This window comes from Amphiura filiformis, chromosome 7 (genome assembly GCF_039555335.1).
Source record: "Amphiura filiformis chromosome 7, Afil_fr2py, whole genome shotgun sequence".
In the NCBI taxonomy this organism is placed as follows: domain Eukaryota; kingdom Metazoa; phylum Echinodermata; class Ophiuroidea; order Amphilepidida; family Amphiuridae; genus Amphiura; species Amphiura filiformis.
The window spans coordinates 61042326-61114414 of record NC_092634.1 but is presented as its reverse complement, the minus strand read 5'-3'; the positions used below and the strand labels follow the sequence as shown (position 1 = coordinate 61114414).

The window sequence follows — 72089 nt, the reverse complement described above, 5'->3', positions numbered from 1 at the left end:
GAAAAATAAAATCACATAACCCCCCTGTTTGTTAAAGTGAAAATCACATAGCCCCTACATTTTCCCGGCCCCCCCCCCCTCCCCTGTAAATAATGAGCGGTCCCTAATCAAGAAGTTATATAGCGCATAAAGCATGGCATCAATGCGCATTACATTAAAAACATCTAAAAATACAAATTACATAAGCAAAATTCATATATTACAAACCATACAGCAAGCATGCAAAAGCAAAATATCAAATAAACACAATTTAAAAAAGACCCTATCATACAACTACATATTATACAAGAAAGAAAAAAGAAAGAAAGAAAGAAAGAAAGAAAGAATAGAAAAGAAAAAAGAAAAGAAAGAAAAAAAAAAAGAAAGAAAGAAAGAAAGAAAGAAAGAAAAAGAAAGAAATAAAAAAAGAAAGAAAGAAAGAACGAAAGAAAGAAAGAAAGAAAGAAAGAAAGATAAAAAGAAAGAAAGAAAGAAATAAAGAAAGAAAGAAAGAAAGAAAAAGAAAGAAATAAATAAAGAAAGAAAGAAAAGAAAAGAACAAAAAAGAAAAGAAAGAAAGAAAGAAAGAAAGAAACAAAGAAACAAAGAAACAAAGAAAGGAAAGGAAAGGAAAGGAAGAATGAATGAAAGAATGAAAGAAAGAAAGAAAGAAGAATGAATGAATGAATGAAAGAAAGAAAGAAAGAAAGAAAGAAAAAGGAAAGAAAGAAAGAAAGAAAGAACGAAAGAAAAAAAAGAAAGAACGAAAGAAAGAAAGAAAGAATAAAAAGAAAGAAAGAAAGAAAGAAAAAGAAAGAAAGAAAGAAAGAAAGAAAGAAAGAAAGAAAGAAAGAAAGAAAGAAAGAAAGAAAGAAAAGAAAGAAAGAAAGAAAGAAAGAAAGAAAGAAAGAAAGAAAGAAAGAAAACTTGTCGGCCTGGAATTTAGGAAAATGAAATCCGGTAATGCAATATCCGTAGCTGGAGATTAGTTGCAATGGATCTAAACCATAACATGTGCCAAATGAAACATATTTATATGCAATCCACATGACAGGAGATACGATGCAAATAACCACAGATTCAAATTCGTTGTCGCTTTTCGTGTAATAAAAATTGAAAATGATTCCACTTAAAAAAAAACTTGCATGTGTAGCATTTAATTACAGGTGTCGAATTTATGATGATCAAAACATTTTTAAATGTATTAAAATTAAAATGATCATTTCATTAAATAACAAAATGCAAAATTCAGATTCAATGCTTTTTAATCTTCCAGTCCTAACAACCTATCATAATGAACTTGATTTAATAGCTTTAATGAGCAGTGCGTTAATTAAACTAATTACAAAAAACCAGACTTACCGTTGCATGGTCCCACTTAAAACAAATATAATATCCATCCAAGATTCCATCTATGTTATTTATGTGGTCAGCGGCGGCCTGTAAAAACAAAGCATATTCCCCAGATTCAAACTCACTTTCAAATGTCATTATTGACCGAATGTGTATAGGAATCTTAGTCTCATTCCAGGAACACAGATTGCCATTAGCATGATTATTAGCGTTAATTGCAATAATAAGAGCAGCGAACAAGAAGCAGAGGTACACTTTGACCATGCTGGATTCTGAATACCTCAATTGAACCATTCTAACTTAAGTGCGTAAAGCAACGTCGTACATGGTATATCGATGTAGTTTCTAGTGTTCAATCTGCAATGTATGACTATTTGCATTAGGTGTTAAGTGAAGTGAAACGGTATAAGTGAAATGAACGCTACTACAAGGTTAAGTGAGCCGAGCAATCAACCAGACACACTGTCGTGGAAGATTTATTTGAATACAACAGATAGCGATTTTAATATTGAAGATAACAGCGCAAGAAGTGCGTGAGTCTACTTATACAATTTTGCATTTTGAGATGCAATTTCATCAAAACCGGTATGACACCTGTTACTAACTGTCAACATTTGATAGTTCCATAGGGGGTATGGATTTCAACTGAAGTAGCCCATTTCCATAAAGTAGATTTATTGTTATTGTGCTCATTCTTCCCATTGTTTTCCCTTTCCTTAAAGGCTCGATCACCCACCTTTGCACATATCAATATTTGTGTGTGGGACCTGAGAGCACATCAGATATAAATACAAATTTTGAGGCAAATTATTAAAAATTTACATTTTTGACATTTAATAGTCCTCAAAAAACTTTATAAATCTAATGACATGTATATTTGACCATTCACATTGAAGAATTTTAGGTCTTTTAAGAAACTTCGTGTATATTTTCAATACGAAAGGTCAACATTTTCATATGATGTTAGGCTTTTCCTCAGCTACAGCTACCAACATATTGTTTTTACTAAATTTTCCAGCAATTTCAATCAATACTGAAATTACACAAAATTTCTTTTTATAAATGGCTGCTGTTTTGATGCGTATAGACAGTAGGCAAATGTGGTATATTTTAAATCTTGATTGATTTGCAATTATCATGATACTTTTAAAATAGCTTGTTATAAAAGCATTATGCATCAACACATACAGTAACATGCATTGGGAAGCCTAATTGTTATGGCAACAATTTTGCTAGTATTAAAGCATTCTTTTCATTACTTTATAACCACCATAAACTGTAATACAATTGATTGATTTGCAATTACTTTCGAATTGACAATGTTAAATTCTGTACAGTTTTGGATATTGCTTAAATAATGACTATGCCTATCGCGTCATTTCAAACTTGCATTTTTACATGTGTACTGAAATATACGATCTAGCGCACACAAGAATGCTGTTTGAGCGCACCACAGTTTAACTATATATGATACATTAAGGGCGAATTTCTCGACGGGTGGCTTAGCAATTGGCTTGTCTAGCCTCAAGGCTTAAGAGGTCGTAAGACCAGGCTTAACTGAAAACGTATTTCCCGAAGCACGGCTACCATAGCCTCGAGGCTTCGTTAGCCCGTGGGCCCGGCTTGTAGGATTAGCCCCAGGCTTCAGTAAAATTTGCATTTCTCGAAATCAGTCTTCTGTAGCCGTAGTCTACGCAAGCCTGTTAGACCAGGCTTACAGCGGCTTTTCTTGGCTCTGCCTCAGAGCAGGTCTTAGGTCGTATGCCTTGGTCTATTTCAATTTACAAATTATTTAAATTGTAGCGCAAAGTTTATCTTTCATATTGCGTAACTAGAGGGGGGAGCGCAGGAGCGCTTGCCCCCCCACCATGAAAAAGGTAAAATAGGCCTACTTCTGAGAGTTATTAATTAACCTCATATTTGGTCATTTTAAGGTTAAATAAATTGCATTTATCCCACTTTTGTACCATTGGCCTATATGCCACCAGCTTTAATAGCTTAAATATGGCAATTGTACCATAATTATTTTTTTTCAATCCCACCTCCCCCCATGTCAAAAATAAATCTACGCCGGGGACACATTCCAAGCAGATCCCATAACACCTCAGACCCACTCCACCCCTTACAAACCCAAACAGCATGAACGATGCCTGCCCCTCATTTATTATGTTTGCCCCCGCTTTCCCCCCACCCCATCCCCAAATGAAAATGTCTAGTTACGCCACTGTGGGTAATTGTTCGATTTAGTTGAACATTACAGCATTTTATTTTAGTGTTCATTTGAGTTATCATGAAGCTTAGACCTATGTGATACTCGTACTTTTCATAAGTAGGCCTATTACAATATTATTTTGGAGTGCCTATACCAGGTTTATAGAAGAAGGGCAAAATTGGTAAAGATAATAGTAAATATTTGACACGAAACAATAATGCATGCAGTATTAAAACTGAATTTACGGATAAGATACATATAATATTGCTATATCTTCTACTTAAATAATTATAAATATTGTACCAACAGATAACTTCATGTGAGATCTGAGAAGACTACTGATATCAGCAGTAGATAGCACGTTGGTTGCTTTCCTTTTTAGGGGAATCACAGATTCCTTTCCATTAGGCTTACAGTTTTACCCCTTTTGGGATGCAAGAAAAAATTCACGAGTATAAAGCATAGACGTATCATTCATACAAGTTGGACCCATAAAAAGTCAAGTGGAAATAAAATAATACATGAAAGACACAAAAACAGACACAATATTCTTGCATCAAGTTGTGTACGGTATAAGCCCAAGCACAAGACCGCGGGTCCAGGCTAATCTTTGCGCCGGGAACATTGCGATAATGAGACGGCAACCTTGTCAGTACGGTAAACCGTGAGGACCACAGCTTATGTACATCTACCTCCAACAGCCTATACAATTAAGTCGCTGGTTGTAAGGGACGAGGTTGTCAAGCGTTAAGCCTGCAAGGCCACTAAGACTAGGTTGAATTTGCGTTGAAGAAATCCGGCTAGAGTTAAGACTCGGGCTTCGAGAGCGGGCTAGGCTTAGTAGCCTCAAGGCCACCTTAAGACTACGGCTTAATAAGACTCCTGTCGGGAAACTCGCCCTTAAAGGCTTAAGGTTAAATGCAATTGATTTTCAAGGCTTGATTCCAGAGGGGCGTAAGTTAATAATGGAAACAGCCATGCAGAAAAGAATGAACTCACGCACGTACAATAGTGTATCAATCTGAACTAGGGCCACGGACAAACCGCGGCTCGTGTGTTGCAGGGATAGGGAAGGGGCGACCATGATAGGACCATATGGGCTGATGGGGGGGGGTGATTGTGGGCAGCCGTTTTCGGCAATTTTCCTTTGGATTTTCTAAATTTTCAATTTTTAAAATTATCCTGGATGATATCTGTCGTGAAATAAATCAATGCTTCTTAGGCTATAATAGGTCTAGTATGCCTATTTATACCCTGATTATGCAATATAGGCCTATAGGCCTACAACAATAACTACAACAACAGTAACAAAACCAACAACCAATATTTTGTTAATCTAATTTGTAAAAATATATTCATAGGCCGCGCCTATTAGACTAGTATAGCCTAAAAATTCCTGAATTATATAATGAAAAAAACCGGGCAAAAACAATCAATCGCTGCAGTCAGAAAGAAAGAAACGAACAAGAAAAAAGAAAAAAGTGAGAGAAAAATAAAATAAAATAGATGGAATGGACCACATAGGGACTCGAACACGTACCAAAGTTTTCCAGCTCAAAACTATAGTATTATATAGTCGAACGTCCAGCGCGCTAACCGATTGAGCTCCTGAGTGACCTGTGAAATCGATTGATCTCAAACTGACTATTATTGAATAGTGCATACCAGGCTCTTATGATAAACAATCTCATCACCGCTGTAAATGTCGGAGGTATTGATGGCGAAAAACCTCGATTTTTGCAAAAGTAGCTTAAATTTGGAGTGAAATTCAAATGGTAAAGGAATCGACATACTTTTGAGAAATAATGTAGGCAATTAGAAATCAAAATTAACGTTCCACAATCCAGATATCGATAATGTAACATAACAGTGTGTACAAGATTCTCGAAAATTGTTCCCAAAAACGGGCTAATAAAATTTAATCGGTACTGTATTTGGTTCTTCCCCATGGCAACATTATTTCTTTGGTCGATTTGTAGTACAATACAAATAAGGAGAAAACAATCACTCGGCGTGATTTTATACGGAGCGAATATTTGAAAAAAACTGCATGGAACGTGTTTTTGATCTTGTGAACATGGTGCGTAAAATGATTTAAACGAAGGATTTTCAAACGGATTCTAAAATTTGTATAAACACACAAAAATAATGTTAAGATACATCCATGCACCAACATTTGACTCACTGCGATATTTGATTGCTGAGAAAACGCGGTTTTAGAGAACAACTTTATACGTCTTTTATACGTTTTTATACGTTTCTTCGTGTAACCTTAATGTATGATTTCCGTTAAATTTTAATTTTGTTATTGTTTATTCAAAAAGTTGAAATTATATTAGTAATAACTGCCGGGAAGGGTTGCTGTCAATTTTAAGCTGAAATAACAAGATAAAGTGAAAGAAATCCCACTGGTTATTTTGACCATTTAACATGCAGTTCTATGGGAGGACATATTATCATAATTTTTAAATTATATTAATATGTCGAACTTTACTCTGTTGACCTATTAAGACAAAAAAAATTGGCCGATTCCATATAGGTGCAAGTTGGGACATGTGTAAACATTAAAAATATGCAAAAAAAATCAGGTTTGAAAAAAATTTCATATTATAAGATCGTACATTATGGCTTTAACTTGACACTCTGTTTTTCATGGTTAAGAAAAAATCAGTGTTTGTGGAAAATATTTTTGCCCAAGTTGAAAGCAAGTGTTCTACAAAATTGTAACTTTATTTTGATTATTCTGAGACTGCACTTCAAATTGGGCTGCACCAGGTGATATTACATCATAACTTTCAAAATGGGGTGTAACAAAATTAACTCAAACACTGAAATTGCATCTGACCATTACACCTGACCAGTACTTTAAAAAGAATATAAAATACCAGTACCGTAAAGACAATGACCGCAAAAGACTGTGACCACGAAAGACAGTTACCGCGAAAGACGGGTGACCGCTAGTAAGCAATTTCTCATCTAAATTTAAGTTTCCTGTACTTAAAGGTCAGATCTATAAGTTTATCTCTATTCGAAGAGAATAATTCACAAGTTGACACTCGTTGCAATTTTTTATGCGTATTTCTCCTGAAAAAAGAGAAATTGTGTGGGTAAATTCGGGCTCGAAGCGAAATTAATTTTCAAGGCAGCGGGCTATAATGAAGCGGACATTATATCATGCTCTCATTTACTTGTGTGACAAGTTTGACATTAGCAACAATAAGTTGTACTATTATTTACCATAACAATGCTGCATAACAATATGCAAACTATTGTTCTCATTTCGGGAACAAAGTATTGATACTATGCGTTTACTTTGTAATATTTCATCCAACTGAAACTAGAATACACAGGGAAATCAGATACATGAGTTTGTGGACTTTGCACGGTTTATATGCTAGTCTCAGATGATCACGATGAAATTCTAAGCTCAAATTATTTATTTATTTTTTAGGCCTAATATTTCTCATAATATTGATATACATATGAAAAGAAGCAGCTGATTTTATTCATATGTTTAAAAACCATTAAATTTGTAATACTTTTTAGAGGTTTTTTTTCTGTGAACAGCAACAGTATACGTCATGTCCATTGAGAGCGTTTATAGTCCCTTTTCTCAAAGCGGGCACATCTTATTGCATGACGTCACCCTTTTTACTAGGCCAAATCTGTCTCGTTCGAAGGAACTTGATTTTTGCGGAATATCAATTTTAAACGTCTTATTAGCTTGCCAATGATATGATGTTGTTTTTGCAATAGACCTGCCCTTTAAGTGATTAATATTAACAATGAAATGAAAATGAGTACATGTATCTCTCACCACGTGCTAGACTATGCTATGGTCGATATTTGTTTTGTTTTTTATTTATTTCTCACTTTATTTTGTGTGATCTCGGAAGTATTTTGTCTGATCTTGGCAATAATCACTGCTTCGTGTACATTGTTATTTTCAATTCATTCAATCTGGGTCTATATCACTTTTGGATACCCCTGTCTGCTTTATGAAATCACGAACACACCGCTATTCCCTTCTTGCATGATCAGCAAGTTTAATGGTAGAGCCTCGATCTGGCAGCATCCATGAATAGGAATTAAACCAGTCATATATAATATAACATTGTATAAAGTGACGAAATTCTTTCTTTCATGTCTGTTACCAGTTTGAGGCTCTACCCAATATGGCGGAACCATGCAAGGGGTTAATAAATAACATCATTGATTTCCCTACGTTCATACTATACTGCGCCAAGAAAGTATCCTTACACTTGGAAAAATAATCACAATTTCAAAACTGAACCATATTGGGGTAAATTTGTTTTTGTAATCCTGCACATTATGACACCACATTGAATCCAATAATTATGACCTCAAGAAGTAAAGTTACAAGCAATTGAATAGACGAAGGTCCAGTTTTAAAAGTGACAAATTGGCCTATACAAGGCGCAAAAAAAATTCCAACAAGCGCAAGAAAGATACTACACGGTTTCTTCAATGAAGCTATATTTAAAGCAGTATTTATTTAAGTTTTTACTTCTCTGTACTTTTCACAACGTGCATTTTATTTGTCAGCTCTTTTGTTTCAGTTTTCTTTTGTTCCTTTTGTTTTAAATAAATTAAGGGCACACACAAATGAGCCATTTACCACTCTCAAACCAGATGTCTAGTCCGTGGAGTTTTGAATAGGCCAGTGTGTCACTTTTAAAACTGGACCTTCGTCTAATCAAATGCTTGTAACTTTGCTTTTTGAAGTCACATTGGATTGAATGGGGTGTCAAAATGTGCCGGATTAGATGGTGCATCTATTATAAAAACAAAGTTACCCCAATATAGTTCAGTTTTGAAATTGTGATTATTTTTTCAAGTGTAAGGATACTTTCTTGGAGCAGTATATTAAGAGATATCTCCCTTTACTGTTACTGTAAAGTATCGCACTCTGTCCAAAAACGCTCCCATCCCAGGAGCGAAGTCAACTCGCACAGTAACATCAAGAGAGCCCTCTCCTCTCTTGATAAGTATCATAGTATGAAAATGACGGTGTACATATACAGTGCCCTCTTTAGCTATAAAAATAGTTCTTTGAGCATACAGGGTGTATCAAAATGATTGGTACCGGGCTATGTGACATTTTCAAAAATATATCAAAAATATAAAATTGCTAATTAATATAGTTTTTGTACAATAAATAGAAAGAATCATATGTTAACTTATCGATCTAATAATCTGAAGATGATAGGTTGATACATCTAGGATCTATTAATTGTCATTTAAACGAAGATCGACGTAATCATGGTTTTACTTACACAACACAACATGAATAGGTTCACTGCTTGAACTATTTATTGCATACATGCTCTCAATCAATATCTCATTTCAGTATACATAACATAAAATTGTTTTACACATGCTTTTAGAAAGATAGTTCTTGAAGTCCCTGCCTTACGACTCTGGCAGTGTGAGGTGAACCCCTATCTTGAATGAACTTAACACCTGGGATGGATCCATTCTGTGACTGCTGCAAGCCCATATCAAATTTTGAAACATTTCAAGTTATAGCATGTTTGCATGGTATACTCGTTGCTCTTGGAAACTGTCTTCTAAATCTTCTCTGCACTCTTCCATAGCTTCGTGTCAACCAGTGATTCTTTACCATGAAAGTATGCTGAAGTGTGGAATACTGTGGAGCCATTCCAATAACTTTTACCAGGTCTAGCCTAAACCTACACTGTCTCCAGTCTATAGCCATTCTGCCACACCATCTACTTAGTACTGAACCTCAATACTACAATAATTAAATTACCGCCCTGGAAGCCATTGATACACAAACTTCTTTTACCCCACCTAAATTATACAAGTCAATAATATTACTCTCAACCAATGATTAGAACATTTATATATATTATGAATGAAGAAATAGGCAAGGGAAAAATTAAGTATTTCCATGATTTTCAACATATCATTCTCACAAGGTATCTGTAGTAAAATAGAGCTTTGAAAATGGTGATCCAGCGTTGCGATGAAAAGTGTAAAACACCTACTTCCCTTTAGAATCACGTAATTTCTGAACAGAATGTGCTATCTTAATGATCTAAAATTCTTAGAGAAGATAAAACTATTATAATTACAAATATTTAAACAATTAACCCCAAACTGGTACACAAAATAGTAAAAGAACTCGGCAAAAAATGAGAAGTCGTCGGTACCAATCATTTTGATACACCCTGTAGAAAATCTGCAAAACACAATGGTTAGAGCCCTCTCTTGATAACTGCACCGAGTATTTAAGCAAGAAAAACGTAAAAAATAAATAACAATCGGACTACAGAGTAGTCTAGTTATCTGCAGAAGATTGACTAATTAATTGAAAATATGCCCTAATGATTATGAAAAAATCGGAGGGGAGTAGTCAATAAATCATCTCTCCAATAAAAAGTGAGGGGATATATCCCTATCCTCTCATGATTTACCGCCATGATATCAGTCCAAATCAATATGGATTTTATTGTATTTTAGTAATTAGTAATTCAATCAATAGAGATAATGCACGGTAATGGATTGTAATGGTGGTCATTAATATAATTATTGAAATACAAATATCCTTTAAGGAAACCAATGAATGGACTAATATATTTGTCATGTCCTTAATTGATTTTGTAATGCTTAAGTCAAATGTAATACAAGGCAGATTATACAGATAGCAAAATGTAATTGGTGGATGTCATTATTAAGGGATCTAGAATGAGCGTTTTGAGCGTTTGGACAGTATTTTTTGTGGGACATTAGAGCACATCAGACATATCGAATTGCATTCTGAATACGAAGAATGTCTTTCTGATATAATTTTCATTTTTGAAATTACGATATAATACAAATTTTATGACAAATTATTAAAATTTGATATTTTCACATTTTGATATATAATAGTCCTCGAAGTAAATTTTATAAATCTAATGATATATTCTTAAAGTGTATGTAGCTGGGAGGAAAATCCGACGATCAATTGAAAATTTTGATCTTTCATATTGAAGATATGGATTTTTTTCCCAAAAGACCTAATTTTTTTGGTGTTTTGGGAAAAAATCCATATCTTCAATACAAAAGGTCAAAATTTTCAATTGATCGTCGGCCTACATACACTTTAAGTATAAATCATCAGATTTATAAAGTGTACTTCGAGTACTAATAAATATAAAAAATATCAATTTTTAATCATTTGCCATAAAATGTGTATTACATTGCGAATTTCAAAAAATCACAATTATTTGATATCAGAAGGACATTTTTCGCATTCAGAATGCAATTCGATATGTCTGATGTGCTCTAATGTCCCACAATAAATACTGTCCAAACGTTTATACCCATCCCTTAAGGCGGATAGGTCTGCAGCGGGATCGGCTACAACCGGCCCAATTGATGCGATATGATTCACCAGTGGCAGCAAAATTACAACGCATTGAATCCTCTGGAAAATGCGCTATTAATCCGACATTTAAACCTATTAGAGAATCCCCCATAATGCGATTTTAAGAGTATCCTGCTTAAATTGTGTGTAAAGCACCCTTCACCATCGGATTCAAGAGGGACGAAATTTGTAACAGAAATAGCATTCAGAAGAAATTAAACTTGGATTGCGGGCAAAATAAACGAGAGAAGTTGATATTTATTTGTCCTCTTACATAAAAAAAAAAAGGTAAGACAAATTCAGATTTCGGAGCTGAAAACTGAACCCGTGACTTCCCTGACCTGATTTTTCAGTTTATTTTCTATTCTGATTTCTCTTCTTTTACCTTTCCTGCCCTTTTTTTCTCCCTTTCTGTTCCTCCCCCTTCTCTTTTTTTATATTATTTTAAGTGGCGAATTAAAATCCGACGAGGCAACAACCTCCCTGGCCTCAACGTAGCTACGCTCCTGATTATCGTAAAGCTTTGTTTTAAACATAAAACAAAATACAGCAAGTCTGGGAATCAATTACAGGAATCTTCAAGCTATATAAATGTATGTACTTTGTTTTAAAAACAGCAGGCTAGTCATATCCATATTAATTGAAAGCTTAATGCTTTAGAATCCATTACATTTGCTTCAAGGTGTTTTTTTGTTAAGATCGGGATTGACGCCCACGGATTTAAGAATCATTTTCAACTAGCTATATTGAAGTAATACGTTGAAACAAATAGCAGTGCAATTATTGTCATTTATAATATTTTTTTCAACAAACCCCTTGATTTATTTGATTCTCATACTAGGAGGCTTACCACTTCTACATAGAGTATGAACATTAACACCATGATATATCATATTGTGACGTTATCCTGGTTCAATAAATAACTAAGGTAACTGTTGCTCGGCATAGATAATAGAACAGCGGACTATTTGCACTATGGATAATATGCGTTTAACAACTTCAAACATGTGTCGTACGTCACGCGGCTTATGTCCACTTGCATAAATTTCGAAGGGCCCAATCAGAAACAGTTCTTCTGTATGATCAACTTGGCATTCACGGAAAGTGTCGGTAAGAAGACTACAGTTTCATAATTTGCTGTGTCTAATAATATAGTGCATCTATGATATCGGTGTATTAACTAGTATTTTCTTTAAGAAAGTAATAATTACATGGAAACCGAAATGGCATCGAATTATATAAGCAATCGATCTTTTATTGTACCTAAAACTTGTGTTGATAAGGAAATAATTGATCTTCGAGATACTCCTGAAGAAATCATCAAAGAGCAGTATTTTTACAGTTCTAATGAACGTCTAGTCATAGTAGCATTCTATCCAATACTATTATCCTTCGGACTTATTGGTAACCTGGCTTTCTTGGTCGTAGTTGCAAAAAATCCAATCATGCGAACGATTACCAACTTATATCTCGTGAATATTGCTGTGGCAGATTTATTGTTTATCCTTACGATGGTATATGATATTCTTATCGGGTATCTCCAGTCACCTGATGTTAAGGTATCACCTTATTTCACAACAATAGGATGTATGATCGTGAATGCCGCCATTTACCTATCCCATTTTGCTTCAGTATTCTTAATTCTCTTAGTCAGCACAGAACGATATTTTGCAATCTGTAAAACGCTGCAACATCGTCGTATTGCTACTAAAAGTCGGACATTCAAATTCGTCACCATTGCATGGGTAGCCGCATTCCTGTACACGATCGCAGTCGCGCCTCATTTCGGCAAGTTGGAGCAGAGTTGCGTGTTTTGGCCTGATGACGAGTTATATAAAGCTTTCCCAACCATTTCGGGATCTTGTTCTCCTGCACATTGGGTATTTAAGGCCATTCCGTTCATTATACAACCGATACCATTTATCATAACTTCTATTGTTATATCAGTTATGTATTTCAGAATCATACAAGAATTGCATGCTCGTTCTACTGGTGCCACTCAGTTAGCAACGGATTCTGCGAAGTTTGATCTTAGTGCGCAAAAAGCACGAAATAGGGTCGCTTTATTGCTAATTACAACTGCTGTTGTTTTCTGCCTCTGTTCTTTACCGTATTTTACCGTTCGCCTAAATGATGCGATTTTGATGCTTAGTGATAATCAAATCGGGTTTAAACTAAACTCTCATCAATATGGAATTGTCTTGCAAGCAGTGCGTGGAGTGGGCGTTATAAATTCGATCATCAACCCGGTAATATACAGCGCTACAAGCCCGCGGTATCGGAAAGCCTTTATCGATGTTTTCACTTGTGGACTAAGAAACTGACACAACCGGAGTGAAATGGTTTAACGTTCAAGTTGGGGATACATTGTGGATTGTTTTCTGTACTTTTAAGAATGAATCAGTATAGGATTTTGTACAGCTGACACATCGTCTGATTCTGCATAATGCCCAATAACATACTCTTATAAACCACCCTACCCAATCAAACACGTGAAGTGCTTTGCGCGATTCGCCACCTGAGTGAGTAGCGACCAGGACAACAACACCATGACAAATCAGGCCAAACATTACAGTTTATGTTGAACTACCTTTGATATCAGTTACTTTTTAACTACTTCAGACCATAGTTTCTGTCGAACTATATGGTCGAATCCAACCAAAAGTGTCCACGGGCCAAAAATAAAAGTCCGAAATAAAAATGTCTCCACAATTTTTTCCTTTTGCCCATTGATTGATGACATATTGGCCTTATAGGAACCAAAAGTGCCATTACTAATCTTGAAAAATAAATCCAGGACGTGTGATAGTAATGTGATATCAAAACCCAATGTTACCTACGAATACCACTAGGATGCTTTCACTATCGCAATACTAATCAACCTAAAACAAATGGAATATTCCCATTAACGCTTTTTTCGTGTAATGTAGACCACAGGTTGTCAGGAAAATGCTAGCTCAACCAGAAAATATTAGTTTTTATTTTTATAACGCGATCAATATGATCTTAGTCAATTTATGCTAGTTTATTTTTGAAAATGAAGTTTAGGTCAGTTTCTGTATTTTATTTATCAAATGAGTATGAATCAATTTACACATTGTATAAGAACGAGTAGGATATATGTTTTCAAGAATATTAGGAATTATACGCATACACCTAACGCTTTATACAATGAAAGGGTGAAGAAACCCGGGTATTCGTAGGTAACATGAGCGATTTAACAATATCTATATTGAATAAAAAATAAAATAAAATAAATATATTGAGTTTAGAGGTTTAAATGTTGCTATTATGGTAATGAATTAATAAAATGGTAGTTTTTAGATCTCTTTCAGATGGTACGTCCAAATGAATAAATGCTATTACCTTAGATCAAAAAATTGTGATGCTTTTAGCAAGATTTTGACCACTTCATTTTGATATACAAGTAGTTAATCAGCAATTGTACATAATAAATAATGGTTGAATGAATCCGTATATGGGTAATAATAGTGTCCTGGGGTACCGCTTAAAGTTTTTGACAATTAATTTCCATTGGTAGGGACACTTCATTACACATGTCATGTATTATGCTGTATTCGTAAGTAACATTTCAGTATTTGTAGGTAAGAATTAGACTTTTGGTGGATATCGCAATCAAAACTTCATTTTATAAAGCACTTTGAATGTATTATTTTCTTTATGTGCGTTTATTGATACTTTAGACCCTATCATGTATTAATAATGTCGGTTCACAGCGTATTAGCGGTTGAAAGAGGATTGAAGTAAGAAACAAAGGCACTAAAGTGACTTTAATTTCCTTAATTGCACACAAATCGCTTAAAACCGTAATTGCAGACTTGTGAAGTCCATCATGGAGTCAGTTACGTCTTGTGGCCTTTCGTTTGAGGGCAACTACAATTAGTTTTATACCAGGGTCCATCACTGTGTTGTCTAGATCATGAGACAATGAGAACAGTCGTTTTTTCCATGGTATTCGTAGGTAACCTTAGCGAAAACGTCAAAAGTTACCTTCGAATAAATCAATTTGGACACAAATTACTCAGAAACCAGAAGGTCGGGAAACATTTAAAATGAAGCACACATGACAGTTGACAAATCCAAGTATTTATCCCTTCTAATCTTCTTTGAATCTGATTTTTCTTTCAAATGAGCAGACCGTCGTCTATTTCAGTACATATTTTTCAACAATTAAGCCGTATTCACTTTTTGCATGGTGGGCATGTATGTGAATTCGCAACTTTCATTGACATATGATTTGATAGCAAACATACAGGCCTTCGTTATGTACCAATATGGGCATTGGCATGAATGGCGGTGTTTCACAATGCTGTCATGATGTCAAATTGTATTCGTAGGTAACATTCGGTTACCAAAATTTACCTACGAATACTTGCTTTTATTGTTGACATCTCAGAAATATTTAAACGCAGGCTATTGAAACTTGGTAGAAATAAAGAGTGTATTACCCTGCACCTTACCTTGCTTAACTATTGTTATTACCATGCTATTACATAGGAACACGTGACAATATTTTTTTAGTTTGTCAAAATAAAGGTGTTACACGCGAATCGATACTCAATAATACTTAATAATATCTTGGTGTAGATTATTCATCCAGTAGTTCAAAACATTATTTTGTAAATTAAATCTAATACTGGAACTAAAATTTGCAACTCACTTTGCTACGTTGCGTCCGAAAACATCGGACTTCGTCAGGCATCTGATTGAAGATGTTGTGATGACGTCAGATGTTGTGACGTCAGACGGCGAGGAATGTCTCGTAACGGCGGGTCCCATGCACGTCCCATCGTGATAACTCCGCTTCCAGTTGTCACGTGCATGGGACCCGGCGTTACGAGACATTCCTCGCCGTCTGACGTCACAACATCTGACGTCATCACAACATCTTCAATCAGATGCCTGACGAAGTCCGATGTTTTCGACCGCAACGTAGCAAAGTGAGTTGCAAATTTTAGTTCCAGTATTAGATTTAATTTACAAAAAAAAACCAACTTAATAATGTGATTTGAAATGTGCACAATTAATTTTTTCTCTATCGATTTGCGTGTAATAACGTTATATTGACAAACTAAAATATATTGTCACGTGTTCCTATGTAATAGCATGGTAATATTCGTATTGCGCGGACTTGGATGTCGACCTTTTCCCATGATACATCACGATTACATCGCAAACCGCTGGCGGCGCCCTTATTGTGAATAGCGAGAATTGAACATTATATAATGTTCTGAAAATTTAATAAATGGTTAAATCAAACAACCGTGACGTCTGGTCGTAGTCTGTTGAACCACAGAGAACCTATTCTTGAGAGGGCACTCTATTCACGTGGTTTCTTTTCCAACGCTAAAAGATCATGAATTTTGGTGGTTTGCAAATTTCAGAACTGTTATGAATAATTTATTAGGTTTTTCAATGCAATCGCCTCGACCCATTAATGCATATTATCTGTATTATCAAAGTACTTGGAATAGCAATCCGATGAGTTCACTGAACTACGCCCTAATACTGATAGAGTTTTAATGGCGTTAATCCTCTCCATACACAGTTGAACAAATACAATAGATGAATGTCAACACGTATGACCTCCTATGTGACATGTTATATGTGATGTACAAAAACCTGAATATCATAAACATCAGTATTCGTTTGTGCATATGAACTGCATCATTCCTCGTATTCAGATTGCAATTTGGTTTGTCTGATGTGCTCTCATGTCCCATAAAAATACTGTGCAAAGTGGGTGACCGAGCCCTTAAAGAAAAGAAAAAAATGGGAAGAATGAGAGGAAAGAGAAGAGCACAATAACAGTCTAATTTATGGAAATGGGCTGTTTCATTTGAAATCCATACACCCCCAATGGAACTATCAAATGTTGATAGTTAGTAACAGGTGTCATACCGGTTGTAAAAATGAAAAACTTTAGACTTACGCACTTCTTGCGCAAAATATCTTCAATATTAAAATCGCTATCTGTTGTATTTAAATCAATCTTCCACGACAGTGTGTCTGGTTGATTGCTCGTCTCACTTAACCTTGGAGTAGCGTTCACTTCACTTATACTTTTTCACTTCACTTAACACCTAATGCAAATAGTCATACATTGCATTGAACGCTTTAATAGGAATCACATCGATATACCATGTACGGCGTTGCTTTACTCACTTAAGTTAAAATGGTTCAATTGAGGTATTCCGTATCCAGAATGGCCAAAGTGTATCTCTGCTTCTTGTTCGCTGCTCTTATTATTGCAATTAACGCTACTACTGGCAATCTATGTTCCTGGAATGAGACTAAGATTCCTATACACATTCGGTCAATAATGACATTTGAAAGTGAGTTTGAATCAGGTGAACATGCCCTGTTCTTACAGGCCGCCGCTGACCACATGAATAGCATAGATGGAATATTGGATAGATATCATATTTGTTTTAGGTGGGACCATGCAACGGTAAGTCTGGTTTCTTTTAATTAATCTAATTAACGCGTTGCTCATTAAAGCTATTAACTCAAGTTGAACATGTTGGAGTTATTAGGACTGGGGTTAGTGTTTATAGGCACAATTGGTGATAAGCAAAATCGGAAAATCTAAAAAGCATTGAAATCTGATTTTTGCATTTTTGTAAATGTATTCACTGAAATGATAAAATGTTTTTATCGTCATAAATTCGACGCCGCTAATTAAATGTTATACATGCAAGTATATGTTTTATTGGAATCATTGTTGATTTTTATTAGACGAAAGGCGCGACTTGAATTCGTAGTTATTTGCATTGTAGTTCTGTCATGTGGATTGAATAACTAGATAAATATGATTCATTTGGTATCCCAGCAAACATAAAATGTTTGACAGAAAATGTTTAAATATCGGGTTATATAAAAGGTATAAAACGTTTTAATAACATTCAGCAAACATTTTTTTTTACAAAACGTTCTAACATAGTGTTAGTAAGTGTTAACAATAATATGTTGCCAAAATATTTTACAATAACGTTTGGACAAAATTTTGAAAATATTTTTGTAGTGTCTTTTCATATAATATTTTATATGTTTCCATAAACCGTTATATAATCCGACATTTAAATGGTGTTTGAAACGTCTTTATACCCTTTATATAACCCGACATTTAAACATTTTTCTGTAAAACGTTGTGTGTTTGCTGGGTACCCAGCAAACACAAAACTGTTCTTGAAACATTGTAAACGTGTTATAAATACGTTTTGCCTTTATTCCAGTGAACCAAGACAAGTAGTTCGTTATTTATGATAAGAAATAAGGTACCGCTAGGATGTACCACTTTTCTTATCATAAATAACGAACCGCTTGTCTTGAGTCACTGACATTCCAGTGTAGTAATTGGATTACTTGCCCCAATAATATACATAGCTTTTGTTACCAGTGTGTTATTATTTTTTGAGAAAAATGCAAAAATAGTCACAAATTTACCACAAGGGTCTAGTACCCCCTTAAATATCAAAAATATATATCGCGGATTGATATCAATATATTTTATTTTGAGAATTGCCTTTTAACATCTCGCCAGAAACATCACAAATTATTCATTTAAGTCCTATACTTTGTCTACTTTATTTAACACACACAATATAGACCAAACAGGTCAAATATATCTCTCTAAAAGTGGATCTACTTTTCGGCGTAGTGTTAAAAGCCTAACAATTCCCGCCGACTACGAGCTGATCAAAGTATATGTGACTGGACGCGGCGAATCAGCCGTAAAGTCGGCCCGGTCAATTTTGTTTTATTTCGTGTTTAGAAAATATATACCATAAGCTTTAAAATGGTATATCATTTGACTTCAAACGATATCCAAAAGCGGGGTTATGATTTGTTGAACTCTGTTCCTTCGAAAAAATTGTATTTTTTATCGGTTCTACATGTGTCTCTTTTTCTACATTTCTGGTAATAAATATCCAATATCCAGTTATTTGGTGACAGCAAAACAAAAAAGGGGATCATTTGGTGAGAGGGAGTTGGGGATCAATTTAGCCGCACATCCCCGTCACCCATTTTAGTAATCGTTTTTTTTTTCCATTCAAATTAAACATATAAAATGTAAAAAACAAAACAAAATTCATTGCTTACCCAGCAAACCCAAAAGGATGTACAGAAAACGTTTAATTTATATTGTCGGATTTTTAGAAAGGGTATAAACAAGTTTATATAACGTACAAAAACATTTTTGAAAATACTGCAAAACATTTTAACGTAATCTAATTCAAGAGTTATTCAATAATTTTTGCAAAAATATTTGCCAAAAATATTTTACAATATTATTTTATATTAAAAGTATTGTTGTTGCGTTTTTTCAAAAGTTTTAAAAAGATTGTCATGATCTTAAGAGATCTGGAATGAGCGTTTTGAGCGTTTCGACAGTATTTTTTGTGGGACATGAGAGCACATCAGACATATCGAATTACATTCTGAATACGAAGAATGTCTTTCTGATATCAAATAATTTTTATTTTTTAAAGTAGACAAAGTATAGGACTTAAATTAATAATTTGTGATGTTTCTAGCGAGATGTTAAAAGGCAATTCTCAAAATAAAACATATTGATATCAATCCGCGATGTTATAAGGCCCGCCGATTACGAGCTGATCAAAATATCAAGTCAATCATTTTGATATGGATGTACATAGCTGTATATCTTTTAATGGATCTAACATCGCAAATCAATCATAATGTATTTAGTTATACAATCCGCATGTTAAAAAGTATAATACAAATAACAATGAATTCAAGTTAAAGCAGTCGCCTGTCGTGCAATAAAATTGAAAATGATTGCAATAAAACAGCCTGACATGTAATATTTAATTAAAGGCGTAGAATTTATTCTAATAAAAACATTTTATCATCAATCAGTGAACATAATTTTATTCAATACGTTAAATTCATATGAACACGAAGCATTAAATGATGTATAGGCATACTGGTGAAGGCTTTGTGGTCTGTTGTGTAATAAAAAGCGAAAATTATTCCAGTAAAGCAAACAAATTGCATGTAATATATATTTAATTCATTAAAAGCGTTGAATTTATCACGATAAATAGAAATACTACCATTCCGTATTATCATACATGATGATTCAATTAATAGTATTGGAATGGCACAGGTGAACAAACTACATAAAAATACTTTGTTTCAGAGAGCATTGCATTTTTTCTTCTGCATTTGATAAATAATGTATAGGGCGTTTGCACGTAAGGGCATTTTCCAAAGGACATGCAAATGCATGGAGTACAAGAGACATTAACAGGTGATTGACATTGTGATGGACATGGTTTTGCACAAAGAGCTTTAATAACATAGAGAGGCATTTATAGATTACATAACGCATTGTTCCTTTGTGCCGATTTGATTTGCCGACAAGCTATTCATCGAGAGGTACCTTTTGTTGATGACAGTTCAAATCAGTCACTGACCTGACAGCGTATTAACAATTTATGCGGCCCATACACGTTCAATCTTATTAATCAATATCAAATGCGCTAGATACAAGAGTGGATACAAAATCTACCATTGAACACGCACAATGGTAGATTTCGTATCCACTCCTGCATCTAGGATACCCAATATTAATCAATATTTTGATCGTGTATGGGCCGCATTACAAGGAAGACTACTGTCAATCAAGGAATAAATGAAAGTCACGTGAAAGCGCCTGCTAAAGCGAGAGGTACCTTTTGTTCTCATATAGCCCACGGGTGTGATTGAGAAGCCGAAAGCACAAAAGACACACTTTATTCGTCGATGTACAGTTATTTACCACCATCATTATTTCAGGCGCACCATTCAAATAAATTGAATAGAGTTGCTGATCGATTTCCAGTAACAGGGATACGTGCCTGCCAGGTATACATGTCTATATGAATGCGAAACTATTTCGCATTATATTTTGTTATCATGGTTATAGGCCTATTCAATAAAGTAAAATGGATTTTTCATATCACGAATATCAATTTTAAAACCAGAGAGTGAACGAGAGGGGTAAAAAAGGCAATTGAGAGACGTCAGGGAAGACAAAAAGAAAAAAGAAAGAAAGAAGGAGAAGGAGAGAGAGGGAGAAGTGGTGGAGAAGGTGAGAGAGGAAGTGACAAAATGTGGTCCTCAGAAAGAATAAGTGCAGAGAAAGGAAAAGAAATAAATTAATTTCGAATGATTATTATATAAAGTAAACATATAACAGCACTAGGCAGCCATTCGATGATGTCAAAGCCTTTATGCGTTACGTAATTAAAACGTCCAATCAGATGTATTTCACACCTGCCAAACACAAGTCACCTAATTACGAAAACTGGAGATTGAATGTACACTCTCATGGATGTTGATTGGCAACATTTTCCAATATGTCAGCGCTCTAATCGGACACAATAGAACAATACACCCTGCAGTGCGTTGGATTTGCATGTCTTTTTGGATATATCGCCCTGCACTACAACGGACAACCGGCTCCTATGCATTGATGTCAAAGAACAGGGATAAAGCCCTGGGAGGAAACTAATTGGCTCATTACTCAGAATAGCAATTTGGCAAAAATATCAAGGTACCATTTGCACAATTATCCATATCTTGAAAAGTATTGATGCTATTCATAATTTATATAATTTTGGTGTCATTTTAAAGCTTATTGTCTAGTGCGTACAAATGTTAAAATGCGACTTGTTCCTTGTTTTTGTCAGAGCGGGTCACATATGCAGGTACTTCTTTTGAAAGTCTTAAACAGGGTATAGCAGTCGCTGATAAGATATGCTTATAGAACACGGATAACCTCTATTGCTCTATTCGTAATTCACCTGTTGTTCATGTCCCAAAACTTTGAACAGAGTTTACTAGTATGAGTTTACTATGTATATTGAACAGTTTCTATGTTTGAACCCCCCTTTTTTTTAAATCTTTTTCCAGGCTGTTTATATTATTTCTGTATTATCATTTTCAGGACACTAGCCACGCTTTGTCTATACTATACGATTACATTTACAATGGACCGCCAATACCGATGATGTTTGGGCCACCCTATTCATCTGTGTCAGCATTACTGAATCCAGTTGCCGGACAATTTAACATTGTACAGGTAAAATGGGGAAAATAGTTACTAATGTATATATTTAACAAAACCCTCAAGGCGAGTGGGATGGAAGTTTTAGCATGTTTAGCCATTTAGCTAAAAAACAAACCAAGTCATATTATAACATTTCTGTAAAAATAGATTAGTATTTATTTTCCATAAAATGTTAGCTTTTACTGTCACATATTAGTCCGGTGGCAGAGCAAGGTTAGATGGTTTTGCCAGTTAAAGTAGTTTTCTTTGCTGATTATTACTCTTTGAGTGGTACAAAATAAGATTTTGGGGGATGTAAAATGGTAACCCTTGGGCAATTAGAAATATTCAAGATGGCCGCTATGGATAATGAAAAAAAGCTCGGTTATTCACGGGTGGTACCAAAATAAATAATAACTTAAAGTATTTTGTGTAAATTATTTGCTTTTTGGATGCTTTAAATATAATTTATGTACAGTTTCAAATGTGACACTCTCACAATTCAAGAAATTTAAAATGGCCGCTGTGTAACGTCATAAGCAAAAACCGTTAGTTTCAAGGTAAAGTTCTTTTGCCAGATTTTGTTTCTTACAATAATTAATGTACACTCTACAATGTAGAATTAAGCAGATCCAGTTTGACATTTTACTTCTTCACAATCGCATTAAAAATTCCAAGATGGCCACCACCGAAATGAAAGGTAGAAATATAACACATTTTGGAAGACTTTTTGCAAGGGAGTGAAGAGTGACAGCCCGGGGTTCGCAGCTTCCCATTTGGTGATATCTGAAATGATATCTGTATCAAATTATCAGCCCAACTTGTACCTGAGCGTAAAATCGTACCTGAACTAACATCAACAGCGCCTGCAACTGCAGCCGACATTCTTGGAAGTGTAGGACCGATCATAAAAGCAACATGTAACCCAGTAGTCGAACAGATGGTTTATAATTATCTTTGAATCTCTGAGTAAGACACCCAATGCCACTTGAAGATCCGTTGCTCGCTTTTGCACAAGACTCGTAACGATGTTGCCAATCAGTAAAGCTGACAAAAACTTCTTCAACTTTGGCGAGGAAATTTTGTACGTGTCAGACACTGATTAAGCAACCAGATCCTTGTCGATAGGGATATTGTAGTGTGAATTATCAATGCGAATGTCTTTGCACTCTCGTACTACCTGTTTGGCTAGTCTTCGGATGCTACTGCCTATAACAGTTTCATTATAACTTCACCTTTCACTTGCATTGCAACGGAATACAATAATCAGATAATACTAGAATAATCTTGTGATAAAAAAAAAAAACTAGCTCTCCGGCAAAGTTTCTTTGGAGTTCTTCATTGAGTCGCCTACACTAAGCACGAGTTAGTGTGATTTCCAAATGTGTGCAGCATTCCTGATACAATTCAGCAGGATTCCAAATGCGACTCTTTTCACCAGATAGGACATCTACAGCATGTTTTAGGACTTCATCCGTTGCATCTCCTTCAGATGCTGCAACATCACAACGTGTATTGCTTTTGTCACTATGAAACCTAGTCGTACAGTTTGTTTGTTTGTTTGATTTCTTCTTTAACCTGGGACACTCAATCAATTGAAAACACAATTAATCACCTGTTCTTCCTTGAGGCACAGGGTCTCTATGATGTTTAGCTCCAATCGCGTGAAGATCACTCACAGAGGTTTTTAAACGTCCTCTGATTTCATTTGTCCAGCTATCACCACGATCCGCGCATTTTGCTATCAGATACTCTTTATAAGTTTGCCATCACGTTCATGTGTAGATGTGCACAAATATGCAGGCTTCCATCTGTCTGGATGCTTTGAATCTTTTGAAGTTCACACACTGCCACACAGTAAAGACAGTGTTCCTGGAAGTCAAAGTACGGGAAAGATCAACGTAGTCGTTTGTCAGACTGGGTAGAACCATCTTCTGCATAATTACCAATATTAGTTTTGCTTGTGTACTTACACACATTTTTTATGAAAGTTAATCTTAAGAAATTTATCATTAGCCAGGCTCCTTTCCAGGCTAACATAATATACAAATTATCCTCATAATCTTGCTTGCATTGATGATTGTTTATATACGTGCTGGCCCATTGCTCAGAGAGCAACGATGAGCATTATTACATCCGTTCCCGTATCGGAATTTGAAGATAAATTTAACCAAACATACTGTTTCAATTTAAAAAAAGATTGACTGTCTTGGAATGTTTCCTCGTGAGAAGTAATTCATTGGTAGAGCACCAGCGCAGTCACCTTCGGAGCCTTATTTCACCCTTATACAGATGAGCACTCCATTATAATGCCTCTTTGAAGGTGTCTTGGGAAGTATTTCTTGAACTGCATATATCCTTGTCTTGGGTAGGCATCAATTGATTCTCTGAGGTCTTTGGACTTAGGACCAAACTCTGGTGGGTTAAACCGGTTTTAAGTGCGCACAACCGTTCCGCTTCCCTCAGAGATTTAATTTAACTATCATTAGAGATTGGGCACTCCATCCTACTTTCAGGCTAGGAACAGCTGGTATGAGTGGCGTAAACCAGCGTGCTAAGTCAATGCCCCTATATTACCCAGCAGACCCTTGAGCTAGAGTCAGCTGAGCAGAGCTTGCACTGCTGGAACTGGGATGTGCAATGTCATTACGGACAGTGACTGGTCACAGGAACGTAGTCTTACTATCAGTTGGAGGGGTAGTTCATTGGAAGATCACCAGCGCGGTTATCTTCCGAGTTCTGACCCTCCCAAAGTTGGTCCTGGTTGGACGAAGTTGCATTTTGAGGGCCCTATATCTTTTAAAGTAAAGGAGTTACAAGTTTTCTGATAGCAGATTTGAATTCTACACCAAAAGTACCCCAGGATACATACTTTTCAAAGTTTTAAAGGGTTCCTTTATACATTTATGGACCTCCAAACGTCGTCTTTCGCGTTGCGACACATTTTTTACGTTGACCCCCCTAAATTTCAAATTGATGCCACGGGAAAACGAAATGGAGTATGAAGCTCAAATTTTCAGGATTTTACTTTCTCATCAATATCTACCACCACACAGAAATTGAAGAGGTGCTGCGGTGCACATCCCTGGAGTTGACATGGAATGGGCCTGTTTGAAATAGCCTGTTTCTGTCACGTCAAAGGGTTTCTAGCTTCTTCTTATACCGATAACTACGGTCAGATTCATGTGATGTTTAAACACTGGTACATGTGATTTGAAGAAGTCACTCCATAAATCGTCCAAATAGTTGAAATGTCCCATTTAATCAATGTAGGCTACTATTCAAATTACTCCCTTGGCATAGTAATCATTGAATCTTCATACTCCTTGAATGTGTATTTTCAAAGAGTATCATATAATTATACATACAATTCTCTGGTATTTGTGTTGAAGAACATATCAAGCTGACAATATATACACATGTGATGATCTTTAATTCAATCAAATTGGTGTATTCTATTGCTAATATGTTCTGAAAGACAGGTAAAACTTTATGCAAATGGTTAAGAATGAAGCTGTGTTGTTAAATAACAAGAAACATATGAGTATGATATGTTATGCAAACCATTCAATATGTTAAGAAAAGACAGTTACAGTGAGCATACATTTCACGACTCACGGGACGCCATCATGGTAATTTGGGATCACTGAAGCGTGTCAGTTCATAATCCACATGCATATTACATATTGAGCCAAAACTACCAATAATGCGCACTAAAAACACTATAATTATTTGATTTGTCACTAAAAAATCATTTGAATGTTTTTTCAGCGTTACGTGTCAGCCATTTTGAATATCTCGAATTGCCCAAGGGTGACAATTTTACACACCTTAGAATCTAATTCGACACCACTCAAAGATCATTTATCAGCAAAAAACAAACTTTAACTGCCCAAAACACTATTTGGTATGATACCTTTTGTCACTAAAACACCATTTGAATGTTATTTCAGAGTTACGTGGCGGCCATCTTGAATATCTCGGATTGCCCAAGGGTGACGATTTTACACCCCCTAGAATCTTATTCTATACCACTCAAAGATCATTTATCAGCAAAAAACAAACTTTAACTGCCCAAAACACTATAGTTATTTAGTATGATACCTTTTGTCACTAAAACACCATTTGAATGCTATTTCAGAGTTACTTGGCGGCCATCTTGAATATCTCGGATTGCCCAAGGGTGACGATTTTACATCCCACAGAATCTTTTTCTACACCACTCACAGATCAATAATCAGCAAAAAAATAAACTTTAACTGCCAAAACCATCTAACCCCCAAAATATGGTGTTTGCAGCCGGACTAATATGTCCCCTTTTAATTTTGAGCCGAACAAGTAAGGTAAACCATAGAAAATTGGAATTTACTACGTACTAGCGCCCATGCATGTTACTCCCGCGGTTGTAATACGGTACGATCCTCGGGGTGTGTGTGTATGTGTATCCCGCACGCCGTGTACGTACTGTGCATACGTGTTAGACTAATATTTCCATCGTAAATAAAACGCCGGTTCCATCGTTTTATTCAAAATCTCGGATTTTGACAAAACTACAGCACCTAAAGTCTTGAATTTTACAGAGTATCTTTATTGACTAAAGTACATTACAATCGTGTAAAAACCAGAATTTAAAAAAATTAAGGGCGTTCTCCTCAGCAAATGTTATAATATGGCTTTAACAAACAAAAAATAAAACAGTGTATTTCTTAATTTTGATATAAATAAAAAGCCAAGATTAAGAAACCTAATTACTGCATGTATGGGTCCATATGTCAATATATCAATACAAAAGTTATGGGTGATATTTTTTTGCAAGTTGGTCGGAAATGACACCATCAAGCACAAGCCCCTACATGTGTTTGACAAATAGCTATTTTAGATCAACAAGCAAAGTGAATTCAATAAACAACGTGATGGACACTCTATAAATTGGGCTTTATTAATGATGTTAGTCCTCCCCAAATTTTGTCCGACTTGGTAACCAGAGCAACTAACATTCCACCCCCACAACAATTCCTTTTGAATGTTCAACTACAAACCTGGTTCCTGATATTTGTCTTTTTGGAAAAACATTAAAAATTAGTCATCATTGAGCTCACTGTCCCTTTTGAATTCAACGTTGCTAAAGCTCATGTTCGAAAGTGCAATAAATATGCCCCCCTGGTCGCTGACATTGAAGACTCTGGTTACGAAGTTAGTCTTATTTGTTTAGAAGTAGGTTCAAGAGGATATATTACACCAGACAATATTCATCGTTTAAAAGAAATCTTGAAACTGTGCAATAACCCGACATCCTTCAAAATATACAGGGATAATCTTTCAAAACTGGCAATTGTTTCATCTTTCAGTATTTTTCATTCAAAACAAGAGCCTTCCTGGATTTGTCCACCGTTTTTAGAAATTTAATATTTTTATATTGTTAATCTGGGTGTCTGGTCTGTTTTAGGCTGCTCTTTTTACTCTTCTGATTGTAATTTTATATTATGCCTTTTTATACAAAGTTTTATAACATGTCTTGTATTTGTGTGTGTTTATACTTATGTCTTGCGTGCCACCATCAACATGGGGCACTGATCTAGACTTGTATATTTTTGTTTTCCTTTTTAATGAATAAAAGTGATGTAAGATTGATATAAATTATTTTGAAAATCACTGCAAAAATGTAAAAATATATATTTAAAAATTTGCATCTTTATTTTGAATTAAAAGATAATTTAAGCATTTGAAATTTTCCATATAAATTAATTGTTGGTAATTGATCTTTACATTGATTTACAATGAATTACATTGTTTACTTTGTCAGTTGGTAATTGATATTATAAAGTGACTTGATTGACCCTGACCTTACATTTGTTTTGTTGAGCACTTTGAGTTTATTAGTAGTAAATGATTATTGTAAAAATTGATAAATAATTCATTATTTATTAATGAAGAAGTGCATGATTAATTGTTAACTCGTGGTTGTTATCAACACGTCCTTGTTGTCCTATTACACCTGCTGTTGGACATGTTTGAGGTGTAGCAAATGAATTCATAAGAATATTATTGTGACTCGTTCCTTGAAATTCCGAAAGATGATAACAGGTAGCGCGAGCGCAATGATGCGACAATTCACGAGCCCTGCAAGGGGAAGGTGCATTGGCCTCATTACCATTCAGCGAAAGTACATTATTGTGTCAAATCTCTCGAGCAACAAGGGATCTGAATTTATTATTATTCATACATAATATAGAATTTTTTTTATAGACAAAATACTAGACTGATGAATAGTGATGATGAACTTGAGGCCTTTATAGATACTGCTATAAATATAGAACGATTTGAAAAATATATGATATGATATGATTTTAGAGTCAATGATTGTAATACACGTAGTACGAAGCAAAACCGCGTGTTTTCATTAAAAAATATCAGTACGTGTAATGAATTGGAGAAATATATTGCCCATTTTCTCAGAATCAAAAAGGCTCTTGCCAAATATTGCAACAATAGTTTTATATCTTCGAAAACATGTTATAGTATACATGGTACGAAAACAAGTTTGATGTAATTTTAATTTTATTTATTCATCTTTACATCTGTATATCACAATCTATGTAAAATGTTGACACATTTTTGTAGTAACGGGTTACAATATTATCACATCTTATTTCGAGCAATGAAATAAGATAATCGATCCGACTGGCTGCTCTTAATGCAGCACCGTAACTTGTCATAAATAGCACTGCGTGTGAAACGGCGCATTTTCATTAATTTCAATTTATTTTAGAAACCTTTTGGCATTTTCATTTGACATAATGATTTTGATTTAATGGAAGATACTCTCTGTAAACATGCCACTTCATAAAAAATCACAATAATAATGGCCATCCAAGATCAATAAAAAATTGTCATTTGTACTGGAATTTCAAACATGTCAAATTATATGGCGGCTGGTCAAAATGTTTTTATTCACGTTGGAGCAGCCGACATAGCATGATATAATTTGACATTTTTGACATTTCAGTGATTAATGAAAACATTTGGAATAGTATACATCCTGTTTCACACTTGTCAAGTCCACTGTAGACACCTGTCATATCTTTTGCGTACACAATCCTTGCACATCCGAAATGGCGTTAATTGTAGCGAATTAAAAAGACTAGTTTGCGTCTGATGTCAGGGCAAAGGCGCGACGTGATTGGTTGCTGACTTGCGGCGCAGTACGGCATTTTTGGTTTAGTTGACAGGACGTCATACACAAACTAGTCTTTTTAATTCGGTCTTCAATTATAGTAGCACCTTATTGATCAAACTTGATTGCCTGAGACGGAATTCCTATATGAAATATTTTAAAATGTAAACAGAGTAAATGATCAAATTATATTAGACTAGATTTCGCGGTTCTAGGGTCGGGCGGTTCTCGCGATGGGCCTATTTCTAATTACCCAACACCCGTTACCCACATACCTGCCCTGACCTTTTAAACTACTATGAAATGCGTATCTCAATGATCAAGACCCCGTTGATACTCCACGATAGCGCACCGCGAGCACGCGATAGTGCACCGCGAAAACGCGAACCGCGAGAACACGAACGCGATAGCGGGCGGACGGACGGATGGACGGACGGACGGACGGACGGACACGCCGTGATTAGAATTATGATTAGAGTCACGCGGTAGCCGTGACCAGCAAGTTGTTTTTTTAAAAAGACTGTTAAAGAAGACTAATAAGATGCTCCCGCGAGACTATATTTACACCTAACATTAAAACACTTGACTTCTATTGTTCTATGATATTTTTCGCTGGGTACAAAGTGTATCTAAAACCATGTTTAATGTTATTTAGAGTCTCAAATGTAATATCTTGACAACTCATTAATTCAAAAAGGGACACCAATCCTACAGTCAACCATTGTTTAATAATAAACAAACACTTTTGCTTCATTTCACCCGGTATTTCATAGCGAAAATTAGTGGAAAATAATGCTGATCCAGAATTTTTGGACAAGGCTACAGCACTAGCGGGCAATCACCTACACACTACTTTTTCAGATTTACTTCCAATTATACCCTAGCATTTTCTGAGATACCCTACATAAAAATTCTGAGCCCCATTCGCCAAAAAATCAAGTTTTTCACAATTATTTTGTTCTTTCCGGACGATGCACCCATTCATATAATAAATAATGTACTTCGACACTGCAATTTATATCAGAGTCCCGTAGCTCAATGGTTTCGGCGTTCGACTCCGTATCCGGGGATCCGAGTTCGAAACCCGATGACCAACTGCTTTTTTCAATATTGTATTAAACAATAATTTTATTGTCATTAATCAAGGATAACACAATTTTAATCATCCAGTGCTATTGTGATATTATTTTTTTTTTATCAAAGCAAGATGTTTGATTCTCAGGTTTATTATTTATTATATTAAGGGCCTATATAAAAAAAAACCTATAGTGCAGCCGCTAGCAGAACAAATAATAAAATAAATCTCTTTATTACTTTCTTTATTTATTTAAATCTGAACAACACAACAATCTGAATAACACAAGAAACTAGATCAGGTTACCAATATTTTCTCATTTAAATAAAGTTCTGTCCTACCTCGGGGCGATTCGCATGATAATAGGACAATAAAACATGTAATATGTATGAATGGTTGTTGAATCGATCTAGAGACCTGTCCCTTTGTCATCTTCAGCTATCGTAGAACTGTATTCCTACATGACTGTCATTTCAATTGTTATACCGTTCCGGTTGGTTTGTTGCATACACTCTATAGGTGTGAACAATTGTTCCACTAATATGGAAGGCCAGCAGGGACAAAAACGTATCCAAAAAGAGACAACCAAATATGGAAGGCCATTAAGGGATCCAAAATGCGTTTCGACAGTATTTTTTGTGGGACATGAGAGCACCTCAGACCTATCGAATTACATTCTGAATACGAAGCATGTCTTTCTGATATCAAATAATTTTCATTTTTTTTAAATCACAATATAATACAAATTTTATGACAAATTATAAAAATTTGATATTTTTCAAATTTTTGATATATAACAGTCCTCGAAGTAAATTATATAAATCTAATGATATATTCTTAAAGTGTATGTAGCAGGGAGGAAAAGCCGACGATCAATTGAAAATTTTGACCTTTCATATTGAAGATATGGATTTTTTCCCAAAAAGACCTAATTTTTTTTTGGTGTTTTTGGAAAAAAAATCCTTATCTTCAATACGAAAGGTCAAAATTTTCAATTGATCGTCGGCTTTTCATCCCACCTACATACACTTTAATTATAAATCATCAGATTTATAAAGTTTACTTCAAGTACTGTTAAATATCAAAAATATCAATTTTAATGATTTGCCATAAAATGTGTATTAAATTGCGAATTTCAAAAATCAAAATTATTTGATATCAGAATGACATTCTTCGTATTCAGAATGCAATTCGATATGTCTGATGTGCTCTAATGTCCCAAAATAAATACTGTCCAAACGTTCATACCCCAGCCCTTAAAGTCATACATAAAGACAAATTAGCAAAGCGGCAAAAAATACACAAAGGCCTATTGAAATGAGGGACTGTCCCCATCACAGACACACAGAACAACTTGGCAAAGCCTATAGGAATGTGCAACAAGATTTTCCACAGGGCTGCAAAGAACCACAAGCCGCGAAATTTTGATAGCCAACAAGCTTAAGTTATTTAATTAACCCTCGATAGAGAGCAGGGCTTGAAGAATGAGGGAAATTAAAATCACAAACCGCGAAAGACCGCCAACAACCGCCGCTCAATAGGGATGTCAAACTAGATTGCCCCACATGGTTACAAAGAACCACAAACCGCGAATTTTGGATATCCACCTAAATTGCCCCGCAGGGCTACAAAAACCAACAAGCTTCATAGAGACTGCAGGGCTTGAAGATTGAGGGAAATTAAAACCACAAATCGTGAAAGACCGCCAACAACCGCCGCTCAATAGGGATGTCAAACTATATTGGCCCGCAGGGCTACAAAGAACCACAAACCGCGAAATATGGATTTCAAACCAGTTTAAAAGAAAAATTAGCCACCGATAGAGGCCAGGGCCTGAACAAGTAGAGAAATTAAAACCACAAACCGCGAAAGAACGCCAAAAACCGCCGCTCACTAGGGATATCCAACTAGATTGGCCCGCAGGGCTACAAAGAACCACAAATCACGAATTTTGGATATCCAACAAATTAAAACCACAAACTGCGAAAGACAACCAACAAACGCCGCACACCGACATCGCCTGTCTAATAATTATTTGGTGCAGCAGAGACACTAAAATTAGTACACGGGATCGATACACGTGAATTGCTATGCACGATTTTGATATCAGACGAAAATCTTCGGATACTGGGTTAGAAAATGATGAAAATCTCCCGTAAATGATTTCGTCTCAAGAAACCAGATGTGGTCTCATACACTTGAAAATACGTGTTGAACAGATATGATAGTCGTTAGCGTGCGCTTTGAAAATTGGCCGTGCGCTTTGAACTCAAAATTTGACCAAAACTCTAATGTTATATTGCGTCGGTCCTGTATGGACTACAGCGCGCAGCAGGCTATAGCGGCAGTCACTACTCAAGTGGAGGCATTATAACCATTGACCGCAATGTCGTATACAAGCTTACTCACACAGCGAGAAATCAATTACCCCGGCTATTGTCAGTAGCCTTAGTCAGGTCACTTCGCTAATTATGCATCTCATAAGGTCCAAATAAAATGGCCATGGGTGGCTGTGGATTCAACCTACCATGGCGATTTCTACCATGAAGATATCGGGGCGATGTCACTGTGCGCCGCTCAATAGAGACATCCAGCTATATTGCCCCGCAGGCTTCAAAAACCACACACTGTGAAGTATAGTTATCCAACAAGCTTAAACTATAAATTAACCCCCGATAGAGGGTAGGGCATAAAGAATGAGGGAAATCAAAACCACAAACCGCGAAAGACCGCCAACTTAATAGGGAAATCCCACCAGATCTATAAATCTAAATAACTATCAATTGCGAAATTTGGATATCCAACTAGATTGCCCCGCAGGGCTACAAAGAACCACACACCGCGAAGTATAGTTATCTAACAAGCTTGAGGGTACGGCATGAAGAATGAGGGAAATTAAAACTACAAACCGCGAAAGACCGACAACAACCGCCGCTTAATATGGAAATCAACTAGATTGCCCGCAAATACAAAGAACTATCAACCGCGAACTTTGGATATCCAACTAGATTGCCCCGCAGGGCTACATAGAACCACACACCGCGAAGTATAGTTATCCAACGAGCTTAAACTATAAATTAACCCCCGATAGAGGGTAGGGCATGAAGAATGAGGGAAATTAAAACTACAAACCGCGAAAGACCGCCAACAACCGCCGCTTAATAGGAAATCAACTAGATTGCCCCGCAAATACAAAAAATCACAATCATTAAAACATAATTATCTTGCTAAGTCGTGGCTTGAAATCAAAACCACAAACCGCGAAAGACCGCCAACAACCGCCGCTTAATAGGGAAATCCAACCAGATCTATAAATCTAAATAACTATCAACTGCGAAATTTGGATATCCAACTAGATTGCCCCGCAGGGATACAAAGAACCACACACCGCGAAGTATAGTTATCCAACAAGCTTAAACTATAAATTAACCCCCGATTGAGGGTAGGGCATGAAGAATGAGGGAAATTAAAACCACAAATCGTGAAAGACCGCCAACAACCGCCGCTCAATAGGGATGTCAAACTATATTGGCCCGCAGGGCTACAAAAAAGAACCACAAACCGCGAAATATGGATTTCAAACCAGTTTAAAAGAAAAATTAGCCACCGATAGAGGCCAGGGCCTGAACAAGTAGAGAAATTAAAACCACAAACCGCGAAAGAACGCCAAAAACCGCCGCTCACTAGGGATATCCAAAGAACCACAAATCACGAATTTTGGATATCCAACAAATTAAAACCACAAACTGCGAAAGACAACCAACAAACGCCGCACACCGACATCGCCTGTCTAATAATTATTTGGTGCAGCAGAGACACTAAAATTAGTACACGGGATCGATACACGTGAATTGCTATGCACGATTTTGATATCAGACGAAAATCTTCGGATACTGGGTTAGAAAATGATGAATATCTCCCGTAAATGATTTCGTCTCAAGAAACCAGATGTGGTCTCATACACTTGAAAATACGTGTTGAACAGATATGATAGTCGTTAGCGTGCGCTTTGAAAATTGGCCGTGCGCTTTGAACTCAAAATTTGACCAAAACTCTAATGTTATATTGCGTCGGTCCTGTATGGACTACAGCGCGCAGCAGGCTATAGCGGCAGTCACTACTCAAGTGGAGGCATTATAACCATTGACCGCAATGTCGTATACAAGCTTACTCACACAGCGAGAAAGCAATTACCCCGGCTATTGTCAGTAGCCTTAGTCAGGTCACTTCGCTAATTATGCATCTCATAAGGTCCAAATAAAATGGCCATGGGTGGCTGTGGATTCAACCTACCATGGCGATTTCTACCATGAAGATATCGGGGCGATGTCACTGTGCGCCGCTCAATAGAGACATCCAGCTATATTGCCCCGCAGGGCTTCAAAAACCACACACTGTGAAGTATAGTTATCCAACAAGCTTAAACTATAAATTAACCCCCGATAGAGGGTAGGGCATAAAGAATGAGGGAAATCAAAACCACAAACCGCGAAAGACCGCCAACTTAATAGGGAAATCCAACCAGATCTATAAATCTAAATAACTATCAATTGCGAAATTTGGATATCCAACTAGATTGCCCCGCAGGGCTACAAAGAACCACACACCGCGAAGTATAGTTATCTAACAAGCTTGAGGGTACGGCATGAAGAATGAGGGAAATTAAAACTACAAACCGCGAAAGACCGACAACAACCGCCGCTTAATATGGAAATCCAACTAGGGCTACAAAGAACTATCAACCGCGAACTTTGGATATCCAACTAGATTGCCCCGCAGGGCTCCAAAGAACCACACACCGCGAAGTATAGTTATCCAACGAGCTTAAACTATAAATTAACCCCCGATAGAGGGTAGGGCATGAAGAATGAGGGAAATCAAAACTACAAACCGCGAAAGACCGACAACAACCGCCGCTTAATATGGAAATCCAACTAGATTGCCCCGCAGGTCTACAAAAATCACAATCATTAAAACATAATTATCTTGCTAAGTCGTGGCTTGAAATCAAAACCACAAACCGCGAAAGACCGCCAACAACCGCCGCTTAATAGTGAAATCCAACCAGATCTATAAATCTAAATAACTATCAACTGCGAAATTTGGATATCCAACTAGATTGCCCCGCAGGGATACAAAGAACCACACACCGCGAAGTATAGTTATCCAACAAGCTTAAACTATAAATTAACCCCCGATTGAGGGTAGGGCATGAAGAATGAGGGAAATTAAAACTACAAACCGCGAAAGACCGCCAACAACCGCCGCTTAATAGGGAAATCCAACTATATCCGAAGTATAGTTATCCAACGAGCTTAAACTATAAATTAACCCCCGATAGAGGGTAGGCCATGAAGAATGAGGGAAATTAAAACTACAAACCACGAAATACCGCCAACAACCGCCGCTTAATAGGGAAATCAACTAGATTGCCCGCAGCAATCTACAAAGAACTATCAACCGCGAAATTTGGATATCCAACTAGATTTTTGCAGGGCTACAAAAAATCACAATCATTAAAACATAATTATCTTGCTAAGTCGTGGCACTTAGACGCTTCCATAGTATAAGCCTTGCTACATAGTTTCAATTTGAAGTAAATCGGACTGACTCTGTGTCTCGCTGGCATTGTCAACATTGGGTATGTGTTGTTCATATTTACATTTTCTTAGTTGCCTTGAATAATTAAAGTATATTAAAATGTATATGTATCCTATTAACATTACAGTCACGCGGTAGCAGTGACCAGCAAGTTTTCAAAATAAACGGCTGATAAAGTTTTATTAAATTATTTACTGTCATAAATCAAGGATAACATAATTTCAAACATCTATTTTTCGTTTTATTCGTTTTATGGAGTACTTCGTAACCCGATGACTTTCCAAGCTTAGAGCTGCTTGGCTACATTCATAAAAGAAGAAAATCCACCAAAAAAACGTTGACAACGTAAAGAAACCAGCAAGCCCCCACCTCGGCTCACTTTTTGAAACTTGGTCCCATTTTGAATATCAACAGCAAATCGGTGTTTTTAACGTTTAAACAATAGCATCATTGCCATTAACATGCCTACTTGTTATTCGTTTAATTCAATCATTGGTCATGAACTAAATAATTATTATAAAACAAAACATATATAGGATATTGGCCAAGAACAACATAATAACCTTTCTGATCGTTCCAGAATGCTAACAACTTAATATCGCATCGGCACATTAAAGATACATAACACTTCTGGAAATGTTTTAAGTTGATAATTATGACAAAGATTAAATCAGTATCTTTTACAAATGGGACCAAGTTTCAAAAGTGAGCCGAGGTGGGGGCTTTTTAAACTTGCTGCTTTCTTTACGTTGTAAACGTTTTTTTGGTGGATAATAGATTACATAGGTGCACGTCACATAGTTGTTTGTGATATTTAAACACACATTTGTTAGTTATCATAGGACCTGTATTTCTCGTCGCAATTTATTTGATGTTTTTGTTTTGTTGTTGTTGTTGATGTTGTTTTGGGTTTTTTCTATACATCATAATTATTATTGATCCAGGTGTAAACTTATTATTTATTATATAGTTTTCTTAGGAATTGTAAGGCATAAAAGCATTTTTTTTTAGTGTATTTTGATGTAATTCTTTGTGAACAAGATGCATAGTTTGCCTAGTTCTAATGCATCCTACCGTCAAATGGTTCCTTTGTTTTATTTACGTTTTGCTGTTGATAGAAATAGATTTTTTTTAAATCCTTTATAACACGATAAACGGCATGTTCCTTTATTTTCCCTTTCAGATAACTTCTGCAAGTTCGCCAGCTATTAGCGACCGTGACCGGTTTCCGCTCACAGTACAGACATACCCAATCGAGAATGATATGAACCCGGGTCGTGTTGGATTTATTAAGCTTATGAAATGGAAAAGAGTCGCCATTGTGTTTCACGATATAGAATATTTTCGAGAGGTACGGAGTAATAATATTAAAATAGCATACGTAATATAATATAGGGAATTTTACCAAGCAATCCCAATTTCGTCACAATAAATAAATTCGGCCATTGTGCAATATATTGTTTGTTTGTTCAACCAGGCGCTCCAGAGCTTAGGTTCTGATGAGCTTGATGAGACCAGGCTGAAGCAAATTGCTCAAACCAGCTTTTAATCTTATACAAGCATGCTGGCCTGTATGAAGAGGAAAAAAGAAACAGAATTGAAGAAAAAGAACAAGAAATAATAAAAAGTGAACAATTTTGCTGTAACCCTTAAATTGAAAAAAATAAATGAAATTCTTATTCCATACTTCTATACAAAGCTAGGCCTCTGTTCACTAAAACGATTTCATTCATTTAACAAGCAACAATATGTGACAAAGTGTGTTTTAAACAAAGGTGATTCTTGTGAAAGCCGAAAGAGGTTAATTTCATTTACATGGAAGCAGTATTGAACAAAAGGATCCTTTAACATGTATGACAAATTAAAAGCCTCTTATTCTCCATTTATATTAATATTGTGTATTGGAAATTCATATAACGGCATTTCTACCAGCGTCCTTGATCTTTTAAGAGAGCAACTATGAAGTGCTGATTGTGACATCAAGTCTTGAAGAAGTTGCTTTATGCGAAACCTCTTATTTAATAAAAAGAATATTATGCCCACAATAAAGAGTAATAATTGAAAAACACAATTCAGTTACGGGCGTTCAAATTAGATTATTACCGAGTTCTTAAATTAATTTTAACAACGACTGCACGCGCAATACTCTTTACATACACATATTGATCGAGTAAGTTGATTTACGCGTCACATGTCACAAAAATAGTTCACTGAACCATTGGATTAACAGAATGTCAAATTTAAGGACCTGAATGGTAATCAATAGACCATTTCAAATCAAGATCGGAAAATTTCGTAAAACCAGTTAGCAGTAAGCTAGGGGATAAAAGCCCGGGATAAAAATGGTGGACATGAATCACAGTACCCTTTAAAGCGCAAATACAGCTTTTTTAGCAAATGTCAACATATGTTCATCAGGTAAAATATTGTCCTAACGCCTCCACAATTTGGCTCTCCACAATACGACAGAAAATAAAGAAAATTGCAAATGTTCGTCATATTTATCGGTATTTAAGATTTGGACAAATTTGCACGTGGCAACGTAAACAATAATCTCTTATATAAGACATGCACACGCTTAATAATGTATTTCATTCAGATTTTGTGTTCTAGCTATTACGTTTACGCTAGCGTTGATGATCTTGACCCATAACTATAAACTGGGTCGTCCATACACAAACGGCAGCTGTCAACATTTCGATTTGACGAGGTCTGTTATAATACGAGTACCTTGAAACGTGTGCATTTTATATTTGCATACTGTTTCATTTCGCCCAAAATGTCACGATATGTTTCTTTCTTGTAGAATATGAATGATTTGATTAGGAGACTTGAAGATGCCAATATTAACATACTCACCGTTGAAGCAGTATCCGACACGAGCAACCCAGACCAACACATACAAAGTTTATTGGTAAGGAATGATATCTCTATACATTTACATCTATCACATACTCATAAACGTAGCCGAAGCAATTGAAAAGAGTCATTGAATGAATGGGTGGCACGGTGGCGCAGCGGTCTAAGACTTCGACCCATAAACGCTAGGTCGCTCGAGGTCGTGGGTTCGAATCACCACGGCATCAAAGTGTTTCTGCTACTAGGCAAGGCTCTTCACCCCTATTTTCAATGCCCACCCAGGTGTTCAAATTGGCACAGGCTTTATTCAATGCCGGGAAGGTAATAGACTGGATGTAAAGGTTGCGATCTCCCCCTCAAAATAGGGATGGCTACTCCGGCCTGTAAACACAGGTTGAGGTTCGTCCCTTTTTATTGAATAAAAAAAATAATGCTGAAGGACTTTGTCACCCACCTTTCCACAGTATTTTCTGTGGGACCTGAGAGCACACCAGACACACCAAATTGGATTCTGAATGTCCTCCTGATATCATATAATTTGGATTTTTTGGAATTCGCGATATAATACAATTTTATGGCAAATTATTAAAAATGGAAATTTTTGACACAGTCCTCGAAGTAAATTAGATAGACTTTATAAATCTTATGCTATGTACTTAAAGTGTATGTAGCTGGGATGAAAAGCCGATCATCATAATGAAAATGTTGACCTTTCGTATTGAAGATCCATCCCCGTTGTATCATATTTCTGTTCTCGTGGCAAATGTAAGCTAACTTGAAATTCCCCTGGGCAAGGAACTTACTACTGATAGCTGTCCTGTTCTGGCCGTATACGGAACTGAGGGGGCTGATATCCTGGCTACGAGCTTATAATATAATAATTATGCATGATGTAGCCTGATTAAGATGCTGCGCCTGTATACATATAGAGCTGCGTACGTCCCTAAATAATGCTAATTCTTAAACACTTGAGAACGTTCCTGCAATCTTATTGGTTCTTACCCAGCTTTACCCGTGTGATATGACACGGTATCACACGGGACAGCGCGTGTGCGTCGACGCGATACGCGTACTCGCTATTTGGACCAATCGGAGGCGCACAGCAACAACGGGACTGATCGATTTTAAGCCCTAGGTAATTCCTTGCAAAATGTAGGATTTAATTTGATTAAAATTTGTATGATTTTTTTTTAATTTGAATTGAAGTGTTTAAGAATGAGAATAAAGGTATTTTTCGCCTCGTTGTTTTACGCCAAAAATAATGATGTCGCCCGTGTTATATGAGACGATAGATGCACTCCAGCGGCTAAAAACAATACCTTTATTATCTAAATGGTATTAGGAACGTGACTTGGGTCAAAGTAGTTAGAGACTTTTTGTAATGGTCTTTTCAATGCAGTAGGCCTATCTATCTATCTATCATCTAAACAACATTTCTATTAAGTACTTCACTTTTATTTGAGAGCAGATGATTTTTAATGTGTCTGAAGCAATAGTACAGGGCGCTATCGGGTGATTTTTTATCGGGTGATACATTAGTGGAACCAATGTTTTTTGGCATCCTTACACCTCAAATGATAAAACTATAATTGGTTCCATTTTTTTCTATGTCCCCGTGCTTCCCACGAGGGGTCGAAGGTCATAATGGGGCCAAAATTTAAAGTTTGTTCTATCATGTTGTCATACCTCAAATTATTGTTCCATTCATTGCTAGGAATAAAAAGTCAATTGTTATTCTGCACTAGAATGCTTAGTTCAGGAGTTATAGAGTAATAAACTAGGTCAAATGTCAAATGTCAAATATTTCATGCACTGAGGCCAAATTTTCAAAATGCACCGATTCAATCACAACTTGTCTCAAATTACTCCACCCGGCAAACGAAATAGGAAAAGAATTTGTTTGAGAAATGTATAACCTTAGAATGGCATAAAATCATGGGTCAAAGCTTATGCATATACATATTTCTATTGGACTTTGAGTGCATTAACTCTGAAGGGGGACATGACAGTAAAAATTACACCAAAACTGTGAATTAAGTACATGTTCGAGATTTCCTATATTAAGGGTAGTAATTTGAGACCAGTTTCGATGAAATCGGACCATCTTAAAAGTTTTACCTCTGTGTATGAAATGTTTGACATTTGACATATCCGACCTTATGAATCCTGAACAGAGCACCGTAGAAAAATATGACAATTGACTTTTTTTTACTCCTTGTGATAAGAGGAACAATTTGAGATACATTACAACATGATGGGGTTAGTTTTAAGTTTTTGCCCCACTGTGACCTTCGGCCCCTCGTGTGAACCACGGGGGGCATAGAAAAGATGGAACCAATCATTTCTATTTTATCATTTTAGGTTTAAGGATGCCAAAAAACATTGGTTCCACTAATGCAGCAACAGAAAATCCCAAACCCATAGCGCCCTGTATTACAATATGTTGACGAGTAACAAGTAACAAGCCAACTATGAAAGGAACGCTGCGAGTAAACAACCACCCGCGCCCTCACATCCCTTTGCGCTTGGCTTCTACAGACGCGTTGTGCAGTATACTCTCAAAGTCAAATTCAAAGTCACAATAAAACACAGTAACCACTGGTATAATTGAAGACAAAGATAAAAAGACTAGTTTGCGTCTGACGTCACTGTCAAACAAATTCTCTACGATCCTTGATTGGTTAATAGCGCGTACAAGGAAGGTCGATTTATCTGGTGTTGATCGGAGAAAAGGAATAGCAGTAAATGGTGAAAAATAAGAAAGTTTCCTACTATTAAGACATAACTTTTGAGTTGGTTTGTATGTTTGAAAGTGCAAAATTAACAATAAGACACTCGGTTTTACTGCCGGGTTCATCAAATCATATCATCACGACACGTGTAAACAAACCGTGCTCGAGTTTGATTAACAGATGACGTCAGACGCAAACTAGTCTTTTTATCTCTGTCTTTCATTATCATTATATAGATACTACGCTAGTAGTTAGTAGGGTACATAATGGTATTTGCAAATTCCGAAGGACTGCTATTCTGAATGAATAAAATTAAAATTGAATGGAATAAGCTTATTATTCTGATTCTCATGTTACAGATTCATGATGCCCGAATAATTATTTTAGCAGTTTATGAGCATGCTGCTCTCATCTTTGCGTGTCAGGTAAGGACATTATAGTATGTGATGAGACCATGTGCCTATATTTAATATCCATAGGGAGAGTATAAACTACTGGTCAACTGTCAACTACAGCCTGTCTCAAAAAAATTGTGTAAGTAAAAAGCGCCCTCTTTGGCAATTAGAAAATGTTGTTGTGACATGATGCTTACATCAACGTCAGGGACGCAATCTTAGCTTTTAAATGCCGTTTGTTCTATTCAATTTGCTTGTTTTAATTTCGAGATATGTTTAGTAAACAACGGAAGGGTAAGATCACAATTGTGACACTTTTACTAGGGAAGAGTGCTGTACATGTAAATCAATGATAGCATTAAGTTTATCAAGAGTTTTTCCTGAAATCAAAAGAATGCATTAATTACACAACAATACAAAATTGTTTTACTGCTTTTAATGTTTTATCATGATACATGTATAATGATTCTTGTTTTTTACTTGAAACAGATTAAAAGATAAATAAATATTTCACATTCTGCTTTAAAATTAAATACGTGTACATCAATGATTTTATCATGGTAAATACTGTTCTCTTTGTCACTCAAGACATGTTAAAAGACAAACAAATATTGTACACTCTGTTGTAAAATTAAAATCATGTCAACGCATATCGTATATTTTTCAAATGTTACTGAACAATTGTTACATAATAATTTCTAATCCTGCAAATGAATGTTCTTTTATTAACTGTACTGTACGGGTATTTAGATATAACATTCTATTCAATTTACTAAAAGTGGCACAAACTGGTTTTCATATTTTGTGTTTAGTAAAGCAGATCTCTGGATTGCCGAAACCAAAATAAATGAAACAAATTGTATTTGAAAGCTAGGATTGATCCCTTAACGTTGATGCAAGCATCATGTCACAACCGTATTTTCTAAGTGACAAAGATGGCGCTTTCCACTTGCACACATTTTTTGAGACAGGCTGTAGATCACCTTTAGAACACATTTTGAAAGCTTGGTCAATTTGTTTTTATAAAAAGACAGACATTACTTATGTTTATTAGACAATCAGATATCCAGGCCTAAAATTGCATGGACTAAACATGAATCGGCCCTAAATGCTTTATAAAGATTTTCTAATACCGTATTCACTCGATAGTTAGCACATGTGCTTACTATCGAGGGCTTTTGAAAACGTGCAAAAACGAAAAAAATGAACAGCGCCATCCACAAACGTGACAAAAGTGTAAAGGGTTTTGAGCAAATCATCGATACACATAGCTATATACGAACAATTAAACCTACAAATTTGTGTGTTAACTACATTAGCTCAGTTGGTAAAGCGACAGGATTTGAATCATCTTAAGAAGAGCGAACTGAGCAGGAGTTCGAGGCTCGTTATAAACTTTTCCGTTGATTAATTTTTATTTTGGGGTTTGAGCTTTTCTTGATAAATTTAATCTTTTTTTGCTTTGTTTTTCATTTTGTTTCTTTATTGTTTCTAATTTGCTTTATTTTATTTTGTTTTGTTTTTCTTTTCTTTTTCTTCTTTCTTTTTTGTTCTATTCATACTGGGGTCATGGACTGTTTATTCAACAATGTAGTTGGGTATGCCCTCAATGTTAAAATGAGGTGGTCATGGTCCTCTTTGCCATTACACGCTACAGAAATTCCATATTTTTCAAAGGCTCTGATGATGGTTCCCTTCTATCAAATGACTATCATTGAAGACTGAGTTCCGCAGTCTATTTCAAAATACTGACTTCGTTTTACATCAAGGACACAATAACTGCGACTTAAACGTGATATGGACATGCTTTTTAACCGCAAAGAAATCTTTTGCATTTTATAATTTTAACCTTATCCATTATACTTTTATGATTTTGTGCAATACGAAAATTAAAAAATAAAGAGCGTGTTTATAGTGAGCCAGATTATGCGGTATTTAGCTGGACTGCCACGCAGTCTATATTTGTTTATGTTTTACTAACCATTGCAAATCTAGACTGCGCGGTAGTTTAGCTAAATAACGGAAAGATTGTCTCACTATAAACACGCTCATTGTGTAACATGTAAAATCCGCCCGATTCAATTGTGCCTGTTACATTGTGTGCTTTATTGAATCAGGGACCTTGTATAGAGGCCCTGCATGAAATTATCGATTGGCTCCAGACAAAGGATTTGAACCGATGTCCTTCACCGTAGTTATAGTCCATTCAATCAAATCGTCGGCCGTATCACATACTGACGTATTCGACATTTTTAACATTTTTGAGAAAATTGGTATGTTAGTTTGTTATGTAAGATATTAATTAATTTAATTATGTCGTATTTGCAAAACCTTAAAATGTCTGCATCACATAACGACGTAGTTGCCGATCACCTATACTGCGCAAGCCCAGTATATCGTATCTGCAATTTGAAGAATTTGCCGTTTCACATACTGACGTATTTGCGCAACGTGTTTACGCGACTCTGCCAATTCGCGGCAAAATTGCTGTTTTGTCCTTTTCACATACTGACGTATTTGCGCAACTGTTTCACATACTAACGTATTTGCGCGACGTATTTGTCATTTGAACGGCGAAATTGATATTAGTCCTTTTCACATAGTGACGTATTTTATTTAATATTGATTTTTTGCAGAATAAGTTATGCTTTGATTGTAATAAGTGAATTATATTTAAAATATGGTATATTTGCATTACTGTTAAACTGGTTTTGATCGACAATAATATTTTAATCAAGATTATGCAGCAAATGAAAATCACTAGATTTTCAAGTTCGATTTTCTCGAAATGCGTATTTTGCAAATACGTCAGTATGTGATGCGGCCGACGAAATGTTGTCATCAACCTATTTGATCGTAGTGCAGGGTTATGTGTGTGAAACGAACTGTCACGGTAGATTGCAATCATGCTTTTATTGAATGCATTTGAGTAGTCCGCCATATTTACGGGATGATACGTCACATGCAAGGCCTCTATATGGAGGGACTGTAACGGCTTCCACCCATTGTACCATGCGAGTTGCTGGTTTACAAATTATCCTCAGTTGAGCAAGCATGAATAATACGTTGATCAATTAGACCCTGGTACGAATCCAAGCACAGTTACAACACAGCGCGTGGCTTGTCTTGTACATTGCGAAATGAGCCTACATGTTTGCCTATAATGACAGACTCTAGAAATGCCAACATAAATCTTCAAAGAACATCATCTTAAGAATTATTTCAGTATCGAAATCAGTAGGAATACCAAGCGTACGGTGTACACATTCCAGAAAAAATATATAATTTTGTTTGTTCTAGCATTCTGTATCTCCACAAAATCCTATGTAAATGATTTTCCATGCTACACAGAAATTGTGTTCAACAAAGGATAGACATTTTACACAATCTTATATAACTTAAAAAATATATTGGAATATTTTGATGTTTTTTTTATATTTAGTAGGGCAACATGAGTAAATAATAAAATTCAAACCAGAGAAGATGATAAAAGAGGAGGTCGCTCGCTGCCCACATCAAATAAATAATGTGTGCATCCGCCTATTGATGGAAACAATGATCTAATCCGATTGATCAACTAATACGATAAGTGGCTTTGCGAGTCACGACTGTCTAGCTCTAAACGACGCATGCCCGGATATCAATTTGTTACGTCAGTTGACCGCGAAATATAATTTCTGTATTGTTTGGCATGACTGGCTGCTAAGTTTGACCCGAGATCCCTGTGAAAAAGACCCACATTTTGGATCCAAATAGCATTTTTGGACACGTTTGGACACAAAACGGGAGTATATGGAGAAACTGACACGAGTTTGAATTACTGATTACACTGGTTTTAAGTTTCCGTAAACTGCCGCAAATATTCAAATAGTTATCATTTAAATTTCTTTTCCTTTGACCTTATATTAATTTGACTGGACAATTAATTATGCTTGACTTTCCATAACTTTTTTTTTTTAATGGGAGTTGCGATATATATAATGATTTTTCACTCGTTTAAAAATCATGGTCTCCTGGTTAGTATTATTTTTTTAAGGAAAAAAAGCATGATTTGACTGCAAAATGGGGACTTTAACGATGTACTTCCGTGTGTGGAATATTATCTCCACTAGAAAGAACTACCAAATCAGACGAGCGTGTGGCGGATGAACAGATTACCACAAAGGAAGTTTCAAGTGGTGTTTTAAGTACCCCAAACAAAGAAAAGTGAATAGAGGTTAACTGTGGGTAATCGGATTATATGTTCGAGCGATCTCCTCTTTTCTCATCTTCTCTGTTCAAACATAGCGCACTCAGCGCAACTCGCATACAATCGAAGGTCGAAAAGATAATCTGATAACAATAGCTTGACAATAATCTGTTTCCAGTCCCTGATTAAATGGCCAAAAATACGCCAACAATGACATAACAGCAAGCCAAAGACGAATTCTGATCACCAAATGGGTTGGAGAAGTATGGAAGGACATTACAATGAAGGGAACCAGACATAGACATACTGTACATATTTCGAAGAGCATAACAAACACCAATTGGTGTCGTATGACCTTTGACATGCATGCATTCTTTTGTCGAGAGTGACATGGTCTTTCAATTCGTGCCGAGTGTCCTTGTCAGACTTGACTATGCATCAGTGGTCATGAAAGGATTCAATTAACCTCTGCCCCAGTAATCCCAAGCAATTGTCTGAAATTGCTCCTCGGAGATGTATCATGATAGTCATATAACGACCAAAAGATAAATGACTGACTATCATTGAGGACTAAGTTCCGCAGTCTAGGTGAAGCTGAGTCCTATCAAAATCAAACAGGAAACAATTTCGTGCCTAATTTTAACACCGGGATTTTTTTTCAAATGTATATCCAAGAACTATGTTTTTATTCAATATTTTTTATTCAACATTACTGAAAAAAAAGTTTTTTATTTGACCGAGAATTTTCAAAGCAAAATCGCGTATTTCTGAATTGTGCTGAGTTCAACATGTATCGACCGACTTTTAGCACGACTATGCGTAACAATTCGCAAGGGAAATGTTACGTGTAATCCGATTATCACTGTCAGCTGGATCACGCTTTTGAGTTCTGCACCACGATCGATATGATCGCAACACAAAGTCGGCATTCAAAGTTGGCATTCAACGCCATTTATTGTTCTATTGTGTCCCAGCAGCTATGTCTGCCATTGGTGTAGCATGCATGGGTGTAGAAATGCATTAAATTGGATGCAGGTGTGAAATTTTAAAGTTGATCCAATTATTCGCCAGCGAAGTGTTACGTGTAATCCGATTATCACGTTGTCTATTAGAACGAAATGAGCGTATTTATTTGCCTTCAAAAAGGTGCGTGATCCAGTTACCAAGGAGTTATGTAACCACTCCACTTTTAATCCAACTGATCTCTAATTGTTCCTTTGGTAAAAATAAATAAATAAATAAAAAGCCCACAAAAAACCCTTCAAGAATTGTCAAATGTAGGCCTATATTCGTAGTTAAAAAAAAGACCTGTAAAACAAACATGGCAGAGAAAAAAAATCTAAATAGTGAAATACTGAACAGATTTGAACTTCATCGAGTCTCGAAGTCCGGCGTTTTCCAAACTGAGCTAATGGGGTTCAGACATACATTTGCAGGTTGAATTGTTCGTATATAGGTATGTTTTGAATAAATAACCCATGACCCCAGTATGAATAGAACAAAAGAAAGAAAGGAGAAAAAGAAAAGAAAAGAAAAAACAAAACAAAATAAAGCAAATAAAAAACAATAAAGAAACAAAATGAAAAACAAAGATTAAATTTATCAAGAAAAGCTCAAACCCCAAAATAAAAATAAAGCAACGGAAAAGTTTATAACGAGCCTCGAACTCCTGCTCAGTTTGCTCTTCTTAAGATGATTCAAAGTCTGTCGCTTTACCAACTGAGCTAATGTAGTTAACACACAAATTCGTAGGTTTAATTGTTCGTATATAGCTATGTGTATCGATGATTTGCTCAAAACCCTTTACACTTTTGTCACTTTTGTGGATGGCGCTGTTCATTTTTTTTCGTTTTTGCACATTTTCAAAAGCCCTCGATAGTAAGCACATGTGCTAACTATCGAGTGAATACGGTATATTTCTTTAAATAACGTCGCCATTTTTTTTGCCCGGAAGATATTAGGAGATTCCTATTTACAGGTGTGCACCACTCATAATATTATTTTTGCTTCAGGCGTATAAATATGGATTGTATGGAGAGAAGTATGTCTTTATGTTACCCGGATGGTCACTTGAGGTCAACGAACTTTGGCATGATGTTCCGTCACCGTGTGGCACAGACATCGCCGTGGAAGTTTTAGAAAATTCAATTTATTCGCACTCCATAAGAATTGTAGATGATACTAACAATATTAACTTCAATGGAATTGTAAGTTTAAATCCATGCTTTTAAAATGGGATATAATTCCATATAAATACCCATACACCTCCAGATGGCAGACAAGACCTTAATCTTTCACACGGCTGTGTGGATTTTAAACGGGTTTTAATAGGTTACCTGAATGGGTGACCCCATTTGAAACCTACGCCCCGCTGTCAGTGTGTTGGCATTACGGAGAGTCCTTCTGACTTGCTCAGATCTTAACTTTGGCAACCAATCGCAAAACTCATTTGAATTATAAAGAGTGTTGGCAAAGTCCAAACAGATTTTGTCACGACGTAATCGGAGCTCAGAAATGTCACATGTGATAAGTGCATCTTGGTAAGAAATATATTGAGAACCCGTGATGATGAAATGGCCCATGATGCTGAAATATCCCAATATTGCTTATGTTCTTGTAGTGGTTTTTCATTTGAAATGTTTTAAAATTTTGTTCATGATCTTTATATAACCCGACATTTGACAATTATTAAAACGTTCGGACCAAAACCAAAACGCGTTTATATTACGTTTATAACGTTTTAAAAAGATTTTTGTGTTTGCTGGGTGTTTACAAGGGTGTACTGCAGAGAAAGGAAAAGAAAGAAAGGAATAAATAAATGTATAATAATTATTATAGAAATTAAACACATAACAGCACTAGACAGCCATTCGATGACGCCAAAGCCTTTATGCGTTACGTGATTAAAACGCACAGTCAGATGTATAGGGTCCACAAAAAATGCGGTATTTGACGAAATGCAAATGTGTAATAAGTTTTGGGTGGCCTTATTTGTTTTAGCGTCATACGTCATTGCGTTCAATCACAATGGTTCATTATGAGAAAAAAAAAAAAGAGAACGTTTTAAACGATGTAAAAAGTTGCACCTGAGTTCATAGGAGTCAGCTCTCAAACAATACAGTAGGCCAGGTATATACATGCCGGTTTGTTAAAGAAAACATGACTGTTATAGACTCAGGTGCAACTTTTAAAACGGCCTCTTTTCTTACACAATTAAACATTGTGACTGAACGCAATGACGTGTGACGCTATAAATTGGTCCACATGTGTAAAATAAATAGGGCTATACATACCTTTTTACATTTTTACATTACGTAAAATATTTGTGGACTTTAAAAAGTATTTTGGGGGGAACTTCTAAGTTATGGACCCTATATTTCACACCTGCCAAACATAAGTCACCAAATTTCGAAAACTGAACGTTGAATGTACACTCACTGACTCTCATGAATATTGATTGGTAACATTTTCCAATATATGTGACGTGTCATGTCAAAAGGAGACACTTTTGGGCCGGATCGTAAATGGAGAAATAGCCAAAAATCTGCCTGGGGTGATTTTTTCACAATTTGGGTTTGTTGCGAAGTTGTGAAGTTATTAATGTTAAAAATATTGTCTGATAGTTTCAGACCGGAATATAACTAGCATCTTGTATTTTTGAGACATTTTTCGAGGTAATTCTTACTCTCAACATTGTCAATAATATTTTAAAGGCCGATATCTCAATTTCCAATTTTATAATACCATAACTTACGAACTCAATATCTTCGCATAGGAATGTCCGATTTCATTGGAGGAAACGACGTTGTAGAGCAAAATATCTCTATATTTAAGATATGTAAAAATCTCAAAATTGATCACCTAGCACTCAAATCAAACACAATAGAATAGATGAATAGACGCTGCGGTCGGTTGGGTGACAAGAAGTATAATCTGAGACATAACTAACAAGACTAGTTTGCGTATGACGTCACTGTCAATCAAACTCTCCACGGCCCTCTATTGGTTAGTAGCGCGTAAAAGGAAGATCGATATATCTGGTGCCAGAAAATGGCAAAAAATTACGGTACTTTTAGAAGGCAAAAACTGTTTTAGGCATTGTTGACAGGGTGCCTTCAGACTTTTGAGACGTTTTGTATCTTTGGAGGTGCAAAATTAACAATAAGGCGCGCTGTTTTACCGCCGCGTTCAAAAACTCAATCATCAAGACAACTCGTAAACATATCGTTTCTGATTTTGATGGACAGTTGACGTCAAACGCAAACTAGTCTTTTTAATTCTGTATCTGATTATATAAATACCCATTACGAATCGCACATTTAAATCATCCAAGTCGTGTGCAGTTTATGAACATGCAGTGTTTCTAGATCATTTCGTGACGCACATAATATTAATTACAAACTTTAATTATCGTCACAATAATAATCATGAATACTTACTGGACAGTAATGATTGTGTATCTTATTTTTCAGCTTCATAGCAAAGACCAAGAAGAATTTTGGACTTTGAATAATGCATATAACATAATAGCCACGAACACGAAGAGAACCTACTATGACAGCATGGTATTAATGGCAATGGCGCTTAATGCGTCTATCGGAGATTTGAAACTTCTAAATCCGCCGAGAAAGTTGGAAGATTTTGAATATACCCATGATGATATGCGAAAGGTTTTCAATTATAACGTACGGCATGCGGAGTTCATTAGCATTTCGGTAAGCATTAGATTTTCATTGATTGTCACTTTGGAATATATTATGACGCCATGGAATTTATTAATTTGCTAACCATAAACTCCCATTTGTATCTCTTCTTGGCTTAATTTTACTATAGAGCAATACCAGGAGGGCGTACTGTCTAGTTAGTATGTGCCCAATTGTTATTTAAATATGGTATTGTTATTAAAATGATCCCGTGACCTTGCTAGAGGGCGTCAATATGTCGGCAGACAGAGCCCGACTCAAAAGTGTGATGACATCTCGTTTATTATGACATCTCGTTTCTTCAAATTATATTCTATGTTGAATTATTGGCGCAGCTAAATAGCTGTTGATGATCGCCTTCCCATAGGTTATACCATTTCGTTACAAAATAAATGTAATTGTTCAATTTATTGCGTGTAATCTTTGACGTGACTTTTTAGCATCTAAAGTGCATATCGGTGGAGTGAAAGCTATTCTGTGCGGCATCTTGGCTGCATGGGCGATTTATGTTCAAACATGAATTTCAATTATAACAGATAGATATGCAGCAAACACCGTTTGTCTGCATTTAAAAGATGTGATAATTAACCAAAATAAATAATCGAGTATACAAATGACAATTAACTATTAGTAAATTTGAATCTTAAAATGCTGACCCACGTGATTTCCCAAATACGTGATATGTCAGCATGTGACCGGCATGTGACCTGTCAGACTTATCCATTTTTTGGAGTCATTGGTTCATTGCTGTGACACCTTAGTCAATAGTGTGTGCATTTCTTTACGAAATATACAAAATTAATAATACATTATACTGGGAGCCAAGTATAATTATGTCTGAATAGTGCAGATTGATATTTTTTCACACGAGGACACGAACACGAACACACAGACAAATATGGCGCCATGATGGAAGGTTTGGTGAGGTGTCTTCAAATACTGCTTCCATTTCATATCTGATGCCTGTGACGCATTTTCTTCGTATTATTAACAGCAAGTCCTAATATTAATTTCGACATTACTATAAAAAACAGTCATTCCCATATCAAGTTCTTTCTTTGAAAAACAAATCACTGCTGTCTAATGCGATCTAAGTAGTTGACACATTTCTGGTATCCCGTGACCTTTTTAGAGGGCGTTTTAATCTTTTCAGCATGTAAAATTCGCTGCATTAATGACACTTTATGTGGTGACCTCAATATTAGGGCAGAGTAAGAGTATAGTCGATCGATACCTTGCCTCAATTTGTAGATCGTAAACCAACGGAATTTGCATATAGGTTTGCGTTGCTAATATAAAAAACGTGAATTTAGTGTCACCTCCTGAATTTACCTAGGAAGATCAGGTTTTAAAGTTATTCTTCTCAGCATTATCAATTATAATACTAACGTTTCAATTGTGTTACCAATATTAAAATCTCGGTCTAAACACCAGTGTTATAAAATATCATGTAAACACGTACGTGTCAGGTGTTTAAAAGGTGTTATATTTCTCACTATGCGTCCGGTGTGGTCATAAATGGTATAACAACTTAGAACCCTAGAGTTCAAGGGAGGAACATTGTTAGAACACAGTACACAAGTGTTCTTAGAAATAATTTCAACACCACGGTTCAGGTGCTACAAAGGTGTTTCATCGCTGAACGCAAGGTTATGGAAGACCAGATTGGACTTATCTATGGCGAGTTGTTTTTTTGCAGACGCCGAAATTTCCTCTCAGACGCCGAGTTTTACGGCCGATTTCCCGCGCGACAGGTTGAAGTTGACAGGTTGTGATTTACTTCATCCGTCGAGATGAACAGAACTCTGCATACGAGCTCTGCATAACAAATCAGTCGACGAGTTTTCTGTCGCCGAGAATTAGACTCCTCCGCAGCCAGTGTGATTCGTCTACGGGTCTAGGCTCATTCTGTGTGGAGCACACACTGCCGGAAGATAAACACTTCTCATTAATGAAATACCGGCTACTTCTTTTCCGAATAAAATTCACACTCTATTAGCTTCTCTGAATGAAGGGACTGGATCCAACATCATTATAATTTAATAACTTATTTATTGTTTTGTTGATTAAAGGGACCGACAAGAATAAACATAACGCGGGATCGGCAAGGACTTCAGTTATATATATCGCAGTACCGAGGTAAGCAGTCAACTGCAACTGCCTCTAGGTAGCATGTTGCCTAGGCAGGCAACATAGAATCCCACAATGCAATGCTCTATTTCAATTAGAGCATCCTTTAATAGGCCGTTATTTATTGGTTCAGAGTAAAGAAATAGATAAAATATATAATATTATCAGTGGTATTTTTCATCATTACATTTTTTACCAACAATTCAGCTCATTATGTCCGCACCGTATAGTCGTGCGGAAGACTCTTTTCAAGCTCATTCATCTGTAAAGAAATGTCCTTGAGCACGACAAATAGGGAAATAACAAAAAGCAAGCCTCCGAATCTCTGTGTGAAAGTTATGGAGCGTAAACTCGCTCATTTGCATAAGGAACCACTTTCATAAGAGCCAACGCCCTTTATATCAGTTTAGTTGATCGCCGGTTTGTCATGATACATTTTATTTTAAAGAAAATGTGCATAATTATTCAAATTATATTTTCAAAAAACTGTTAGAACCTGTTTTTTATTTAAATTACATTTCTCCAGGTGATTTTTTTTTCGCCCTGTGAAAAATTGTCAAATTATATGTAGCTCATGTAATAAAAGTACAGTTACCCCCGATCTTTAATGAAATCAACATGAACAATTTAGGGCTTAGTCTGTCAAAATCGGAAGAGTTACAAAAGTCGATGTTGCTGTGCAGGCAACATGCTGCCTGGCCCGGCAATGTTTCCTGGGCAGGCAGTCGGACCGGACTGGTAAGGAAATATAATAATTGCATGATTTAGATCTTTTTCTGATTTCAAATACTAGTCTCTATATACTTATTAAGATATTGAATGTTGTTTAACTAGAATTTCATTTCTTTTTCATTCAGATAAACGAGGTGATCTTATACTTTATTTCGATATATATGGAGAGAATCCAGTCTGGGTACAAACTGAAGAAGGAAATGCTTCCATTATATGGTCAGGTTTGTATATACGAACTGGCTACACTGTTGTGGTTTATTTTATTTCTTTATTGTTTAATTATTAGGTCATTAAAAACAGGCCGGGGTATTTGGTGTAATATTCCCTCTGAAAAGGAGTTTGACAGGCAAGTAACGGAGTGCAAGTAACAGGGGTCAGTTGTTAGAACCCCTGCTATATTGAAGACGGTTTTCAAATGGCCGCTTTCGAAAGATAATAAATATCAAGTGTCCCTATTCTGAAGGTTTTAAGAAGATACGCACTTTCGACTCTAAAGGGAACTGAAACGTTGAAGAAAAATGTTCGGAAAATAAGCATTACAAGTGTAATGAGAATCGGATATGAATAATGAGGCGCAATGCTGATCTTATTATCACAAGTGATGAGGGAATCAAAATGTCTTTGTTTTTTCGTCAACAATTTATTTCTAGGTAATCGTGCCCCTGTCGATGGGAAGACATATCTACTAAAGTATGTATTAGTGGAAGAGACAAGTCGTATCATCATATTTATATTGACCACTATCGGGATTTGCTTTTCTCTTTTCTTCATGTTCATCAACATCCGGTACAAAAATGAAAGGTCAGTGGAATAGTGACAAGAAATGTCATTAAAAAACCACTCTAATATACTTTATTTATATAACACAAATTTATTATTCGCGCTCAAATGTCCCAGTAAATCATTTGTAAAACCGGCAGGAAGATTTTGATAATCAAACAACTAATCACCGATTTTTGTAAGCAAGAGTAAACCGTCGATCCTGGAGAAAACCTGCAACAGCGAGCATAGAATCGAGATAAACCAAGACACATACATTGTGTACGGCCGGGGCTTGAACCCGCGACCTCAGTGCTGCAAGTCGAGGGAACAACCGCTGAGCGAACTCGCTCTCCCATAGATAAGGGGTGTAGGCCTGTGGATTTCACTGAAAAAGCCCAATGGGTGGACAGATTTGCCAAAAATATTTTCGTTGTTATTGGTTTATTTTCTCAGGGCTATCAAAATGACAAGTCCAGCTTTGAATAACTTCATCATTATTGGTGGTTTATTATTATATGCCTCAATATTTGCATATGGAATTGATCATAGCAATATGGACGACACAGGTGTAGCAGCACTTTGTTACGTAAGTCTATTTTCAAAATGCGACACAATCAAGTGAACTGAGTCTAATATCTGGGCATATTATTTTACATCATTATCATACGCCTATTTAATTAGTTTTCATTTATTAAAATACACTAAATTTATATATATCAAAAACTTCAAAATCACTAATAATAAGGAATCACTCCCTACGTGATGAATCCAGCGAAGAATTTAAGTTCAAATGTAATACTCCTCGTCTATTCGAGTAACTCCATTTTGAAGTTCACACTCCCAGTGTGGAAGCGAAAGGCCATGCAGAGGGTGTATGTATTTTAACTTGAACCAAAAAAAAACTCATTATTTTATTTTTATCTGCAGGTGCAATTTGCGTGTGTTTCAACTGGGTTCACATTTGCCATGGGTGCTTTGTTCATGAAAACTTACCGTGTTCATACAATTTTCAAGAAGGCCCGTAAAGCTATCAAAGTGGTAGGTAAATGATGGTTCTTGATGGAAACATTCAGTTGCGTAGCCAGGATTTTAGTGTGAGGGGGCAAAGCCAAATTTAATTTTCGTGCCCATTTGTTGTCCAATTTATAGTCATTTAAAGGACAATTTTACTCTTTGCCGTGTCCATTTTATCCCTGAACATTTATCTGTGAGGGGGGCAGTTCCCCTGGTTCTCCCCTGTCTACGTCCCTGGGACAATTGGACAAGTTTGAAATTTTACTAATACATGGCGGTCGTGTGTACCTTAATATAAATCTTTTGGTGACCTTTAGCCAACATTGGCCCTAAGAACTCTCACCCTCCTAATTTAATTCGACTCGAGATATGCTACTTCTGGATTCATATATCAAATGAAGTCGATGGTGTAAAATTATATTATAATAAGTCCCAGAATAACTCAAAATATGGCTGCACAGCGAAATGTGGTGGTGTACTGGAAAAATGAAACTGTACCACATCAACTAATAACTCTATAAAATTGATAAAATACAACATCATACTGGAGTTTCGTGATTAACCAGAAAGTGTTCGAGAAAATCATTAAAAAGGTACAGTACAAGTTGTACTTCAATCAAAAACATTGTATAGTATGCAAAATGAGATAAAAAGTTTGAGGAGAACAAAAATCTCAAATTATTATAATGAGTAACTAGAAGGAGAAACACGAAGAATTGAAAAATAGAAATATAGAAATTTTTCGACATGGACCTCGAACATTTATAAGTTTATATCGCAATCATTGTCTTTTTCCCAATTAATTACCCATATAACATGAATAATAATATATATAAAAGTACAATGCGAAAATATTTTAAAGTTTTGGCAAAAATGCCAAATATTTTATAATATTTTGAAATACTATTTTTCTATAGCCAGTAATAATAATATATTTTATAGGAAATACGAGACATTGAATTGCTACGTTGGTTGATGGGTTTGGTGGCACTAGACATACTGCTTCTGGTTCTGTGGATACTACTTGATATGATTTATATTACAGATATAGAGCTTCAACCACAGGTAAAGTCATTGTGACGTCAAATTTTGAATGTTAGTACTTGTTCATAATTTGAAGAAATTTAATTACGACAGCTAGTAAGCTAAAAAAGACGATGCATTATGCATTTATCGATGCATTATGGGTATTAAAACAGCCGATACTATCATCCATTGTATACAATAACACTACGACATACAGGTTTCCAAACCATGCAGTATTGGTCCCAGATCATACTTGTGTCGCCATCTACAGTCAGTATATTACAAAGGGTCGGTTTATAGTTATTTGTGATTCATTAGTATGAGAAAACCATAACGAATAATGATCATTATTAACATTTTAACTTTTAGCTGGACATGACAGAGCCGTACCTGGAAATCTACACCGTACCACTATTACGTCAGTGCAACTCCGACTACCAGGTTATCTTCTTATCAGCATTAGCAGTCACAAAGACTATTCTGTTGACGTTTGGAGTGTTTTTAGCCTGGAAGACTCGCAATGTGACCATATCGGCATTGAACGATAGTAATAAATTATATACATTGTTTGGTTGAAAGATTATACTTAGTTATTTATTGCAAAACATCGACACAGATCCTTACTGCACCTTAAAATACTTTTTCAACGGAAGGGTGTTTAGGGTGTATGGACTTCCGTATAAAATATTTTAACAACATACGTAAAACATCATTATAAGACGTTTTAAAACTGTTTTCATGGCCTTTACACTCGTATAACCCGACATTTTGACCAAACCCAAAAAGCGTTTAGAACATGCTTATATCAATGTAAAACACGTTAGGCGGAGATTTAACGTTAGCTTTGCACATTTAAATATTTGATTGATTTTTCACCCGGGTAAGTCGGGTGAAAAATGAATAAAATACTAAGTAATTAAATATCCAAAGATAACGCTAAATAACGCCTCAGCGTAATGATGTTTGTATTTGCTTGGTAATATCAGAAGTAAGGTCCTATAAAGGTTAGAGAAGGACAAAGACCACAAATTCTATTAATATTACACTTTGTGCCTGTGTCGGCCATAATAGTCAATGAACAAACAAAAGTTAAAAGTCAGCAAAAGGTTCTAAATCCAGCGATGCTGGTATCTTCATTATTGCTTTGACTCAACTGAGTTACAAAAGTAGAAATACTCTGAGACTAGTTTCTCACTGTAATGTTAAGAAAATATTTGCACGAATTCGAACGTGTTTTCTAACCCGAGCAGACGAGTCACTTCTGCGACACTTTATTTGGAAGTTGGAATCTTATTTCTTCGTCTTCAATGACCATGATAACTATAGGCCTAGACCTATGGGGTACCAATCCGTGGTGCCAATATCAACATAAAAATGTATTTTTCTATTTTTACAGGTAAATATATTGCCGCGTGTGTGTATATAATTGCATTGGTAATAGTTCTACTTATACCAGCTTTCAGTGTTACTTCCAAAGACGTGAATGGGCAATTTATATTGACAGGTTCGGCAGTTATCGTTACCATGACCACGGTATTGTTTCTTCTATTTGTTCCCAAGGTAGGTCATGGAAATGTCAAAGTTTTGAAAGAAGTAGACGATGCATGTACATGATTTAGACCAATCCGACAATGTGACAACAACCTATATCGGGTACAAGGCAGTTTTAAAAGTTTGCGCCGCGTGTCATGATCCCTCCGGTTTTCAAACACCACCAAACCACACGATAAGAGGAAAATCTGAAAGCTCCGTAAAAACAATGGCAGCCGGTGGCAAGAATTTTCGCACCATGTACGTCGAATATCCGAAGGGCAAACAGTTGTTACGAAAACAAAACGACTGCTGAAAATAACCCCAAAAGGACTCCAAGTATAGTCTGTTAAAATTAAAATGGCGAAATTGCGACAAGAAATGTCACCCTTGCAAGTGAAACACAGCTTATTCAACCAATTTTAACATGGTGTCATTGGTTTAAATATTTTCCTAACATATTGAGCTAACACCACAGCTATATGATTTTTCACAATTCAGCAAAAATAATTTTGACAAAACTGACGTCACGGACATTAACATCAATCTCCTAATTTACATTGAACCATCATCCCTCCAGCTAGCTCATCTACGTGATTAGTCCTTCAGCGATCTAGGTATTATTATTGTCTATGATCGCGGAAGTGAGGCGTATCCTCGGGCCAAATACCCGTGAATATCATTGCAGGCCGGCCCGCGATAGCCCTGGGCCCACAGATACCCTACAAGCCTGCAGGAGCCTTGAAAACTGTTTTAATTAAAGCTCGTGCTCTTGTTATGCTTTTGTTCGCCCCCCCCCCCCTAAGTATTTCCACAATCATGTTAGTAAAAAAATAATCAATAAAAGAGGGTAAAATTTTTAATCAAATAGCAAAATTCACCTTCATTTTGAAAATGTACATTTGAAATGTATTTTTCATCATTATGAGGCCCAAAAGTTTCCATAGTTCCAGGATTAAGACCACCCAAAAAAGTTTATAAGCATGCTGGCCCGTATGAAGAGATAACTAGAAAGAAACAGAATGATGAAAAAGAGGAAGGAAAAGAAAGGCCACTCCCAACAAACTAATTGTACAATTTATTTGTATTCTCCCATTCTAACCTCTTCATTGACATTTTACTCTTGTAGATTCTTATATTCTGGAAGTACCGTAACGGAAGTGACGTCAAAATTAGCACTATGGCTAGTTCTAATAACAATAACACTTCCAGCAGCTTGGCGGACAATGAAGCATCATTAGCCTCGATTCTTGCAAAGGTAAAGTTATATTAAGAGCAACTCAGCAAAGACAAGAATGTTTTAAAGAGTGTTTTGGTTTTGATCAACAACATTTTACAAATATCATGTATTCAATATATGAATACAAAAGCCACCTAAGTCCATACTTTGGCCAAATTGAGTTAAGCATGGGAAATTGTTGCTATACATAGGCCTGTCATATGTATGAAAGAACAACTCAAATTCATTCTCTGTGTCTATTAAGCATGTGAAAAATAGCATGTATGAAAGAATCACCCAATTCCATGATTTGAGTCTTGTAACACATTGATTGAAATCCATTATGTATAAAAGTCCTCTTGTAACACATTCATTGCTAGAGAATGACTTTTGAACAAAAAATGGGTTTAATAAAGGAAAGTGTGTGGTTTAGATTATATGGCAGAATGCTTATCAACATTATACATACCTGTGTGCTTTATTTTGTATTATCTTACTAGTGGTAATCTCATTCTAACATTGTTGTCTTTTAAAATGAACCCCACGAAGTACCTGAAATGCTAATCGTCATACCTAATACAGGTTAATCCACTCATTTGCACGTAAAACTTACCATATTGACCAGGTAAATCTAACTGAAGGAATTAAAATGATACACAGGTCTTTCTCTCAAAATCACTTCCTATGGACTTAGGTGGCTTTTGTATTCATGTATTCAAATGTCAACAAGGTTAGTGTAAAACAACATTTTGTCAACGATATGTAAGAATGTTTGCACCAAGTTTTAAAAACAAATTGAATATTATTAAAACGATTTATACACAAATTATATTTATTATTACGCTATGTATTTGCTGGGAAGGTATCAACATTATGTGAGGAAGCAAGTAACCCACAGTATGCAGAAGGGGACAAAGAACAAGAACAATAGATACAGGACTATAATGGTTCAACGAATAGCCAAAATGTATCTAGAAAGACCATAAAGAACTGCTTTACTTGAAAGGGGTTCTGTTAGGGCTATAAAGAACCCTTGTGCATATTTTGAATTCTTTCAATTTTCAAGAAACCTTATACAGGATAGGATCAAAAATCTTAGAACCCTAGTTGATAATAGTTATACAGGCTGTATAAAATGATCGGTACCCATCGGCTTTGTTGTCTAATATAAAAAAAAGTCTTTTTCTTCCACATTGAGCATTAGATCATCTTGAAATGACTACAGTTTATTGTTTAATGATTATAATATGGTCTTGGCTATGTTCACTGGATATTGGTGGGTACCAATCATTTTCATACACCCTGTAAACACTATAACAATAATGAACCATTTTAAATGAGCTAATTTTAAAACAAATTTCCTTACAGAAACAACAAAAGTTGGAGGATCTAAGTGGGAAACTTCATGTGTGTGGTATGTCTCATAAGTGTAGCTCTTGCAACTACTAAACATTGGCGTTGGTATTCAATATCATCATCATCATCATCATCAGTCGGCTGCGACAAATTGGGGTCTGCTGAGCTGCCAGGGAACACTAAAAGCACAAAAGAGCACTGTCACCACAAGGCGCAGCGCTCCCAATTCACAGACCACACACATACAAATCATATTGAAAAAAAAATACAAAAAAGGCATTAATACAAATTAATCATCATGATCCATATAGTGAGATTTGAGTTGAGATTTAAAAGTAGACTTGCTACAGGCGAGATATGAGTCTCTGATATCGGATGTAATTGATATAAAAAACATTTTTATAAGCATCTGTTTTAGGAGTGATTGATTGTTTAAAAATTAAAGCTTCATGTCTCGTATTAACACACCACCTGGATAAAAAGAAAGGAATTGGCGTCAGTAAGACATGAACAAGCGAAAGAAACAGACAAATGAATCCTTCTATTTTTCAAAGTTGTGAGATTTAGAGTTCTGAGTCTATCCTCATACCATTGATTCCCCTACTGTTGCTGATGCCGATGCTGATTCTGATGATGATGATGACGACGATGACGATGACGATGACGATGACGATGACGATGATGATGATGATGATGGTGATGATGATGATGATGATGATATGAAGATGGTGATAATGATGATGATGATTGTAATGTGCCCTGAGTAATTTGAGAATTATTTAACTTTGTTTACAAGCTAAAAGTAATGAGAGATATGAAGAAGGGAAAAAACCTTTCAAGCAATGATGCAGGAGTAAAATGCCCATTGATTGCAATACTCATTTGAGTTAAGGTGTATTAATAATCTCTGGAATCCTCACTATTAAGGGGGGTACTACACCCCTGTGGTAAATTTGTGACTATTTTTGCATTTTTCTCAAAAAATATTTACACACTGGTAACAAAAGTTATGTATATTATTGGGGCAAGGAATCCAATTACTACACTGAAATTTCAGTGACTCAAGACAACCGGTTCAGTATATATGATAGGAAACGAGGTACATCCTAGCGGTACCTTATTTCTGATCATAAATAACAAACCGCTTGTCTTGGGTCACTGAAATTCCAGTGTAGTAATTGGATTCCTTGTCCCTATAATATACATAACTTTTGTTACCACTGTGTTATTAGTTTTTGAGAAAAATGCAAAAATAGACACAAATTTATCGAGGGGTGTTATTTGGAAAACCCCATTGTGTGAAAGGTGAAAGCAATTTAGTTTTCTCCGGGCAGTTATTTAATAAATAGAGCTCAGAGTTTATAGGCTCTCTATGTGTTGGTCGTCGTTATGCTTCAGAAAGAGGTACACCTGAACCATTTTGCATAACCAATAATGTGCTATTGAGTAATACAGCAACGAATGAGTTTTTGAGTACACGAAGGTGCTCTTCCTCCTCAAGGGATTAATATATTTTTCTTTCGACTTGCTGGTGTCTGGTGCAAGAAGCATCATAAGTGCAGAAAGCGTCATTTGTGCGAGGATTAGGGCGTTTGGTGAAAGCAGCACCATTTCTGTGCGAGGATTTTATACCCAAAGGATATATAAATACAAGTGTACAGTGGACTTTGCTGAACAGTGCAGTGATTTTCGCAGGACAAGTGAACAGATGTAGATCGTGCAGTTCAACAGAGACTGATCAGGGGATAGTGTCTATAAAGATTGTAATCAGACGTAATTAACAGAGACTGTGGTCAGAATTAAAGTTTGTTCGGATTATATAAGGCGGAAAAAATAAGACTCATAACACCTTGCAGTTGAGCACAATACTTACGCATGCGTAATGCGTGACTGGCGCACGCTTAAGTGAATATACGCGAGCGTGAGTTGGGACTTTATTAGTAACAAAATCCGAATAATTCCCGCCTTATATAAGCAGAACAAGCTTTAGTTAATTTCAACATTAACAGTTTTATAATAGTGTATATTAAGTTTTATAAACATATTTTTGTAGGTGGTAATCTTGAGAAGCGACATCCATCAGTAACAAAACAATGGACACCAAAACAAGCTTCTGTGGAAACATCACCTTTGTTTGGTAATCGGACTATGCCACAGTGAAAAAAGTAGACGCATATGTAGTAACCGGCACACAGTGTCAACACCCTATATTATAAAAAAAAAAATTCATACAGCTCCATACTCGGTTGGTGAAATCAATATTCTATTATTGACATATATAAAGAAAGTTTACATATGCATTGTGATATACACGTGTGATCGAATATTGTATTCACTGCACCTGGATCTTAGGTGAATGGGCTAAATGTGTTCCTTTATATAATTGTAATTCTCAAAATTAAATATATCACAATTTTAACTTACGATTTAAAAATCGTTACGCCAAAAATGCAGTAAAAATGTATCCAGAGCAAACAGCAATGGCCGCTAATTAGTGTATTTAATTTCAAGTTAGTGTATTAAAAACAAAACCTGGGTTTTCCCTGAAAACAAATCGAATTTCCTTGTAATAGCAACACCATATGGGATACTAGGGCATGCGCAAATCGTAATAATGTGTAGAATAGAACTTGGTGGTATCTCATATGATACTAAGTACTATGCTTAGCCTGAGTCGCTCGGCCTATCTCGAACAAAATCGCCATGCGTAACTATTGAAAAACGAGAGGATTCGCCGTACTATCACGGCAATTTTTGACACGAAGATATAGGGATGATGACGCTGTGCGGCATAAAGTATCTATCGTTATTACGGCTCACAAGAAATATAACGATTTGTGCAAAAAGGGTCTGAAAAAGTTGTTTCTTTTGTTTTCACCCTCTATATGGAATTCGCCAAAAATCGATCGTGAGGTTTTAATATTTTGCCGTGAGGTTAAGGTGTTAATTAAAACAATACAATGAATACGTATTCGATTGAATTTAACACTGTATTTTGATCCCTTGACACAGAGTTGTAAATAATTAATCTTGAAACATTTTAAATCAAGAAAACCATTAAATTTGAATTCAGAACAATAGCTGCAATGCATTATGGGATGCCCTTGTACCTGATTAGGTAATTTGACAGTACTGATGGTTCTGTTGACCTAACAAATACAATGCATTTGGCTAATTTCATTTAGGTGTTAGTTGGGACAGGTGTAAACATTACCAATATGTCAAAAAATCAATTAAAAAAATAATTTCAAAACAGGTATTGGCTGCTGGTTTTAATTTTGACATATATATATTTTTTTAGGATATACAGGGGTCAACATAACTGGTACATTATTTACTAGTATTTGGCTTATTGTACAGAGTTAAGTTATGACGCGTAAAAACAAACTAGTCCTTTTGATGTACTGGTGAAAGTATTTCAATACCTGTTACCCACATTAAAGTTATTATATCTCGGGAACATGCAGCACAAATGAATCATGCAGGACTTGATTAGCAAGATCGGGGTGTGTTTTGTGGTGTGTTTCAAAACAAAGGATAAAGATTTAAATTATTATGGGCAATACGAAGTATGATGTATTTTGTACTATGTTTAAAACAAGGTACATGCATTTAAAATCAGTGGCGTATAGCCAGGTTCTCGGAACTGGAGGGTGGCACAAACTTAAGTACCGACGGAAATATTTTTGCCGACGAAACCGGAGGGTGGTATAGGGGCACAAACTTAAGTACCGACGGATATATTTTTGCCGATGAAAGTTGTGAATTGCTTACCCCAATTTTTTTTACCCAGTGCATTCAGGCTATAACCTGCAGTGCTTTGTTCTGTGTTTTAAAACAAAGTGCATACATTTCAGGGGCGTAGCCAGCTTTCTTGGTCAGGGGGGGCAAAATAAAATTTTTGGGGCACTGACGAAAAAAATTGCAGTTGCATCATACAATACATAGAGACTGTATGTCTTCGAGCTTCCCGAAAAGGGCCTTATTGGGATGATGTGTGCGCGTAGCGCGTAAAAAATTGTATTTTACACTATTTTCGCCCATTATCCGGCTATAAAAGGGCTTTATTTTTGTATTTTACACTATTTTGGCCCTGAATTTTGCTAGAAAAGGGGCTCCTTGCCCTTTTTCTTTTCCTTTGCCCTCCTGATTTTCTCTTTCATTTTTTGTCAGAGGGCACTTTTTCTTTCATTTTTTTTTGTCAGGGGGCACTCTGCTGCCCCCCTCCGCCACCACCACCCCCCCGCTGGCTACGCTACTGATACATTTATATAGCTTGAAGACTCCAAATGTAACTAATTTCTGTTTTTTGTCCTCTGTTTAAACCAAAGCTTTACGATAATCAGGAATGTAGCTACGCTGAGGCCAGAGAGGCTGTTGCCTCGTCGGATTTTATTTTGTCCCCCCCAAACAAAATATTAGAAATTAGAATAGAAAATAAAACGGAAAACTAGATTTCAGTGATGTCACGGGTTCGGTTCTCAGCTCCGAAATCTGAATTGAAAATTTCTTGTCTTACTTTTTTAAGTAAGAGTTTTATAAATGTTTTTGTGCAATTGCACTACTAGCTCTACCCCCTGGGGCACGACCATGGCTGCCCGTGTTTTAGTGGTAGTGGCATGTGGATCTGGGAGTCGACTGGCTGCTCGTTTTTGCCATGGGATGATGGCTTCTGGGACGCATGTTGGGGTTACCGGCTCGTGGGTAGCGGTCTGGGGCCCATGGGGTGCTCCGTGGGTGGAGTGGGTGGTGGTGCTGGTCGGAGTTTCATTCAGGTCTCTGCACCGGTTTTGGTGACTGGGGTGCTGTTGGAGTGTTTTTCAGACTGACCCTAGTGTTTGCCTGCTGGGAGCATGTCTTGTGTCTTGTGCTTAGGGATGTTCTTTTCCCATTCATGTCTGTCCCTGTGCTTGTGTTCTGGTTCCTGCATATGCTGTGTTACACATGACGTTACTCCAGCCCCCCCCACAAGCAACCTTAATCAATGTGCTTTTTCATATAAAAAAATGCTTTCCATTTTCTCCATTTCTTTTATTAGGCCAAAAAAAAAAAGTGTTTGTTTGCCCAGACATGGGGTAGAAAGGATGGGGTCGGTAGGTCGATTTTTTTTTTTTTTTTTTTTTTTTAGATGTGTACATGTGTTGCAGCAATTGGTGTAAGACAAAGTATACAACATTCAGCCTTACATTTTGTACTTATGTCAAACTTTAATTATAGGTTAATGAACGTGTATACTTGTTGGGAGAGAAATTAGACAAAAATAATGCATGCACGCTGATGTTGATGCGTAGCGCAAGTGCAACAAGTATTAAATACGCGTTCATTAACCTATTTGAATAGTATTTCCTACACAAGAAGAAAAAAACATGTGATTCTTGATGTTTTTATAACAAAACTATCACTAAAAATGTTGGAAAATAGAACAAAATATAAATGCATCAACCCGCCCAAAAAGCATGCGAAAGCACTGCGCGTAGTATGCGGATTGCACATTATATACAATCAATGTACTCCGCATACTTTTCTAACCGCTTTTCTGATTGGCTGCTTTGATATATGAATGTATTTCAACCTTACCATTTAAAGTTTAACCTCTTTGGTAACAAAATCGGGCTGGAGTACAAAATCCCAGACTATCATACCTGTACATGTACTTGTTGTGCTTGGTTCTCTATATTGATGTTGATTGATGGTAAAATATTGTTGGCATGGTTGGGGAGGGCTAAATGGGAAAAATGAATGCTGTGATTGCCAGGAATATTAACTTTCAAGTGTCATTTGGCATTTTTATGGGGAAAAAACATCATTTCCTTTATTTTTATATCATTGTAAAAAAAAAAAAAAAAAAAAAAAAGTGTATGATGTTTTTGAATTTTTGGGTCGGTCGTGTCTGGGCAAACAAACACTTTTTTTTTTGGCCTTATGTATATTTTCTTGATGCTTTTGATGTAATGTTCAATCATATGACCTATGTCTTACATAATGTTTTTATTGTGTTGCTGTATTGTTGTAATGTGCAATCTTATGATATAATGTTTCATGTCTTACATGATTGGTTTTTTTAATTGTATTGCTGTTGATATAAGTTGTTGTAATGTGCAATCTTATGATATTATGTTTATATGCCGTTTATTGTGTATTATAATTTGTCTAATATCGACCAAGTAATAATGACACACAAAAAAAATTAAGACAACTTTTGCACAGAATTCAACACTTAGAACGATAGTGTCCTGTTGGCTGTTGTTATACAAGGTCCACTCAGTCATTGGCTAAAAACAATCGCTAATAGCTCAGCGATGTAATTAATTCAGCTATGCGTTTTCTTTCAAAATAGCCAGGTTAAACCTCTTGTCACTGTATTGTTGAAGGTCGAGTCTTTCGAAGTCTGTATAGAATAGTAAACTCAGGGACAATATTAAAGAACACATTCCTCCGTTGTATATTGAGATGACTTGATTTTATTCCTAGTTACAATGAAAATAGATACATGTGGTGATCTGATGGTTTAGATTCTATTAATATGATAATATTCCCAAATCTTATTTTTGGTATTTGCACAAAACCTTTTTAAAGGGACCATTGAAAGAAAAACATATTTAATATCAAAATAAAGCTAATAACATATAGAATCCATTTCTAAAATGAAAAACGCAATTTTCCTTCATTTTACCCCCCAAATCAGCAAATAAAGACAAAGCGCCCAATAGTGCGTTGTTCCGCCCAATTCATATGTTCAGAGACACGTGGCAACCCCTGTGACGTCAAAGTGGTTATCCTTTCCGCTGCATGGCAACGCTGCATGGCAACACTGCATAGGCCAGACTTGGTCCTAAACCAACGCATGAACGTGTTTACAGCAATGAACTTTTCTGTGCCTTTTAGGCCTAACATGTATATTAAAAAGGATTATTATAATATAAATTAAAAGGCTACAATGACTGTTAAAAGATGCCGACCATGAGACGGACACTAGACTGGTAGGCCTACTATGATAGGCCTATATATAAAGTCTAGCTACAAAATTGGCCAACAACGGGGAAACACAAGTATTAGGCCTACATATTAAACAAAAATCAAAGCTGTGCTAGCTGCTCGGCTTTTGCAAGAGAAGAGAGTATCATTTGTTTTGAGGCATTCTGATATAGCAAATCTTTACTTATATTTCCTCTGAAATATCTGGTGAGGATATGAAAGAGAAGGCCATGATGTTTCGGGTTAGCCCATGACATGGGACTCCCGATGGGACTCTTCAGGCCTAATGGCCTACCTCCCGGGCGTGCGGCCTAGGTTTACCACCGCCGGGCCTAAAACGCAAGCCGATGCTGACTCATCCCGAAGTTTGGAAGCTGAATTGCGATGGTTAAAGTGTGATTGTTTGTTTCTTTAAATGGTCGCTCCGTGTAGAGACACACTTATGGGACCAGGTTAAAACAAAAGCCAGGCTCGGGAGAGCGAGTTGGCGCAGAAGTTGTTCCCTCGCCTTGCACCACTCGAGGTCCCGGGTTCAACTTCAAGCCCTGGCGCGCGGCCCAAGGACTCATGTGAACTTGGTTTATCCCGATCCCGGGATCCCGATTCCATGATCGCTCTCGCAGGTTTTCTCCGGGATCTCCAGTTTCCTCCTGCTTCTCAAAAATCGGTGATTAGTTGTTTGGTTATCAAAAACTTCCTTCACCCAATGAAATTTGGGGAGCTGCAATCTAAGTGCGGCTAAGTTTGCGCCAAGTTCGGCTGCATCCAGCCTAGTTGATGCGATCTGATTGTGATAAGTACCATGGCAGCGAAATTACAGCGCTTTGAATCCTCCGAGATCTGAGAAAAGGCGCTATATATAAGCCGAAATTTATTGTTATTTATTTTTAAAAGCCTATGTTTATGTTGATTGGGCAAATGTTGTAAAATACAGCGCGCGGCTAGATAGTTCATTTTTAGAGACTGACATCAATTTCGCATAGCCTAGGCCTACCCCGGGCCTAACCATCCATGGATTAAAATACTTAAAAAAGTGTAGGCCTATATTACCCATTTGATGTTAGTATCCCGGGTTAGTATTTTTATTTTTGTATGTTTAGGAGCTCCTCGTAATTTATTTCAGGAACCGCTTGCATGTCATGTTCTTCATCTGCCGTTCAGCTACTGCCCCAGTGCCAACGGCTCAAATAATATTGGCAAGTGTCCCGTATAGCCTACACATGGTATAGGGGAATAAATTTGCAAAATCGGTAGGGCCTACTTTGGCATGTTGGGGTATGAAAATAAGCACTTTTGAAAGTTTAGTTAACTTATGGAAGAAAAGGCTTTTTTACCAATTGTTAGGTTGGGAAAAATAATAATCTCTTGAATATTTTAAGGTAGGCCTAGGCCCTACGGAAAAATAAAATACATAGGCCTATAATAATAATACCCATGGGGCCCAGCTAGGCACGAGAGGTCCTCGCGCCGGCACATCATCTGCAATTTACCGTATGTATTGCGACAAATCTCGGCGATATTCCCTTCGTCATCGTCACTATCATACTCATAATTAGTTTTATGGTTTTATACATGTCATGTAGGGCCTACATAAAGTCATCGGAATCATATCTTGTTTATGTTGACCGGGGGTTGAATTTATGAATAAGTAAAATAAAAAGCTGCATGCTTGATGATGATAAAAAATAGCAATTGATCGTCCCCGCCCGCTTCCTTTCGAAGGGCATTGCCATTGGGGGAGTCTGAAATTTTCTTGTAATTTTCTTTATTTAAGGGAAAGCTTCTTTTTTTTAATGTTTCAAAAGTTAATAATATTGTCAATTGATTAAATTTGCTTCTGTCCAATAACCAATTCAATTTACATGCTTTGATTTAATCATCCTCTCAGAGAACCATCGAATAACAAGAGCCTTGATCCTATCATCCTCCTCTACAAGTTACACAACTAATAATGTCCGGGAATAATACATGAATGATCGATTTGCATTGTAAAAAAAGTAGTAAATGATAAATAAAAAGGCCCTCCACTACCTCTTTCTGATAACATGTGGACAATCGACTGGTATTTTGTTTTTACTTGACCTTAAAATATATAAGTAGTTGTATTTTTGCATCCTGATATTTAGATCACGATCGCTGTTGTCAAATTGTCCCGGCAAAAATCAACACAACACATAACGCGTAACCACATGACGTCATCGGGAAAGCGCCCAATTTTCTATTTTTGATCAATGACGCGCGATGTAGCGTCGGAAGGGGTAAATCGAGTTCGTTGTTTTCATTGTATTTTTATTTCTAAAATAGTTCTTCAATTGTTTTAGATATTGATTCTATATTTTATGGGCTTTATTTTGATACCAAAGAATATTTTCCCTCGTTTCATCTTTTTTGTTTCGGGAGCTCTATTGTTCAGAAACGAAAACGTAAGGGATTAAGTAGGATGGTGTGTAAGTTGACTTCATTGTTACGTTTGGGGCATCATGCTTCTCATTTGAAGAGGTGTTGTCAATCACACTTATGTCTGTCAATAAAGGTTGGATAAGTCAATTATATGCAACAATGGCGTCTCAAGTGGGCCATCTTACTCATGTCAGTCATTTAACTAGGCAGGATAGGCCTACATCAGGTCCGAACGCAAATTTGGTGTCATTATGGTCCATATTACTATGGCATTTAAAAAAAAAAAAAAAAAAAAAAAAAAAAAAGGACCCCTGCCTCTTCTCCTCTCGCTTTCTTCTCTTTCTAGTCTGTCTGTCTCTCCCCTCCCCAACTCTCACCTGTGCCATCTTTTGAATTATGTGGATATCTGATATATATTGGATGTTGTATTTCCTTTACCCTTCTCCCCCTCCCCTCCCTCCCCTCCCCTCCCTCCCTCTCCTCTCCTCTCCTCTCCTCTCCTCTCCTCTCCTCTCCTCTCCTCCTCCTCTCCTCTCCTCTCCTCTCCTCTCCTCTCCTCCTCCTCTCCTCTCCTCTCCTCTCCTCTCCTCTCCCTCCTCCTCTCCTCTCCTCTCCTCTCCTCTCTCCTCTCCTCCACCAGATCATCTCCGCGTCTCATCATCCCCACTCTCTCAAATAATAAACATTTAAAATAGATTTGAGTCTGGCAATTTTGCCTGAAGCAATTATCAGATTACCAATTCCAATGAAAGAAATCCTATTAGTTTCACTTCAACGCACTTCTCTGGTGTTGCATATTACCAAGTTTTAAGGTGTATTTGGGACGAAAATAATTCCCCATTTAATCGCTACATAATCATAATATGACCGATTTTTGCGCGATTGCACGAACAAGTATACGTAATTCTTGGCAACACTGATTACTATTGATTAATTTATATTAATCATGTTAATGTATATTTCTACGCTGGGCTATTTTCACGAGATACTCCCGCTTAGGCTGGAGTACCTATACACCCAACGCAAGTCAATTGAAGCCGTACAATTTATCGCGAATTTACGACCGTAAAATTTAGACACTTCTTTTGTCTAGATTAGCATCAACCCTCTCATCTCACGTTTTCATGTCAGAAATTAACATAACTCCCGAAACCGAAACAGAAGTTATCTTCGTTCAACTTTTCTGTAGTCAACAAAAGACTAGAATAAAAGGATTGTTCACACGTACCATGCTAACACTTCAAAATAACAATGAGATCCGAAACCGAAACCGGAAACCGAAACAGAAACAGAAAAGATAAAACGACCCTTTCTTTCAATGGTCCCTTTAAGACTTGCAGTTGAATATATGTGTTGAAAGGTTATGATAAGCGTCACTATGCGTATCCAAAACCAAACCTTTGGAAATTATGTTTTATATTGAAATGCAATACAAAAGAATTGCATTGGAGCAAGGATAATTTATTTTATTCATTCGTAACAATGGCAAGCTAATCTGATAATTGGTTGGGCCTATATGCAAGACTCGGGTTTATTTTAAATGTTTATTTTGGCTGAGCTTATTTCCAGTCATGGATCATACAATTTCGCAAAGAGGGAGGGAGATATTTGAGACTGAACAAGTGAGAATGGGAGAGGGCGAGGAAGAAAGAGAGGAGAGGAGGAGACGGGAAGACTAGAAAGAGAAGAACTCGAGAGGAGAGAGAAGGGACCGGGGAGGGAGCGGGGAGACTGATCATTCGGAGAGGGGGGAGAAGGCGGAAGTAAAATAGGGAGATAGACATTGATATGAGGGAAGGCGCCACTGTAGCCCTGCACAGGCCCGTAGCCAGGAATTATTGGGGTGCGACCGGCTAATAAGCGGACCTTTGGGATTTAAGGGCTTATTTTCAACGTTTTTACAGAAAAAAAGTGGACCTTTTCATTTGGATTGCCATTTTGTCCTAATTATGCGAATCAATTTAACAACATCAAAGACGAGAGGGCGTTAGACCAGAAAACACCGGTGTTTCATAAGCTTGTCTCTCCAGCCTTAATCGACACAGGCATCCACCTCTATAAGCTGATTGGTAATTCAAAGTTAACAATAAGCTGATTGGTAATTAAAGTTAAAGATCAACTTACTTAATCCCTTGCGTTTTCGTTTCTGAGCAATATACTTACGAAAACTGAAAAGTTAAAAAAGACCCTTAGCTTT

The 72089-nt window shown here is 36.3% G+C and overlaps 1 protein-coding gene across 1 annotated transcript; it reads left to right on the top strand.

Annotated features, from left to right (window-relative positions):
- The first annotated feature begins 17166 nt into the window (after positions 1-17166).
- LOC140157984 (gamma-aminobutyric acid type B receptor subunit 2-like) lies at positions 17167-60092 on the top strand. Its single transcript, XM_072181233.1, has 16 exons — positions 17167-17412; positions 21919-22053; positions 37054-37221; positions 38677-38784; positions 41821-41886; positions 50518-50760; positions 52821-52887; positions 53736-53831; positions 54261-54411; positions 54826-54958; positions 55300-55410; positions 56329-56451; positions 56782-56959; positions 57809-57972; positions 59072-59200; positions 60024-60092. The coding sequence occupies exons 1-16, from the start codon at positions 17167-17169 to the stop codon at positions 60090-60092; spliced, it is 2187 nt and encodes a 728-aa protein (XP_072037334.1).
- Positions 60093-72089: the final 11997 nt, after the last annotated feature.

Excerpts from the sequence above, each read along its gene's own strand:
- LOC140157984 (XM_072181233.1), top strand. The coding sequence starts at position 17,167 with ATGGCCAAAGTGTATCTCTGCTTCTTGTTCGCTGCTCTTATTATTGCA. Across the intron at positions 56,452-56,781 it reads ATATAGAGCTTCAACCACAG|CTGGACATGACAGAGCCGTA; the intron begins GTAAAGTCATTG and ends TTTAACTTTTAG. Across the intron at positions 56,960-57,808 it reads CATATCGGCATTGAACGATA|GTAAATATATTGCCGCGTGT; the intron begins GTAATAAATTAT and ends CTATTTTTACAG.